This window comes from Corticium candelabrum, chromosome 12, assembly GCF_963422355.1.
Source record: "Corticium candelabrum chromosome 12, ooCorCand1.1, whole genome shotgun sequence".
NCBI classification, from domain to species: domain Eukaryota; kingdom Metazoa; phylum Porifera; class Homoscleromorpha; order Homosclerophorida; family Plakinidae; genus Corticium; species Corticium candelabrum.
The window spans coordinates 4,472,541-4,530,040 of NC_085096.1; the positions used below are offsets into that span (position 1 = coordinate 4,472,541).

General features: G+C 39.3%; 2 protein-coding genes and 1 long non-coding RNA gene across 3 annotated transcripts; 1 reads left to right on the forward strand and 2 right to left on the reverse strand.

Moving 5' to 3' along the window:
- Positions 1 to 29,537: 29,537 nt before the first annotated feature.
- On the reverse strand, positions 29,538 to 29,877 carry LOC134187737 (uncharacterized). Its single transcript, XR_009971149.1, has 3 exons — positions 29,833 to 29,877; positions 29,659 to 29,745; positions 29,538 to 29,603 (listed from the first exon to the last, which is right to left on the reverse strand). It is a non-coding gene; the product is annotated as an uncharacterized LOC134187737 (long non-coding RNA).
- Positions 29,878 to 31,337: 1,460 nt separating this feature from the next.
- On the forward strand, positions 31,338 to 34,159 carry LOC134187608 (52 kDa repressor of the inhibitor of the protein kinase-like). The gene is made up of 2 exons (XM_062655759.1): positions 31,338 to 31,629; positions 31,690 to 34,159. The coding sequence occupies exons 1-2, from the start codon at positions 31,338 to 31,340 to the stop codon at positions 34,050 to 34,052; spliced, it is 2,655 nt and encodes an 884-aa protein (XP_062511743.1). The 3' UTR covers positions 34,053 to 34,159.
- Positions 34,160 to 54,241: 20,082 nt separating this feature from the next.
- Positions 54,242 to 56,987, reverse strand: LOC134187610 (putative leucine-rich repeat-containing protein DDB_G0281931). The gene is made up of 3 exons (XM_062655760.1): positions 56,804 to 56,987; positions 54,785 to 56,518; positions 54,242 to 54,723 (listed from the first exon to the last, which is right to left on the reverse strand). The coding sequence occupies exons 1-3, from the start codon at positions 56,976 to 56,978 to the stop codon at positions 54,527 to 54,529; spliced, it is 2,106 nt and encodes a 701-aa protein (XP_062511744.1). The 5' UTR covers positions 56,979 to 56,987; the 3' UTR covers positions 54,242 to 54,526.
- Positions 56,988 to 57,500: the final 513 nt, after the last annotated feature.

The following is a 57,500-nucleotide window of genomic DNA, read 5'->3' on the forward strand; positions in this document are numbered from 1 at the left end:
CGCATTTATAGGTAGGGATTATAGCAGAAAGTATCTATAAATGCGTTTGATGGTATCATAGGTGATGTTGGCCATGAATGATTGCAGTGAATAAAAATGTCGCGTATAGACTTGCAATCGTATAGCACTCCCGGATATTGCGCTGTCCCGTTGAATGAAATAAAGTCACGTGCAGTTAGATGAATCGTCTAGCACTCCCGGATATGGCGCTGTCTGAAATGAAGTCACGTGCAGTTAGACGAACCATCAGAGCAGAACTGGAAGGCACACGCAGTACTCACCCGGATAATCCATTCTCCATATCTGACAAAGTCACGGGTCGTCCCGACCCTCGTCATTTCGACAGTCCCGCTGAACGTCGTCTCTTCGAAGACGTTGCTGGCGTTTCGGGAAACAGGTGCTTCAAACACGGCAGCTCTTCGACGGTCGTAGACTGGCAAACGACTGTGTGCCTATTTTTTCAAGACCCGGATATCAGGAAAAATATCTTCTGTTTCCCAGCGTCGCCCGCAATAAACGACACGCTCAGCGCGTACCGTCCGACGTCGGGAACGGGCAGTCTATATTTGGTGGAGATACGATCGCGTTCCGAAAATATTTGCGGGCGAGCGGAAGCGAGCGCGATCGGCAGGAAATGGCGTCGTCGTGGGAGAAGTCAGGAAGACGACCACAGTCTCACTTTCGACCGCAATGAATTCGGCGTGCGCGAGGCGGATTCGGCCGAGATCGGACTCGCCGTCTTTGAGAAACATTCCAACAGACGGACACACAGACATACAGCTAGACACACAGACAGACACCTCTCCTTTTTGCAATACTACGCGAACGCTCGGGAGCGCCCACTTCTGTCTGTCCACATGTCTGTAACGCGCCGATCGACACGACGCCGGTCTCGGATCGTCGCGAAACGCAGTGGGCCGGTCAAGATCGCGAGTCCGAGACAAACGGTCGCGTTGGATTCCGCATCGACCGTCTTCGACGGTCTGAGACGAGACTTTGGCCGTCTGAAATGAGATGCGCGAGAGTTTGTTTATTCAATTGAGCGAGTATGCGGGTGTGTAGTGCAAGATGCCCCCGCTGCAGTCGGAGAAAACCGGCTCACGGTGCTGCTTTTGCTTGCGTGCGTCCGTCCGTCCGTGCATGTGTGTACGGAAGTTGCGGCCTATCCAATAATAGATCATACCGTTTTAGGTGGATACTATAATACGCCAACCCACGCTTTCACCTGTATGGATGGATGTCTATAATGCGCCGATTGACACGACGCCCGTCTCCGATTTCTTGAAACGAGACATTGGCGTTCTGAAATGAGATGAGCCGGAGTTTGTTTGCTCAATCAATTAACAGAGTATGCGGGTGTGACGTGCGCTCGCCATGCAGCCACTGTACACGCCATCCAGAGTACAAAATGCGCCGGCTCACCGGGCTGCTTTTGCGTGCGTGCGTGCGTGCGTGCGTGCGTGCTTGCGTGTGTCACGGAAGGTGCGTCTTCTTTGCAGAAGTGACGTGCAACGATTGCCAACGCCCAGATTGCCACCTCCCATAGGGCGGATACATAGTACTAATGTAAATAGATAGATTACTACATCTTACATGATTTGGAGGTTAGGAAATGCCAAGAAGTAGTCGCTATCGACGAATGGCACACTGCAATGTTCAAAGTTGCTAGAATAGGACACACAAAAGACACTCCACAGTCAGCTAACAAACGGATATACGACCTAGCTAGATAAACAACGAATGCTGTGTCTTACAATTCAAGAACGTCCTGCACAGGAAACTCGTGGCTAGATGGCAGGCCGTTGCTGAAGTCGCTGTTGCTGCAATCAACAGTTTTGGTGGGATAATTGCAGTCGCAAACATTGCATCCTTTCTCGGTCCAAATTCGTGGCCAATCTTGCTTTTGCTGCGAAGGCAGAGTGCGTAGCGAAGAGTTGCTTGATTGCGCGGTACAGTGAGTCGTCGTTGTGTCAGAAAACAGCCATAAGACTATCAGCATAATAGCAACCGTTGGAGAACGCATGGCAGACTGAAAGTCGACCAACCAAGCAGAGAAACTCTAGAGTTGCTGCCCGTATGTTTCTCTTGCTATACGGTCTATGTATATTCACGATAGGCGGTTTCGCTTTGCTAGATCTTCACAGACTTCTGTATTGTTTGCAACGGATACAATGAATTTCAAGACTTTGTAGATACCTTAGGTTTGCACAAACCTAAAAAAGGTGTTGTGATCGTAAAAGGAACGTTGTGAAATTGGTGTGACAGAAGTAAAGGGCCACGCTTGCACTCTAGAACACGGTATTGTTGTACTATATCTAAATGAGCAAAAGCAAAGTTTGTAAGGCAAATGTATATATGTAAAAATTATTCTAATCGTATTTTTGTTCTATATCTAAGAAACCTAAAAAGGTTTGTAGGGCAAATGTATATATGTAAAAATAATTATAATTGTATTTTTGCTCTTTATCTAAAAGAGCAAAAGCAAAGTTTGTAAGGCAAACGCGTATATTAAAAAATACTTATAATCGTATTTTTGTACTATATCGAAAAGAGCAAAAGCAAAGTTCATAAGGCAAATGTATATATGTAAAAATTATTTTAGATGATTTTTGTTCTATATCTAGAAGATCCGTTAGCAAAGTTTATAGAGCATATATATATATATATATATATATATATATATATATATATATATATATATATATATATATATATATATGCAAAAATAATTTTAAGTAAAAGTTATATATTATTTTACGTGGTTTAGTATTACTACTAATTTATAATTATGATTTTTAAATTTATTCTCACATTTTGTATTTTTGACTTTGCAACGTAAGCCATAATTTTAATTGATCTTTAAAAATTTTAGTCATGTTTCTCCTGCAGCCGGCGTCGTTTCACGCCCTTCTTCATGTATACGCCGTAATACATAACCACACTGAAATTTGGCGTATTTCCATTTTCTAACAGCAAATACAAATTGAAGTAATTCTTTCATTTCCGGACATAATCGCTTTTCCAACCACTCTGCTCTTCTCCTACTCTGCAAGAGACATGAACACGAGATTTGAGTACACAGACAAGTCACTATGGAATAAGCCAGTCCAAGTCATTGGGTTTAAATTTGCAAGTAAAGTATATGCAATGGTCACGCCCTATAGGTATACAGGAGTAAGGTCGCTCCAGGGTTTCTATTCTTGAAAACAATAATTTCTTAAAAATGCAGTAAAGCATACATGTCATAGACGTGTACAGATTGTTTTTACATATGATATTAAATAACGGTATAACAACCATCTGCAATTACTGATGTTGTAGCAAAGTATCCACTAGATGATTTAAGCAAACGTACTTCGCTTTTTTCATCCTATGTACCAGTGACCATAGTTTTAGTAAATTATTTTGCTTTTAACGTCTTTGACTTTTAAACCTTCAAAATGTTCTTGAATATTATTAGTGTAATATATAATATTTTGAGCCATTATAAAATGAAATTCATACGAGAGCTTGCAAGTTACAGATGTCATAATTACTCTGCCATTAATTAATTAAAACTAATTAGATAACAACAATACACCACCGGGACAGTTCTCCTTTAAATGATTTGCCCGGGCTAAGAACGGACTAATTGTCTTGTATTTAATATGTAAATACTATATATATATATATATATATATATATATATATATATATATATATATATATATATATATATATATATATAATACTATATATATATATATATAAATACTATATATATATATATATATATATATATATATATATATATATATATATATATAAATACTATATATATATATATATATATATATATATATATATATATATATATATATATATATATATATATAATACTATATATATATATATATATAAATACTACACACACACAAACACACACACACACACACACACACACACACACACACACACACACACACACACACACACACACACACACACACACACACACACACACACACCACACACAGACACACACACACACATATAAACAAGGATTGATACTTTGACAGCCCAGTTGCCTGTTGTTAATATTAAACTAAAAAATTAAATCTAAATATATTACTTTAATTAAGTCGTTGTGTCTCTTTCTTCGAGATGAAATTGGTATCTACAAACACACAAACAATGTGTTGGGCAAAGAGGCAATAAATTATTGATAGATATGAATATACAGCAATAATGGTAAGAATATATTTACATGTAAGCATAGTCTGGAGGCAAGGTAGCTATAAAATATATTAATAAAAAACTATAAAATTTTTATTTAGCCAAGTAGTGAAATATTTGTGTATTAAATTCATAATTTTATTTACTATTTTGTTAAATGCTTTGATGTGTATGGTTAGAGTAGAAAATAAAAATAGTAAAGTTTGATGTATAAATAGAATACATGAATTAACCTTAGAGTATAGAGATACTTATGCATGAAATCGCTCGGACAGTAAAAGGGGTCTGATCCTCTACTGCCAAAATAAAATCATTATAATTCATGACATAATTTATGTATGAAATATATAGATTTTTGACAGACAGACAGACAGACAGACAGACTCTTCCACCTGAATTTTTCAAAATAGGATTGCAAATACAGGAAACAAAATGTGAAATATACTGTTCATACGACAAAAAAGACACTTTCTTTTCTGAATATACCATACCTGTTTCGAGTGAAGGCATTGTGATACTAGGAACACCAATTGGGAAACGTGAATATGTTGCACGAGCATGTTCCACTATTGCAGAAAAAGGGAATGATCTTTGTAGACAGCTTGTCGACTTGGATAATGTGCAAGCATCCATGTTGCTTCTTAGATACTGTCATACCACACGGCTAAATCACTTAGCAAGAGGAACGTGTCCAGAAACACTGGAACAGGCAGCTACTATCCACGACAAGCAAACAAAATCTACCTTCTCTTGTTTGCTAGGAAATGTTGACATCAGTGGGAATATGTGGAAGCAAGCAACGTTGCCAGTAAGACTAGGAGGTTTTGGTATGACTTCCTTAAACGAAGTGGCACCCTTTGCTTTTGTTGCCAGCTGGGCACATTCTCTTAAGCTATTGCCTGATCGCTTTCCTGTTCTTCAAGATCAAGTCACCTCTCTAGTGACATCATCTAATCATGTGAGTGATATTGGGCTAACTTTAGAACACCATCTCAAAGATATTTCTACGTTGTCGGATTTGTTGCCTAACACAAAAAAGTTGCAACATCGTCTAACAACAGAATTTGTACAATCGAAAGCAGATCAGTTGATTGAAACTGATTCTAACCGAGATGCAGCACGATTGCGTTCAATTAGAGGTAAAGGAGCAGGAGCATGGTTAGATTCCATTCCATCTTCAGAGAAGTTTGCACTTTCATCTGGCAATTTTGTCTTGGCGGCTTCTCTCAGATTGCGTCTACCTTTGTCTTTACCACCTTGGGCCACTAAATGTGAATGTGGAAAGTCACTAGATGTTGAAGGGTACCATTTACTAACATGCAAAATGGGTGGAGGCCCAGTTTGGTCTCACAATTCTGTTGTTTTGTGCTGGTCTGAATGCATGAGCAGTCTACAATGCCAGCATCAAATCGAACCAAAAGATAGATATACAACATCCAACAATAGAGCAGGCATTGTTGTGTTTGACTCAACATGTGGGGGAAATGTCGAGCTTGATGTGGCCCTTGCTCACCCCTGGAGCCAGGACATTCTGCGAAGTGCAGCAACCACGGATGGAGCTGCAGCAAGAAGAAGAGAAGACATCAAACATAGCAAATATTCTCAAGAGCAGTTGCCTAGAGGGTACACTCCTACCCTTATTCCACTAGTTTTCGAGCACTTTGGTGGGTGGGGAGAAGAAGCATCAACGTTCCTCAATAAACTTTCCAAACTATATAGGGATGAAGAAGGAAGAAACAATCCCTCAGATTTTAAAACACATTGGAGAAGACGCTTGTCAGTACAACTTCAGCGTTGCAATGCCTCGGTGTTGGCTAGAAAGATGATCAGAGAAACATATGGACAGAATACTGACCAGAGTTTAGATGTTGTTCAACTTTCAATTCAGTAAACTAAATTTCGGTTTGTAGGCTCCGTAGGGAAGCTTTTTAATGCTAATTGTTATTTGTGTAATTATAATTGTAGTTGTGACACTTGTTGTTCATTAGCTGTTACTTTAGTTTCACCTGTATTAGCTTTGATGTATAAAAATATATGAAAATTTGACAGACAGACAGACAGACAGACAGACAGACACACACGCAGGCAAACTGAGACAGAAAGACAGACAGACAGACAGGCAATCAGACAAACAGACCGATAATTTATTATCATACAGATTCTACTTGTACATATACTAGGATTTTATAAATACAAATCAGTCCTAGCAAACAACAAAATCATGAACTAATGTACTTGATTGACTTCAATGTCAAAATCAAGTAATCTATTTACAGACAGACAGACAAACCGACAGACTGACTGAGAGACAAATAGAGAGACCCACTGGCAGACAGACAGACAGACAGACAGACAGACAGACAGACAGACAGGCAGGCAGGCAGGCAGGCAGGCAGATGGACAGACTAACAGACCGATAGACAGACAGACAGATAAAAAGTATTGACAGACCAACAGACAGGCAATCAAACCGACAGACAGGCATTCAAAAAGACAGACAGACAGACAGACAGACAGACAGGCAGACAGATAGACAGATCTACGTAGGTCGGTCCAGCGTACGGAAGAAAGACGATGAAAGGGTATCTTCAAGCAGGAGGATTTAGAGTTGGTGACAAACGCATTGGACGCATTCTAAGACAATTTGCTCCTGGATAACATGGAAGGAGGCAGCAACTAGCTCATCGGCAAATAAATCCTGTGCCTTACGACGCTCAATATCCTGGACACAAAACTCGGTCTAGTGTGTGTGCGTGTGTGCGTGTGTGCGTGTGCTCTATGTGTAGTGTGGGGCGTCCTTCAACGATGCAGGAGGAAACTCCTAATTGATGTTGATACTAATACTGGAGGATCTCTAGTTGCGTGTTGTTGCATTCTTAGCTAGGTAGAGACTCTGTAGAATGATTACAAACGTAATTCACGCGATCATGCAGTACGTTGCTTGTGTAAAGTTTGTTGGTATTGAATTGGCGACTAGTCTGCCGGTACAGTACGACATACGTAAATGTAGTAGTTGGACGCGGTACCGTCGAGGGAAGGGCGTGTCAGTACGACAGTGTACACGTACGTTCCCAATGCCCTCCTGCCATGAGCACTGCGTGCGTGTCCACCTCTATTATTTGGTCTAGTAATTCACTTGTAGTCAGTGTGGGTTCTGTTCTCACGGCACAGGAGAGACACAGCATGAGGTTGTAGAGGTTCTATCTGCGCTATCGGGTAGTGTTCTATGTGATGTATAAAATCTAGACATGAAGTGCAACTTGCAGTTGGGCCAATCGTACTCCTACATCTACAGTAATGACGCGACCATGCACTTCGAGTTACTAAAAATTAGTAACTGTCTGAAGCGGCGTAGGTACAGGTGCAGAAACACAGTACAGGAAACGTGCTGATGTGATTAGCAGAAACCGCGCCTAGTTTAATTGAATCAACGTATCAGCACGCGTTGGAATGCACCTCTACTCCGTCCAATGGACTCCCTATCGCGTACACTGCTACGCGTTCTTTCAATTATCTTTTTCTGATGTACTCAAATTATTTGAGAGAACGGATAAGCGTTCAATTTCTGTTAGTTCAAATCCGGCCATCAGTTCATATATACAACTACGTCCGCTTTCTCGTCGGCAAAGCAATTTCTAATATACTGCACCTAAAAATTTACAAATTTGAAATAATAAAATTTTAAATTTTGATTTTTAAAAAAATTAAAATTTGAAAATTCAATTCAAATTGTAAAAATATGGTAACGTTAAATTAAATATTAAAAATTTTAATACAAAAAATTGAAATACTAAATTTTAAAATTTAAAATTTAGAAATTTAAAATTTTAAAATTTGAAATAGCCGAAAAATCTACTGACCACATAGGTGCCTAAAAATCAAACTTTAAAAAATAAATCTAAGAATAACAAGAATCAAACATAATAGATGACAAATCATTTAACAAAAAAATTAAAACCAGAATAAAAATTAAAAATTAGAAATTAAAAATTAAAATTAAACTTTAATATACACAAAAATTTTAAATAGCAATGCAAAAAAAATTAAAAATTTAAAATTGAAACATAAAACTTTAAAATTGAAATGTAGAAAATTAAATGGCCTGACAACCCACTGCTCTATAACATCCCCATTTTTCAACTTGCACCCCAACTGTCGCTTCACTACACACTATATAGCAACAGAAACATTTTATCAATAGACTCTCACTAGCTAGTTGTTGCATATACGATCGACGCGCGCAGATCTCTAGCTAGACGATCCACTAGCCACTCACGCCGCTCGCAATAGATCGAGATAGTAGTAGCTTCGAACAGGCCCTAGCCGTGATATTTCACTGAACATGATCAGCTAAAAATTCTCTATGCCAGCATGTCGCTGTTGAAGCGCAAGGCCGGCAGTGAAACACATCAACACTTAACAAAAACTAACCATAGAAAGTTTCAAGCGTATTGCTATTATGCATGCGTAAAATTACGTTGACTTATATCTCGTACAACGAAACACCTGTGTATAGAGGTAATGCGTCGGAAACAGAGCGAAAGTTATTTGGCAATTATCTTGATGGTCAGTAAAGTGTTTACTAAGTAGCTGTATACTATGGCATTTACAAACTTTAAGTAAAATCTCGCTAAATTGTTCAAGTTTGCAAAAATCTTTTTCTTTTCTACATTTGCTACTGATTTAACTTATTCAAGAAAGTTCGTGTTTTCCCTAGCAGCGTGAAGTCTACACCCAATTTCCAGAGGTTACGCTAATTCACTAGATTATAGCACTTTCATAGTTTTTTAAGCCATCTGATCGTGGTAATTTACGTCACTCAATTTTCTCGAGTTGTAAGACTAATTTGCTATTGATGTAATTGTAGTAAAGCGGGTTCAAGTAACAAGTCACGAACACTACACGTTTATACTCTTGTGTGTGTGTGTGTGTGTGTGTGTGTGTGTATGTGTGTGTGTGTGTGTGTGTGTGTGTGTGTGTGTGTGTGTGTGTGTGTGTGTGTGTAGATGCATGATTTGTAATTAGCAAAAACACATCTATAACAAGTTTAGTAATGGTTTAAATTAAAAATTATCAAATACAAATGTTAACAAATGTCTTCTAAAAATATAATTACTTATGTTACAATTTAAAAAACATTTACTTATATATTTATATATAAATTTTCAAAATTATTAAAGAACCGCCGATTAATTATCCTGGCGTGTTTATTGCATATTTTTCAAAGAGTAAATTGCATACAGAGCTTTTGAAGTTTTGTGTGTATGTCGTTTGCTTCATTTACAAGGTCGTAAAAAAATTCGTGACATGTTTGTATGCATTAGTTTACTGTGCCATTTGTTTATGAGCACACTTACCCAGTTGTACTGTAAATCTAGCTTTGAAGGACGTTTATTTAGACGACTGTATAATATGGAGTTTATGAAAGTAGTAGACTGCATGTCAGGGAATGCATAGACTGTAGAAGAGTTTATAAACTTTTATTAAATTTTATGTAGATATGATATCTATATAAAGAATTTCTTTGAGAAAATGCACAATGTTTAGGCTCACAATTTCTCTCTCTCTCATCTATGAATTATAAAGTTTTCAAATATCTTTTTAGGCCAAATAATACACGTTAGCTGGTTATAATTCCAATTTGTAAAAGTTGTACTTTTTTTGTGCAAAAGAGCAATCATATAATATCAACTGTCTCTAAAGAATGCCTATATATTCATACTAATCTATAGCAAACATACGCCTATAAGGACAACGAACATCAAAGAAGCTATAACAGCTGCGTAGTCTAATATAATTAGAGCCAAAAGCCAATGCTATAGTCAGAACACATGTAGTGTACTCTCATTTGTCTTCCGGCTCATCATCTGCAAAAGCAGACATTTCGTTTCCATGTTGTCCGAAAGATTGTGTGCTCAAACGTGTTTGTGTCTGAGTATCTTCGTCGGTAACGAAAAATATGAGCCACTGTAGAAGCTTGCAACTACCTTCGTTTTCACGAACCGCTTTCATAGCTTTATAGCCACAAAATACCAAACGCCCTGGCAGAAACAGAAATTCTAGACTTTCATAACACGAGTTGATTAGTATATAACATTTACCTATCAGAAATATAACAAAGAGACCGTTGACGAGCATGACAACAATGGAGAACACTTTGCGATCATAAGAATCTTCTACAGCGAGAATGTTAGAGGTCGCATCTTGCAGAGCAATTAGAGTCCCAAGCATGAGACTGAGGGAAATGACCGTAAGGGAAAGAAGCTGCAGCAGCTGCTCGGATTTTCGTTTAATTGGTTTGAAGTGTGCATGAAGCACGAGGAAAACATTAGCAATCATTGCTGCTATGGCAACTCCAGAAAGACTTTTGCCACCAAAGTACTCGATTCCACATGTAAGCAAAAATTTTCTAACGATTTCTAATAATTCCCAAAACCAAAACTTTGCTTCGTAGGTTTCATCCAAAAACTGCAAAGAGTCGAGTATGTCATCTTTAGCACTATTTCGTCTGTTGCGGAGAGGAATAAATTCGTCATCATCATTCGGAGTATTACTTGGAATTTTGTGCCTTTTATAAAGACCAAACAGCAGCAGTAGAGGTAAAACCAGTACGTAGACAGACATAGACCAGCAAATTAAAAAGAGAACTCTGTGATTTCCTTGTGATGAGTAATTGCATTCTATACTCATGTCGATCTTTAGGTACCAAGGACAGGCCTGCTGACCACGGTAATGACAAATCTGATGGCATGTCCACACTTTGTATGGTAGAGTGGACATAATCTGAGCCGTCGCGGATGGATAACCGAGAAACATAATCCACCAGATGTTTCTCATGCACGATCTCCTGGCTAGAGAACGACTCCTGTCGTCACTTCGCAAGCGTGGGCAACAATACGACACGGCACAATAACGAATCCAGTAGTATGCGAAGATCAATAGTACAAGCAGACATTGACCCGTCAGATTGACGATTGTCTTTTGCAGAGCGTTAAGGCGCAAGCGCGAACTAAGACAAGATGGAGTGGCTATCTCTATAACGTTCAGTTCGATGGATTTTAACCAAGCGCCGGCAGCGAAGAGAATCTCAGGCCAAGGTACATAGCGCAGAGCTGAAAGAACGCCAGCCATAACTTGAACAAATCCTACAATTATCTTGACTTTGGAGGCGATTTGATCGACAACGGTAGCCGCTTGTCGTTTACCTCTCATTGCCAGTTTGTCTACCTTGAAGAGAAGGAACAGGAAAAGTACAAAGAGCAACGCGATAGAAGCTAGTTGCAAACAACTCCGCCAAACGGGTGGACACTTGACGCACTCGCTCGACCAAAAGAAATATCCGTTGTCGCATAGAGAACAGAGCGGACCGGAATATCCCTTCCTACACATTTCTTCATTTGTCACACCACCATTACAACTCTTTGCCAGAGGACAGCGATAGACGATTGGTAAGTTTCCCTTAAAACTAACCGATTCATTGCTATACGAGTCATCTCTGAATTGTATTTCTCTAACAAACTGCACAAAGTTTTCTTGATCGCTTGAGTGTTCCCAAGACCACCAGTATCCACTCATAACTGTAGAAAAGTCATTCTGACAGGCAAGTCCTTCAGATGTGGCATTACATGCAAAGCAAGAACCGAATCTGTCAAGTCTGTAGTAACCGTCGAGACAAGGACAGGCTCTGAATTCTGTATGAACTTTTGTGTTTGTTCCCGTCGGGCAAACTGCGCAATCTCGTGGACTTCGACCTGGTCTCTTAAACGGTTGGACATAAGTACTATTTACACATGTTTTGCATTCTATTTGTCCAGCTTGATCTTGATACCAGCCACCTAGAGCAGAGAAACATTTATACAAGTTTGCAAGCCGTTCGTGTTTATTTGTTTCTTGTTTGCTTGTGTGTGTGCGTGCGTGTGTGTGTGTGTGTGTGTGTGTGTGTGTGTGTGTGTGTGTGTGTGTGGTGTGTTTGTGTGTGTGCGTGCGTGTTTGTTTGTGTGTGTGTGTGTGTGTGTCTGTGTGTGTGTGTGTGTGTGTGTGTGTGTGTGTGTGTGTGTGTGTGTGTGTGTGTTCTCAATCACCTGCTAGACAAAATTTGCAAATACCGAGTTTACCACTTTTGCTATCAGAAATGGTAGCATTTGTTCCTGATGGGCATTCGATGCATTCGTAGTCGTATGGCTGTTTCACAGTTTTACAGCACGAAAACCCAGTTTGAGAATATGTGTATGCAGACGGTCTGCTGAGATGCTCCATGACAACTCCATTGCCTTCAGTTGCACATTGTCTATTGAGAAATCATATGAGCACAAAACTTACTCTTAACTTCTTCTAATTTGGTCTGTTTTACATATCTATTTTGTCACTGACTCGTGGCAATCGTTTCAACTTGCAGCAATTTAACCAACTATATAGCAAAAATGTCAAACATGTCAAATAATTAAATATTTGCAACATTGCTTCTTGTAACTAACACTGTGCAATTGCTCAAATGCACAAACAAGTCCATTGGCAGAGATGTTAAATTGTTGTCAATCAAGTATCTAAACATCATGTATATTATAAAATGTTAATAAATGTTTATTGCTTCTCACAATTTTTTCAATGATTTTAGCATGTTCAGCGATCCGGCTTTGATATGTTCCATTTCGTTTCTCATAAGGTATCTGTAAAACTTTATATATTAATAGTGTGCTGTAAATACAAGTGAATTGATTTGAATATTGGTACACTTCACGAAGAAAAAAGAGGTTGGTGAAAGAGTAACTTTCAATCGTTTTCAGATGATTTCCCACAAGATATCTAAAATAGGAAGAAGCACTTGAATCAATTCTAAACACAGTCATGCCTATACTCAAATATCGTAAATGGACATAACTCAAAAGGTGACTGCAATATGAATGTGGTATGAAAACTTGTTTTTCAAATTTCTTCTGTCAATAACTAAGTCATCGTTGGGTACATGTGCATGCATAGCCGTTATGGTTGAAATTCTATATCTATAAGTAAAGTTCTGATATCTTTGCACAGTTTACACAATTTAATGTACTAGAAGTAGATCATTATAGAAAAGAATTTTCCTGCCATGCCAATGTATGGACACAAACATTTTAGTATAGACATAAAACTTTTTAGATATACATTTGTTTATACGTATGCTCATAATATATTTCAATTTTTGATTTGTATATTTTAATAATTGATTTTAATTTGAAGGATTCCTTTAAATGGCTTAATTTTTAAATTAAATATTATTTATTACTTTATATTTTCAAGTTTCAATTTTGATCTGATTTGGTTGGCCATTGTTGATCATGAGTTTAGCCAGTTCATCAAAACGGCCAATGAGAGTCAGCTAATGAGAGATTATGTGACTTAGTGCTATTAATATTATTGTACAGGTTCTTGATTAGTAGAGATTGAAACAAAGGCATTTACAAACATGTATTGATAAACAATGAGTAATTTACTCATTTATATGGATAATTGTTAAGCATAATTGTGTATGTAAATTTTCTAATTAAGTAAAAATAGTTTTAATTTTAAGTAGCATGCTCAAGTCAATGTCATCTATTTTAATAATTAATATAGTAATTACGCATTTGTTTTCTAAATATGTCAAAATGTTAAACAGACATACAAAAACAAGTCCAAACATTGTAAGTTATGTCTACTAACATGCTATTGAAATATAAACAAATGGAAATAAATTTTATACAATATTGCCAAAAAATTTTGTTTTGATAAGCTTCGAGGAAGTTCCGTCAACTGGTTGAAATACAAATCACTAACAACAAAACATTGACACAATATTAAAATAATTTTTAAACAAAAATTGATCACAGCTTTATAATCATGGTGACGGTTTCAAATAGAGACTCTTCAATTTCGTACAAACGGTTGTGGAATAGATATCTAAATGAAGAGATATACATGCATAAAAAAATTGCATGAATACTAAACGTAAGCAATGTTACAATTGTATCACTTGCTGCTGTTTCTTAAATATTGCACCGCTGAATGATCTAAGAAAATTGAAAGAAAAGTCCCTAAATACAAAGTTATTTTTTCTTTAGCACATCGAATCACAAAAGTTGCAGACAATTCAACAATTGCTTTCTCCGTGTGATTAAAGAGTCCATCTGGTAGCTGAGCTATTTGGTTGTATGATATATCCCTAGTAATTCAATGTTCATATAATTCAAATGATTGTCACTTGCCAACCAATCATGACTTACAGATTTCGTAAATTTGGAAGATGCCTGAATGCTCCAGCATGAACTTGCTTTATGCCACAATTGTGTAAGTTTCTCAAAATAGAAGAAAATAATATTATTAATTTAATAGATTTGATTTGCTGTTTTACATAAATGTATACAAATACTTACAGAGAGATAACCGCCGGCAAAATAAGGAAGTTTTCTTGGAGTTCATGTAGATTGTTGTTTTAGACATTAATCTTCCTAAAAATGATTAAATAATTTAACCAAGCCTTGTTTTGTGACTTCGTGGCTTACATTTCTCCACTTTGAAATCCAAGCCTTTCTAGCGTCTTTAAAGAGTTTCCATCTATTTGGCTACTTTGGATTTCGCTAATAGCAAATACTAATAATTATTGAGATAGAAATACGTAAATTTGTTCGCTTATTGATTAAACACACACACACTCACACACACACACACACACACACACACACACACACACACACACACACACACACACACACACACAAACACACTCACTCACTCACTCACACACACACACACACACACACACACACACACACACACACACACACACACACACACACACACACACACACATACATACTCACTAACTCACTCGCATACGCGCGCGCACACACACACACACACACACACACACACACACACACACACACACACACACACACACACACACACACACACACACACACACACACACACACACACACATACATACTCACTAACTCACTCGCATACGCGCGCGCACACACACACACACACACACACACACACACACACACACACACACACACACACACACACACACACACACACACACACACTCACACACACACACACATACATACTCACTAACTCACTCGCATACGCGCGCACACACACACACACACACACACACACACACACACACACACACACACACACACACACACACACACACACACACACACACACACGCGCACACACACACACACACACACACACACACACACACACAAACATACACACACACACACACACACACACACACACACACACACACACACACACACACACACACACACACTAACAAACATACATAAATAAATGCGCGCGTGCACATGCACCTAGGCACTCAAACACAAACACGCACGCACGCACGCACGCACGCACGCACAAAACCTTTACGCACAAGCGGATGCAAACATGCTTGGTAATTGTCATGACACTAACAGAGTCGAAAGAATTGGCAAGTCGGTAATGCCTCCACTTTCAATTCGAAGATTTACATCAACCATACCATCTAAACTCCTGCGCATATCACAGTTGATATCAAAAACTATACGTTTTAAATTAAATTAGAATATTCTACTTACAAAGTGCGCAAGTGTAGCAAATTGGACAAGTCACCAGACTTGATTGTGTGAATTCTATTTTGAGTCAATTGTCTATAAAAATTATCAGTTAGTCATGTGTGTATATATTAGAACTGATTAAACTCACAATTCTTGTATTTTATATTCGGACAAATCGAACAAATTTCTTTGAAAGAAATTAGTCACTGAAGTAATGCGGTTGTACTGTAGATAGCTAAAACCACATTAATTAAACACAGAAACGTGTATATACAATGTGTAGCACAACTGTGTTTATAGTAAAGTACAGTATTTTACTTACACTCCGACAACACATCGAGGTAGCCAGAATGGACTCGAAATCTTGTTGTAATTTCCTTTTCTGCAAAAGCAACAGAATTGTTTACATCATGATCTATATGCAGGCTGCGGCAGCAATAATTTAATGAATTTTTTCTAATAATGTTTAATACAACAGTAACACGTATTTTCAACTTTTTATGTTTGTGCCCAAAATTAAATCATTGATGTTAAAATTGTATAAAAAATAATATTTTAGGTGCATAAAACGTAAAAATATTGGGGTTTAAATTGAGAAAATAGCAAAAACGAAACATAGTGTCTAAACATACATAATTTATATTAATGATATATATACATATGACTTTGCGCTGCCGGCTTAGAAGCATACACGTCTGAATCCGCCCCTGTGTAGTGATCAAAGATAGTTTGCAAAGTCCAGTAGTCATTATCTAGCAACCAGCTAAAAATGCCAGGGTTCACGAGGGGGACAACACATGCCAGGTGCTTCTCCTTTCCACTTCATAGCGCCGCAGTTGACACACACGTTTGTCATAGAGCCAATACAACACGGAAGTGGATTAGAGACAGGTCGCATTTCTAGCTAGGGATTATAGCAGAAAGTATCTATAAATGCGTTTGATGGTATCATAGGTGATGTTGGCCATGAATGATTGCAGAGAATAAAAATGTCGTAGAGACTTGCAATCGTATAGCACTCCCGGACATTGCGCTGTCCCGTTGAATGAAATAAAGTCACGTGCAGTTAGATGAATCGTCTAGCACTCCCGGATATGGCGCTGTCTGAAATGAAGTCACGTGCAGTTAGACGAACCATCAGAGCAGAACTGGAAGGCACACGCAGTACTCACCCGTATAATCCATTCCCCTTATCTGACGAAGTCACGGGTCGTACCGACCCCCGTCATTTCAACAGTCCCGCTGAACGTCGTCTCTTCGAAGACGTTGCTGGCGTTTTGGGGAACAGGTGCATTAACCACGGCAGCTCCGTATCTAAGGAAGTAAGGAGTCGTATCGACTCTCGTCATTTCGACAGTCCCGTTGAACGCCGTTTCTTCGAAGACGTTGCTGGCGTTTCGGGGAACAGGTGCTTCAAACACGGCAGCTCCTCGACGGTCGTAGACTGGCAAACGACTGTGCGCCTATTTTTTTCAAGACCCGGATATCAGGAAAAATATCTTCTGTTTCCCAGCGTCGCCCGCAATAAACGACATGCTCAGCGCGTACCGTCAGACGTCGAGAACGGGCAGTCTAAATTTGGTGGAGATACGATCGCGTTCCGAAAATATTTGCGGGCGAGCGGAAGCGAGCGCGATCGGCAGGAAATGGCGTCGTCGTGGGAGAAGTCAGGAAGACGACCACAGTCTCACTTTCGACCGCAATGAGTTCGGCGTGCGCGAGGCAGATTCGGCCGAGATTGGACTCGCCGTCTTTGAGAAACATTCCAACAGACGGACACACAGACATACAGATAGACACACAGACAGACACCTCTCCTTTATGCAATACTACGCGAACGCTCGGGAGCGCCCACTTCTGTCTGTCCACATGTCTGTAACGCGCCGATCGACACGACGCCGGTCTCGGATCGTCGCGAAACGCAGTGGGCCGGTCAAGATCGCGAGTCCGAGACGAACGGTCGCGTCAGATTCCGCCTCGACCGTCTCCGACGGTCTGAGACGAGACTTTGGCGGTCTGAAATGAGATGCGCGGGAGTTTGTTTATTCAATTGAGCGAGTATGCGGGTGTGTAGGGCAAGATGCCCCCGCTGCAGTCGGAGTAAACCGACTCACGGGGCTTCTTTAGTGTGCGTGCGTCCGTCCGTGCATGTGTGTACGGAAGTTGCGTCTTCTCCACGAATAGATCATACCGTTTTAGGTGGATACTATAATACGCCAACCCACGCTTCCGCCTGTATGGATGGATGTCTGTAATGCGCCGATCGACACGACGCCCGTCTCCGATTTCGTGAAACGAGACATTGGCGTTCTGAAATGAGATGAGCCGGAGTTTGTTTGCTCAATCAATTAACAGAGTATGCGGGTGTGACGTGCGCTCGCCATGCAGCCACTGTACACGCCATCCAGAGTGCAAAATGCGCCGGCTCACCGGGCTGCTTTTGCGTGCGTGCGTGCGTGCGTGCTTGCGTGTGTCACGGAAGGTGCGTCTTCTTTGCAGAAGTGACGTGCAACGATTGCCACTACCCAGATTGCCACCGCTCATAGGGCGGATACATAGTACTAATGTAAATAGATTACTACATCTTACATGATTTGGAGGTTAGGAAATGCCAAGAAGTAGTCGCTATCGACGAATGGCACACTGCAATGTTCAAAGTTGCTAGAATAGGACACACAAAAGACACTCCACAGTCAGCTAACAAACGGATATACGACCTAGCTAGATAAACAACGACTACCGTGTCTTACAATTCAAGAACGTCCTGCACAGGAAACTCGTGGCTAGGTGGCAGGCCGTCGCTGAAGTCGCTGTTGCGGCAATCAACAGTTTTGGTGGGATAATTGCAGTCGCAAACATTGCATCCTTTCTCGGTCCAAATTCGTGGCCAATCTTGCTTTTGCTGCGAAGGCAGAGTGCGTAGCGAAGAGTTGCTTGATTGCGCGGTACAGTGAGTCGTCGTTGTGTCAGAAAACAGCCATAAGACTATCAGCATAATAGCAACCGTTGGAGAACGCATGGCAGACTGAAAGTCGACCAACCAAGCAGAGAAACTCTAGAGTTGCTGCCCGTATGTTTCTCTTGCTATACGGTCTATGTATATTCACGATAGGCGGTTTCGCTTTGCTACATCTTCACAGACTTCTGTATTGTTTGCAACGGATGCAATGAATTCCAAGACCTTGTAGATACCTTAGGTTTGCACAAACCTAAAAAAGGTGTTGCAATCGTAAAAGGAATGTTGTGAAATTGGTGTGACAGAAGTAAAGGGCCACGCTTGCACTCTAGAACACGGTATTGTTGTACTATATCTGAATGAGCAAAAGCAAAGTTTGTAAGGCAAATGTATATATGTAAAGATAATTCTAATCGTATTTTTGTTCTATATCTAAGAGACCTAAAAAGGTTTGTAGGGCAAATGTATATATGTAAAAATAATTATAATTGTATTTTTGCTCTAAATCTAAAAGAGCAAAAGCAAAGTTTATAGGGCAAATGTATATATGTAAAAATGATTATTATTGAATTTTTGTACTATATCTAAAAGAGCAAAAGTAAAGTTCATAAGGCAAATGTATATATGTAAAAATTATTTTAGATGATTTTTGTTCTATATCTAGAAGAGCAAAAGCAAAGTTTATATGGCAAATATATATATATATATGCAAAAATAATTTTAAGTAAAAGTTATATATTATTTTACGTGGTTTAGTATTACTACTAATTTATAATTATGATTTTTAAATTTATTCTCACATTTTGTATTTTTGACTTTGCAACGTGAGCCATAATTTTAATTGATCTTCAAAAATTTTAGTCATGTTTCTTCTGCAGCCGGCGTCGTTTCACGCCCTTCTTCATGTATACGCCGTAATACATAACCACACTGAAATTTGGCGTATTTCCATTTTCTAACAGCAAATACAAATTGAAGTAATTTTTTCATTTCCGGACATAATCGTTTTTTCAACCACTCTGCTCTTCTCCTACTCTGTAAGAGACATGAACAGCAGATTTGAGTACACAGACAAGTTAGTATGGAATAAGCCAGTCTAAGTCATTGGGTTTAAATTTGCAAGTAGAGTATATGCAATGGTCACGCCCTATAAGTATACAGGAGTAAGGTCGCTCCAGGGTCTCTATTCTTGAAAACAATAATTTTTTAAAACTGCAGTAAAGCATACATGTCATAGACGTGTACAGATTGTTTTTACATATGATATTAAATAACGGTATAACAACCATCTGCAATTACTGATGTTGTAGCAAAGTATCCACTAGATGATTTAAGCAAATGTACTTCGCTTTTTTCATCCTGTGTACCAGTGACCATAGTTTTAGTAAATTATTTTGCTTTTAACGTCTTTGACTTTTAAACCTTCAAAATGTTTTTGAATATTATTAGTGTAATATATAATATTTTGAGCCATCGTAAACTGAAATTCATACGAGAGCTTGCAAGTTACAGATGTCATAATTACTCTGCCATTAATTAATTAAAACTAATTACATAACAACAATACACCACCAGGACAGTTCTCCTTTAAATGATTTGCCCGGGCTAAGAACGGACTAATTGTCTTGTATTTAATATATAAATACTATATATATATATATATATATATATATATATATATATATATATATATATATATATATATATATATATATATATACTATATATATATATATAAATACTACACACACACACACACACACACACACACACACACACACACACACACACACACACACACACACACACACACACACACACACACACACACACACACACACACACACACACACACATATATATATAGACAAGGATTGATACTTTGACAGCACAGTTGCCTGTTGTTAATATTAGATTAAAAAATTTAATCTAAATACATTACTTTAATTAAGTCGTTGTGTCTCTTTCTTCGAGATGAAATTGGTATCTACAAACACACAAACAATGTTTTGGGCAAAGAGGCAATAAATTATTGATAGATATGAATATACAGCAATAATGGTAACAATATAGTTACATGTAAACATAGTCTGGAGGCAAGGTAGCTATAAAATATATTAATAAAGAATTATAAAATTTTTATTTAGCCAAGTAGTAAAATATTTGTGTATTAAATTCATAATTTTATTTATTATTTTGTTAAATGCTTTGATGTGTATCGTTAAAGTAGAAAATAAAAAGAGTAAAGTTTAATGTATAAATAGAATACATGAATTAACCTTAGAGTATAGAGATACTTATGCATGAAATCGCTCGGAGAGTAAAAGGGGTCTGATCCTCTACTGCCAAAATAAAATCATTATAATTCATGACATAATTTATCATTTGTTACTGCTAGTGGAGTTTCAACAGTCAAACGGTCAACTAGTCTCCATTACAAAAAACACGTTTCCGCTGTTTTAAACGAGTTGTTGCGCACTCGCTTCGCTCAAATATACAGGGAACGCGAAGTTACGTACATCGCAAGCAGTCTGTTAGGATTAGAATCTTTTTTTTGTGCGCTCAAGCTCATTTTGACGAGTTTCGCTACCTCGAGGTGTTTAAATTTTGTATGGAAAAGACGTCAAATGCGCTCGTCAGCGTAATGGAGGTAAAAATCGATTTATCAGATCGTTGTACCTCGTGTGACGAATCGTAGTGCAAGTTTTTTGATTCTACCCTTTAGTTTTGCCAACTTAATAAAAGAAGAAGGTTTGTAATGGCTTCAATACAGTTCTGGGCAAGTTGCAAGGTTGGATGGAAACATGCAAGTGAGCTAGACGTAAGCTACAGACAGTGTTTGTACACTTTAAGAGACGAATGGAGCTTGTTATGTTGTGCCGTCGCTTCTGACTAGGAGGAAAGGAATAGCGGAAGTGCAGAGTTACTCAAGAATGCACGTCTATTTGAAGGTGAGCCAGGAGTTTCGAATATTGTCACATTGCAGACGTAGCAATTAATGATGAAATGAAAATATAAAGGAAAGAGTTAATACAAATAATTTTTTTTCATGAAATTGGTCTGTGTAGGGAATCAGGCCTTATAATTATTAAGAAAGGTTTAGAGACAAGCCAGAAATTATGCTTGAAGCTCTCTATAATTATAAGTTATGTCTTGATTGGTTGGCTTCGGATTTGCTTGGAAACTAGAGCGTTTTGGATGAGTGAGACCAGGTACTGTGCTGAGATTGCCATCTGCGCATGCTTAGCGACTATTTGGCTTTTAACTAATTAAATCAACATCCGGTGTGCCGAAATTGTTATTTCAGGTATCATTGCAGTGACCGAAATGTTTGTTGACGCGCATGCGCTGCATGGAGGAGCGACGAGAACGCCTGACGAGGCTATGGCCTGCTGCGAAATTTGATTTGAGCATGCTCGAACATCTTGCTAGATCTCTGCACGCGGCACGTGGACAAAACAACTAGACAACAGTAAATGCGTGTATTTGTAGTAGAGATAAAATTAAAATATTTGAATTGTGTATTGTGAAATGTAAAATACTATTATTAAGTGTGGGCTTTTAATTAATTAATTCTAGCAGCTGCATGTCTTTCCCAATTTTACAAATCCAACAACTTCTGGTTGCTCTGAATGTCTACTAATAGCATGCACATTGAAATAAGAGTAACTCTACAAAGACAGTACCTCCAACAACAACAGCTCCATTTGACTCTGGGATACCTGTTTTATATATACAAGTGTCATATATCTCTAGAAATCTGTGGCATGTACCAATTCGGGAGATCAAAAAATTTAATTGGTATGTGGTAGAAGTCATTCAAATTGTAAACAGACGGGAGCAGTAAATAGATGTGTGTGTGCATGTGTGTGTGTGTGTGTGTGTGTGTGTGTGTGTGTGTGTGTGTGTGTGTGTGTGTGTGTGTGTGTCTGTCTGTGTCTGTATCTGTGTCTGTGTGTCTGTGTGTCTGTGTCTGTGTCTATGTCTGTGTCTGGCTATCTGTCTGTCTGTCTGTCTGTCTGTCTGTCTGTCTGTCTGTCTGTCTGTTAGTCTGTCTGTGTGTGTGTGTGTGTGTGTGTGTGTGTGTGTGTGTGTGTTTGTGTTATAACCGTATATCAATTTAGACGATAGAAAAGGATTATCTATCAATGGCTACATTTTCTTCAAAGCCAACTCGTCTGTACACGTGCAATGAGTAGTTCATATGTGAGCTAATGGACAGTAAAAATGGGTTTAATAGACCTACATGTGTTTTTGCGTTTGAAATTGAGAGACAAAACAATGTTATATTGACATACTAATTATACACGTCGCGATGATCACTAGTCGCTATTACTGCTAAATTATATCTAGCTCTTCATAAGCCATCATGCGGATAGCAGAGTATATACTTTCAATTTATCTTCACAACTGGCGGGAAGCTCATGATCATTGATAATTACAATGAACATTGCAAATGAACAAAACTAAAGTCAAAGTTTTAGTTAACTAGTCACTTTGACGCAAAATCATTTATTTATATATTTTTTATTAACCACATGCGTCACATGTTTTGCGACATAGGATGCGCCAAATAATAAACTTGCAACGTCCAGTACTCTTCTTGAATTTGCATATAAATGGGGACCACTTGTCAATGCATGTGTTTACTACACAGAAAGCATTACAAGCTACAACATCTGCAATGTCAATAAATACACTTGTAAGTATGAGCCGACCTTTCCATGCGATGAAGCTCATGCCATGTTTCCTCTTCACATCCGAGCACGAAATCCGAGGGTTATTCCCATTTGAATCGAGGAAAGCTTTAGGTTGAATGTTCGATATTTGCGAATTGGCACAAATTACGGCAGACAGAGTCACTTTCAATTTGTAAAAGTTGTACTTTTTGTGCAAAAGAGCAATCATATAATAGCAACTGTCTCTACAGAATGCATATAAATTCATACTAATCTATAGCAAACATACGCCTATAAGGACAACAAACATCAAAGAAGCTATAACAGCTGCGTAGTCTAATATAATTAGAGCCAAAAGCCAATGCTATAGTCAGAACACATGTAGTGTACTCTCATTTGTCTTCCGGCTCATCATCTGCAAAAGCAGACATTTCGTTTGCATGTTGTCCGAAAGATTGTGTGCTCAAACGTGTTTGTGTCTGAGTATTTTCGTCGGTAACGAAAAATATGAGCCACTGTAGAAGCTTGCAACTACCTTCGTTTTCACGAACCGCTTTCATAGCTTTATAGCCACAAAATACCAAACGCCCTGGCAGAAACAAAAATTCTAGAACGTCCATAACACGAGTTGATTAGTATAAAACATTTACCTAACAGAAATATAACAAAGAGAGCGTTGACGAGCATGACAACAATGGAGAACACTTTGCGATCATAAGCATTATCTACAGCGAGAATGTTAGAGGTCGCATCTTGCAGAGCAATTAGTGTTCCAAGCATGAGACTGAGGGAAATGACCATAAGGGAAAGAAGCTGCAGCAGCTGCTCTGATTTTCGCTTAATTGGTTTGAAGTGTGCATGAAGCACGAGGAAAACATTAGCAATCATTGCTGCTATGGCAACTCCAGAAAGACTTTTGCCACCAAAGTACTCGATTCCACATGTAAGCAGGAATTTTCTAACAATTTCTAATAATTCCCAAAACCAAAACTTTTCTTTGTAGTTTTCATCCAAAAACTGCAGAGAGTCGAGTATGTCATCTTTAGCACTATTTCGTCTGTTGCGGAGAGGAATAAATTCGTCATCATCATCCGAAGTATTACTTGGAATTTTGTGCCTTTTATAAAGACCAAACAGCAGCAGTAGAGGTAAAACCAGTACGTAGACAGACATAGACCAGCAAATTAGAAAGAGAACTCTGTGATTTCCTTGTGATGAGTAATTGCATTCTATACTCATGTCGATCTTTAGGTACCAAGGACAGTCCTGCTGACCACGGTAATGACAAATCTGATGGCATGTCCACACTTTGTATGGTAGAGTGGACATAATCTGAGCCGTCGCGGATGGATAACCGAGAAACATAATCCACCAGCTGTTTCTCATGCACGATCTCCTGGCTAGAGAACGACTCCTGTCGTCACTTCGCAAGCGTGGGCAACAATACGACACGGCACAATAACGAATCCAGTAGTATGCGAAGACCAATAGTACAAGCAGACATTGACCCGTCACATTGACGATTGTCTTTTGCAGAGCGTTAAGGCGCAAGCGCGAACTAAGACAAGATGGAGTGGCTATCTCTATAACGTTCAGTTCGATGGATTTTAACCAAGCGCCGGCAGCGAGGAGAATCTCAGGCCAAGGTACATAGCGCAGAGCTGAAAGAACGCCAGCCATAACTTGAACAAATCCTACAATTATCTTGACTTTGGAGGCGATTTGATCGACAACGGTAGCCGCTTGTCGTTTACCTCTCGTTGCCAGTTTGTCTACCTTGAAGAGAAGAAACAGGAAAAGTACAAAGAGCAACGCGATAAAAGCTAGTTGCAAACAACTGCGCCAAACGGGTGGACACTTGACGCACTCGCTCGACCAAAAGAAATATCCGTTGTCGCATAGAGAACAGAGCGGACCGGAATATCCCTTCCTACACATTTCTTCATTTGTCACACCACCATTACAACTCTTTGCCAGAGGACAGCGATAGACGATTGGTAAGTTTCCCTTAAAACTAACCGATTCATTGCTATACGAGTCATCTCTGAATTGTATTTCTTTAACAAACTGCACAAAGTTTTCTTGATCGCTTGAGTGTTCCCAAGACCACCAGTATCCACTCATAACTGTAGGAAAGTCATTTTGACAGGCAAGTCCTTCAGATGTGGCATTACATGCAAAGCAAGAACCGAATCTGTCAAGTCTGTAGTAACCGTCGAGACAAGGACAGGCTCTGAATCCAGCATGAACTTTGGTGTTTGTGCCAGTCGGACAAACCATGCAATCTCGTTGACTTCGACCAGGAATCCGAAATGGTTGGACAAAAGTACCGTCTACACACTTCTTGCATTCTTTTTGTCCAGTTTCATTTTGATACCAGCCACCTAGAGCAGAGAAACATTCATACAAGTTTGCGAGCCGTGCGTGCTTGTTTGTGTGTGTGTGTGTGTGTGTGTGTGTGTGTGTGTGTGTGTGTGTGTGTGTGTGTGTGTGTGTGTGTGTGTGTGTGTGTGTGTGTTCTCAATCACCTGCTGGACAAAATTTGCAAATACCGAGTTTACCACTTTTCCCATCAGAAATAATAGCATTTGTTCCTGATGGGCATTCGATGCATTCGTAGTCGTATGGCTGTTTTACAGTTTCATAGCACGAAAACCCACTTTGAGAATAAGTGTATGCAGACGGTCTGCTGAGATGCTCCATGACAACTCCATTGCCTTCAGTTGCACATTGTCTATTGAGAAATCATATGAGCACAAAACTTACTCTTAACTTCTTGTAATTTGGTCTGTTTTACGTATCTATTTTGTCACTGACTCGTGGCAATCGTTTCAACTTGCAGCAATTTAACCAACTATATAGCAAAAATGTCAAACATGTTAAACAATTAAATATTTGCAACATTGCTTCTTGTAACTAACACTGTGCAATTGCTCAAATGCACAAACAAGTCCATTGGCAGAGATATTAAATTGTTGTCAATCAAGTATCTAAACATCATGTATATTATAAAATGTTAATAAATGTTTATTGCTTCTCACAATTTTTTCAATGATTTTAGCATGTTCAGCGATCCGGCTTCAATATGTTCCATTTCGTTTCTCATAAGGTATCTGTAAAACTTTATATATTAATAGTGTGCTGTAAATACAAGTGAATTGATTTGAATATCGGTACACTTCACGAAGAAAAAAGAGGTTGGTGAAAAAGTAACTTTTAATCGTTTTCAGTTGATTTCCCACAAGATATCTAAAATAGGAAGAAGCACTTGAATCAATTCTAAATACAGTCATGCCTATACTCAAATATCGTAAATGGACATAACTCAAGAGGTGACTGCAATATGAATGTGGTATGACAACTTGTTTTCCAAATTTCTTCTGTCAATAACTAAGTCATCGTGGGGTACATGTGCATGCATAGCCGTTATGGTTGAAAGTCTATATTTGTAAGTAAAGTTCTGATATCTTTGCACAGTTTACACAATTTAATGTACTAGAAGTAGATCATTATAGAAAAGAATTTTCCTGCCATGCCAATGTATGGACACAAACATTTTAGTATAGACATAAAACTATTTAGATATAGATTTGTTTATACGCATGCTCATAATATATTTCAATTTTTAATTTGTATATTTTAATTTTTTGATTTTAATTTGAAGGGTTTCTTTTTAATGGTTTAATTTTTAAATTAAATATTATTTATTACTTTATATTTTCAAGTTTCAATTTTGATCTAATTTAGTTGGCCATTGTTGATCATGAGTTTAGCCAGTTCATCAAAACGGCCAATGAGAGTCAGCTAATGAGAGATTATGTGACTTAGTGCTATTATTATTATTGTACAGGTTCTTGATTAGTAGAGATTGAAACAAAGGCATTTACAAAAATTTATTGATAAATAATGAGTAATTTACTCATTTATAAAAATATTTGTTAAGTATAATTGTGTATGTAATTTTTCTAATTAAGTAAAAATAGTTTTAATTTTAAGTAGCATGCTCAAGTCAATGTCATCTATTTTAATAATTAATATAGTAATTACGCATTTGTTTTCTAGTTATGTCAAAATGTTAAACAGACATACAAAAAAGTCTAAACATTGTAAGCTATGTCTACTAACATGCTATTGAAATGTAAACAAATGGAAATAAATTTTATACAATATTGCCAAAAAATTCTGTTTTGATAAGCTTCGAGGAAGTTCCGTCAAATTGTTGAAAGACAAATCACTAACAACAAAACATTGACACAATATTAAAATAATTTTTAAACAAAAATTGATCACAGCTTTATAATCATGGTGACGGTTTCAAATAGAGACTCTTCAATTTCGTACAAACGGTTGTGGAATAGATATCTAAATGAAGAGATATACATGCATAAGGAAATTGCATGAATACTAAACGTAAGCAATGTTACAATTGTATCACTTGTTGCTGTTTCTTAAATATTGCACCGCTGAATGATCTAAGTAAATTGAAAGAAAAGTCCCTAAATACAAAGTTATTTTTTCTTTAGCACATTGAATCACAAAAGTTGCAGACAATTCAACAATTGGTTTCTCCGTGTGATTAAAGAGTCCATCTGGTAGCTGAGCTATTTGGTTGTATGATATATCCCTAGTAATTCAATGTTCATATAATGCAAATGATTGCCACTTGCCAACCAATCATGACTTACAGATTTCGTAAATTTGGAAGATGCCTGAATGCTCCAGCATGAACTTGCTTTATGCTACAATTGTGTAAGTCCCTCAAAATAGAAGAAAATAATATTATTAATTTAATAGATTTGATTTGCTGTTTTACATAAATGTATACAAATACTTACAGAGAGATAACCGCCGGCAAAATAAGGAAGTTTTCTTGGAGTTCATGTAGGATGTTGTTGTGGACATTAAATTTGCTAAAAATGATTAAATAATTTAACCAAGCCTTGTTTTGTGACTTCGTGGCTTACATTTCTCCACTTCGAAATCCGAGCCTTTCTAGCGTCTTTAAAGAGTTTCCATCTATTTGGCTACTTTGGATTTCGCTAATAGCAAATACCAATAATTATTGAGATAGAAATACATAAATTTGTTCGCTTATTGATTAAACACACTCTCTCTCTCTCTCTCTCTCACACACACACACACACACACACACACACACACACACACACACACAAACACACACACACACACACACACACACACACACACACACACACACACACACACACACTCACACACACATACACACACAAACACACACACACACACACACACACACACACACACAAAAACACATTCACTCACTCACTCACACACACACACACACACACACACACACACACACACACACACACACACACACACACACACACACACACACACACACTCACACACACATACACACTCACTCACTCGCTCACTCACATACGCACACACACACACACACACACACACACACACACACACACACACACACACACACACACACACACACACACACACACACACAAACACATTCACTCACTCACACACACACACACACACACACACACACACACACACACACACACACACACACACACACACAGACACACAGACACACACACTCACACACACACACACACACACTCACTCAGTCGCTCACTGACATACGCGCACACACACACACACACACACACACACACACACACACACACACACACACACACACACACACACACACACACACACACACACACACACACACACACACACACACACACACACACACACACACACACACACACACACACACACACACACACACACACACACACACACACTCTAACAAACATACCTAAATACATGCGCGCGTGCACATGCACCTAGGCACTCAAACACAAACACGCACGCACGCACGCACAAAATCGTGTACGCACAAGCGGATGCAAACATGCTTGGTAATTGTCATGACACTAACAGAGTCGAAAGAATTGGCAAGTCGGTAATGCCTCCACTTTCAATTCGAAGATTTACATCAACCATACGATCTAAACTCCTGCGCATATCACAGTTGATATCAAAAACTATACGTTTTAAATTAAATTAGAATATTCCACTTACAAAGTGCGCAAGTGTAGCAAATTGGACAAGTCACCAGACTTGATTGTGTGAATTCTATTTTGAGACAATTGTCTATAACAGTTATCAGTTAGTCATGTGTGTATATACTAGAACTGATTATACTCACAATTCTTGTATTTTATATTCGGACAAATCGAACAAATTTCTTTGAAAGAAATTAGTCACTGAAGTAATGCGGTTGTACTGTAGATAGCTAAAACCACATTAAGTAAATACAGAAACGTGTATATACAATGTGTAGCACAACTGTGTTTATGGTAAAGTACAGTATTTTACTTACACTCTGATAACACATCGAGGTAGCCAGAATGGACTCGAAATCTTGTTGTAATTTCCTTTTCTGCAAAAGCAACAGAATTGTTTACATCATGATCTATATGCAGGCTGCGGCAGCAATAATTTAATGAATTTTCTAATAATGTTTAATGCAACAGTAACACGTATTTTCAACTTTTTATGTTTGTGCCCAAAATTAAATCATTGGTGTTAAAATTGTATAAAAAATAATACTTTAGGTGCATAAAACGTAAAAATATTTGGGTTTAAAATTGAGAAAATAGCAATAACAAAACATAGTGTCTAAACATATATAATTTATATTAATGATATATATATATATATATATATATATATATATATATGACTTTGCGCTGCCGGCTTAGAAGCATACACGTCTGAATCCGCCCCTGTGTAGTGATCAAAGATAGTTTGCAAAGTCCAGTAGTCTTTATCTAGCAACCAGCTAATATGCCCGGGTTCGCCAGGAGGACAACACATGCCAGGTGCTTCTCCTTTCCACTTCATAGCGCCGCAGTTGACACACACGTTTGTCATAGAGCCAATACAACACGGAAGTGGATTAGAGACAGGTAGCATTTATAGGTAGGGATTATAGCAGAAAGTATCTATAAATGCGTTTGATGGTATCATAGGCGATGTTGGCCATGAATGATTGCAGTGAATAAAAATGTCGCGTATAGACTTGCAATCATATAGCACTTCCGGATATTGCGCTGTCCCGTTGAATGAAATAAAGTCAAGTGCAGTTAGATGAATCGTCTAGCACTCCCGGATATGGCGCTGTCTGAAATGAAGTCACGTGCAGTTAGACGAACCATCAGAGCAGAACTAAAAGGTACACGCAGTACTCACCCGGATAATCCATTCCCCGTATCTGACGAAGTCACGTGTCGTACCGACTCTCGTCATTTCGACAGTCCCGCTGAACGTCGTCTCTTCGAAGACGTTGCTGGCGTTTTGGGGGAACAGGTGCACTAAACACGGCAGCTCCGTATCTAAGGAAGTAAGGAGTCGTACCGACTCTCGTCATTTCGACAGTCCCGTTGAACGCCGTTTCTTCGAAGACGTTGCTGGCGTTTCGGGGAACAGGTGCTTCAAACACGGCAGCTCTTCGACGGTCGTAGACTGGCAAACGACTGTGCGCCTATTTTTTTCAAGACCCGGATATCAGGAAGAATATCTTCTGTTTCCCAGCGTCGCCAGTAGCGTAGCTCAAGAGGTTTCCATGGGGTCTGGAAACCCCCCAAGCAACAGCCGTCTAATATCAACTCATTGTCTTACGTCACACCTTCTCCCGTACAGTTTTTGATATAGATTCGGCAGTGATTCCTGTGGTGTACTGTACACCCTACATACGCTCCGTGACCGGCAGGGACGTCAAGGCACGCCTAACGCGCGCTAGTGTTCCAACTTTGCACGTGGCGGGCACCTTTCCTAGTCTCCTGACACGTGAAGAGAGGGAATTTCCGAAAGTGACTGTGGACAATGAAGAGGCGTTCTAAAGACCAACTGACCATCAGTGCTCTCTTTGAAGCTGCTAGAAAGAGATCTCGAGGCGGGGACCCCACTCAAGAGAGTGTAGATTCCGAGCGGGCATCGTCGCATTCCATCAATTTGGAACTGAACCCAATGACAAGTGAAGCATATGAAACTGCAGACCTCAGTATAGAAGTCACTGGATCTGGTGGCAGCGGGGATCATGTAAGCGATCGTGTTGAAGTGCTTGCATTTGTCAATGGGGATGAACGTGATCCTGCTGAAGCCTGCAGAGCGATTAGTGAGTGTACTGCAGTCGGCGGCTGTACAGTAATAAATAGTGTATCGTATGATGTCGTAGGAAACGATGTTGGAGAACTGGTAGATCCAAACAAACTGCAGGATGATACAAAGCTCTCCTTGCTGTTGGGTCATTTTGTTCCAGACAGCCACTTTCCGTTTCCTCCTCGGCAAGAGAAGAAGAGTGGGCGAGATACCAAGCGCTATTTTCAATTACAATGGCTTGAAAAGTATAACTGGCTAGTTTATTCTCCAAGCCAAAATGGTGGATATTGTCTACCTTGTGCACTTTTCAGCACTGATCAATCAACAGGCCAGCTCTGCAAACAAGCAATGGTAAAGTTCACCAAAGCGTCTGAGACCCTTAGAAAGCATGACCAACAGGAATGTCATAAGGTCTGCTGTACCAGGGCCAGCCATTTCATTGCAACCAGGAGACATGGTCAGGCAAATATTCTTCAGCTTGTCGTAGACCAAGGGAGTAAGCAAAAACAGGAAAATATAGCCAAGCTTTGTGCCTTGATCAAGACTGTAGAGTTTTGTGGACGCCAGAACATTTCTTTGCGTGGCCACAGAGAGAAAGGATTTACTTGGGACCCCAACGAACAGTTAGCATGTAATCCTGGAAACTTTCTAGCTCTATTGCGTTTTCGTGTGGACGCAGGTGATGAACACTTGTTGAGGGACTTCCATATGTCTCAGTCTGCTCGAGGACTACGTGCGTCTTACCTGAGCCCAACAATACAGAACGAGTTGATTGAGTGCTGTGGGAAGGTTATACAAGAAGACATATTGAGAGATGTCAGAAAAGCACCATTTTTCTCAGTGTGTGCAGACAAATCTGCTGATGCCAGCAACCAAGAACAGTTGCCCCTGGTTCTTCGTTTCGTCGATGAGTCTGGACTCATTCGTGAAGAGTTGGCTGAATTTCTCTGTTGCTCTGATGGCACCACCGGGCTAGCTTTAGCTAATCTGCTACTGACCACAATGACGGAAATGGGCTTGCAGCCAAAAGAGAAGCTTCGTGGACAAGGCTACGACGGTGCAGGGAATATGGCTGGACCTTTGCAGGGTTGTGCAAGCAGAGTAACTGCAGAATGCCCAAAAGCGCTGTACCTCCATTGCAGTGCACATTGTCTCAACCTGTGTATAATAAGGCTAAGCAAACTGCCTTTCATCCAGTCTATGTGGTCATCATTGTTAGACGTCAACATCTTTTTCAAATATTCACCAAAGCGTGCTCATGCTATGGCTGAGATAGTTCATGAATGGCGTCAAGGAGAGGGTGGCGACTCAAAGAAAAAGTTGGTTGATTTGTGCAAAACAAGGTGGGTAGCGCGACATGAAGCCCTTGTCGTGTTTGCTGAGCTTTATCCAGCTGTTTTAACGACGTTGGAGACAATCAGCAGAAACAGGGGTGGAACAGTTACATGGAACGCTACTAGCTCCTCCTCTGCTACATCTCTCCACAATAACCTAACCCAGTTCCGATTTCTTGCAACATTTGTGATAACATCAAAATTGATGGCTGCAATTCAAAGCCTAACATCAAGTCTCCAAGAGAAAGCCACAGATGTTGCAAAGGCTTACAAACACGTCGCTAGAGTCATCTCCGTTCTTCAAGATATGCGGGACAACATCAACGACAGGCATGGTGAATGGTGGACAGACGTTCAGGCTTTGTGTCTGAAGACTGGAGTGCAAGAGAGTCTCCCAAGATATTGCAGTAGGCAGACGTACCGTGGGAACATTCCAGCGCAAACGCCAGTTGACTACTATCGCCTGAACGTGAGTATACCGCTACTAGATGACATTATTTCGCAAATGAATATCCGGTTTGGAAACCTTCAACAACTAGCTATGAAAGGAATGTCATTTATGCCGACGATTTTGCTACGTGATGCTTCAGCCAAAGCAGATATTCTTGAATTTGGAAAGGCATATCAAAGTGATTTTCCTACTGCGAGTCCGAACTTGGATGCGCTGTCTGCAGAAATTGACTTGTGGATTGCCATACTGAAATCACTGCCCATTTCAGAGCACCCCGCTACTGTAGCAGAAGCGTTGCGTTTGGCAATGGGTAATCCACTAATTCCAACTGTGTCGAGGCTATTGCGCCTTGTCTGCACCTGGCCTGTGACGTCCTGTGAGTGCGAGCGGTCTATAAGTGCTCTCAATCGCGTCAAGACATCTCTCCGGGCATCCATGTCGCAGATCCGATTCAACGGACTTGTCATGCTGCATGTCCATTACAACAGGAAGTTGTCACACTTGGACGTGATCCGCTTATTTTCTGCCAGGAACCCGAGAAAGATTATTCTCCCAAACTTTGGAGAGCCATACTCAGACAGTGAACTAGCTAACACTTTTGTACTGGATACTGATTCACCAGAAGACACGTGGGACACTGAGCTAGACAGCTAAATGACTTAGTTTACAATTTTGAAGTTGTGTGAAACGTTTATGCTATTATCATATTCACTACAGATATCAAGCTCGTAAGATTTGGAAACCCCTCTGGAAACCCTTGAGCTACGCCCCTGGTCGCCCGCAATAAACGACATGCTCAGCGCGTACCGTCCGACGTCGGGAACGGGCAGTCTAAATTCGGTGGAGATAAGATCGCGTTCCGAAGATATTTGCGGGCGAGCGGAAGCGAGCGCGATCGGCAGGAAATGGCGTCGTCGTGGGAGAAGTCGGGAAGACGACCACAGACTCACTTTCGACCGCAATGAATTCGGCGTGCGCGAGGCAGATTCGGCCGAGATCGGACTCGCCGTCTTTGAGAAACATTCCAGCAGACGGACACACAGACATACAGCTAGACACACAGACAGACACCTCTCCTTTATGCAATACTACGCGAACGCTCGGGATCGCCCACTTCTGTCTGTCCACATGTCTGTAACGCGCCGATCGACACGACGCCGGTCTCGGATCGTTGCGAAACGCAGTGGGCCGGTCAAGATCGCGAGTCCGAGACGAACGGTCGCGTTGGATTCCGCCTCGACCGTCTCCGACGGTCTGAGACGAGACTTCGGCGGTCTGAAATGAGATGCGCGGGAGTTTGTTTATTCAATTGAGCGAGTATGCGGGTGTGTAGTGCAAGATGTCCCCGCTGCAGTCGAAGTAAACCGGCTCACGGGGCTGCTTTTGCGTGCGTGCGTCCGTCCGTAGCCTCGGCCTCCCAGACCCGTGTAGCGCCGATACAAAATCGTCCTCCACGGGTCTGGGATGGTACCGCCTCTTCTCAATATATTGCGGTTGGTCCTAGGACCAGCATTAGTGTTCAGTTTCATAATGCATACCTTTCCAATTACAGCTGTATTCAACGAAGACATCTCATGCCTATCTGCTGTCTACCAAAAACTACACTGTACACAAACGACGACTTGTAGTGCGCTCTTCACGCAAACTCACGTCCCTACACGTCGTGGTTTGTATTCTGCGCCTGTCAACGGCAGTAACGACACCTAGTAGAGCCGTTCGTTCGAACCGATGCTTCGACATCTACACTAGCCAGCCAGCTGCATTCTCAACGACTTCATGATCACGTCTACTACACAGAGTCTTGCGGAGAATTCACGGCGAACTTTTGTCGCGATTTCGCGGCAAGTCGCATCGAATCCGGACGATCGAGTCACAGCGGATGCGCGCATCGCAAATTTTCATCGCGAATTCGAAGCTCCACGCGCGACTAGCAGCTACTCGCAGCGGATTCACGGCGATCAGACACATGCCGATCGCGTCCGCGGCACCACTAGTAAAGAAAGTGCTTCCTAACGTCCCGTTCGCGTTCCCTACTAACACACAAATGATAAAACCGTAGCTACTGTAAACACAAAGGTACCCGTGCAGCAGGATGCGACACGATGTTCTAGCGCGACATGTCTTCGTCGTTCTTGTATTACGGCCGTAATTGGAAAGGTATGCATTTATGAAACTGAACACTAATGCTGGTCCTAGGACCAACCGCAATATATTGAGAAGAGGCGGTACCATCCCAGACCCGTGGAGGACGATTTTGTATCGGCGCTACACGGGTCTGGGAGGCCAAGGCTAGTCCGTCCGTGCATGTGTGTACGGAAGTTGCGTCTTCTCCACGAATAGATCATACCGTTTTAGGTGGATACTATAATACGCCAACCCACGTTTCCGCCTGTATGGATGGATGTCTATAATGCGCCGATCGACACGACGCCCGTCTCCGATTTCGTGAAACGAGACATTGGCGTTCTGAAATGAGATGAGCCGGAGTTTGTTTGCTCAATCAATTAAAAGAGTATGCGGGTGTGACGTGCGCTCGCCATGCAGCCACTGTACACGCTATCCAGAGTACAAAATGCGCCGGCTCACCGGGTTGCTTTTGCGTGCGTGCGTGCGTGCGTGCGTGCGTGCGTGCGTGCGTGCGTGCGTGCTTGCGTGTGTCACGGAAGGTGCGTCTTCTTTGCAGAAGTGACGTGCAACGATTGCCACCGCCCATAGGGCGGATACATAGTACTAATGTAAACAGATTACTACATCTTACATGATTTGGAGGTTAGGAAATGCCAAGAAGTAGTCGCTATCGACGAATGGCACACTGCAATGTTCAAAGTTGCTAGAATAGGACACACAAAAGACACTCCACAGTCAGCTAACAAACGGATATACGACCTAGCTAGATAAACAACGACTACCGTGTCTTACAATTCAAGAACGTCCTGCACAGGAAACTCGTGGCTAGATGGCAGGCCGTTGCTGAAGTCGCTGTTGCTGCAATCAACAGTTTTGGTGGGATAATTGCAGTCGCAAACATTGCATTTTTTCTCAGTCCAAATTCGTGGCCAATCTTGCCTTTGCTGCGAAGGCAGAGTGCGTAGCGAAGAGTTGCTTGATTGCGCGGTACAGTGAGTCGTCGTTGTGTCAGAAAACAGCCATAAGACTATCAGCATAATAGCAACCGTTGGAGAACGCATGGCAGACTGAAAGTCGACCAACCAAGCAGAGAAACTCTAGAGTTGCTGCCCGTATGTTTCTCTTGCTATACGGTCTATGTATATTCACGATAGGCGGTTTCGCTTTGCTACATCTTCACAGACTTCTTTATTGTTTGCAACGGATGCAATGAATTCCAAGACCTTGTAGATACCTTAGGTTTGCACAAACCTAAAAACAATGTTGTGATCGTAAAAGGAACGTTGTGAAATTGGTGTGACAGAAGTAAAGAGCCACGCTTGCACTCTAGAACACGGTATTGTTGTACTATATCTAAATGAGCAAAAGCAAAGTTTGTAAGGCAAATGTATATATGTAAAAATAATTCTAATCGTATTTTTGTTCTATATCTAAGAAACCTAAAAAGGTTTGTAGGGCGAATGTATATATGTAAAAATAGTTATAATTGTATTCTTGTTCTAGATCTAAAAGAGCAAAAGCAAAGTTTATAAGGCAAATGTATACATGTAAAAATTATTTTAGATGATTTTGTTCTATATCTAGAAGAGCAAAAGCAAAGTTTATATGGCAAATATATATATATATATATATGCAAAAACAATTTTAAGTAAAAAGTTATATATTATTTTACGTGGTTTAGTATTACTACTAATTTATAAATATGATTTTTAAATTTATTCTTACATTTTGTATTTTTGACTTTGCAACGTGAGCCATAATTTTAATTGATCTTTAAAAATTTTAGTCATGTTTCTCCTGCAGCCGGCGTCGTTTCACGTCCTTCTTCATGTATAAGCCGTAATACATAACTACACTGAAATTTGGCGTATTTCCATTTTCTAACAGCAAATACAAATTGAAGTGATTCTTTCATTTCCGGACATAATCGCTTAATGCACCTCTACGCCGTCCAATGGACTCTCTACCGCGTAAACTGCTACGCGTTCTTTCAATTATCTTTTTCTGATGTACTCAAATTATTTGAGAGAACGGATGAGTTCAATTTCTGTTAGTTCAAATCCGGCCATCAGTTCATATATACAACTACGTTCGCTTTCTCGTCGGCAAAGCAATTTCTAATATACTGCACCTAAAAATTTACAAATTTTAAAATAATAAAATTTTAAATTTTGATTTTTTAAAAAATTAAAATTTGAAAATTTAATTTAAATATTACAAATATTTTAACGTTAAATTAAATATTAAAAATTTTAATACAAAAAATTGAAATACTAAATTTTAAAATTTGAAATTTGAAATAACCGAAAAATCCACTGATCACATAGGTGCCTAAAAATCAAACTTTAAAAAATAAATCTAAGAATAACAATAATCAAACATAATAGATGACAAATCATTTAACAAAAAAATTAAAACCAGAATAAAAATTAAAAATTAGAAATTAAAAATTAAAATTAAACTTTAATATACACAAAAATTTTAAATAGCAATGCAAAAAAAATTAAAAATTTAAAATTGAAACATAAAACTTTAAAATTGAAATGTAGAAAATTAAATGGCCTGACAACCCACTGCTCTATAACATCACCATTTTTCAACTTGCACCCCTAACTGTCGCTTCAATACACACTATATAGCAACAGAAACATTTTATCAATAGACTCTCACTAGCTAGTTGTTGCATATACGATTGACGCGCGCAGATCTCGAGCTAGACGACCCACTAGCCACTGACGCCGCTCGCAATAGATCGAGATAGTAGTAGCTTCGAACAGGCCCTAGCCGTGATATTTCACTGAACATGATCAGCTAAAAATTCTCTATGCCAGCATGTCGCTGTTGAAGCGCAAGGCCGGCAGTGAAACACATCAACACTTAACAAAAACTAACCATAGAAAGTTTCAAGCGTATTGCTATTATGCATGCGTAAAATTACGTTGACTTATATCTCGTACAACGAAACACCTGTGTATGGAGGTAATGCGTCGGAAACAGAACGAAAGTTATTTGGCAATTATCTTGATGGTCAGTAAAGTGTTTACTAAGTAGCTGTATACTATGGCATTTACAAACTTTAAGTAAAATCTCGCTAAATTGTTCAAGTTTGCAAAAATCTTTTTCTTTTCTACATTTGCTACTGATTTAACTTATTCAAGAAAGTTCGTGTTTTTCCTAGCAGCGTGAAGTCTACACCCAATTTCTAGAGGTTAGGCTAATTCACTGGATTATAGCACTTTCATAGTTTTTTAAGCCATCTGATCGTGGTAATTTACGTCACTCAATTTTCTCGAGTTGTAAGACTAATTTGCTATTGATGTAATTGTAGTAAAGCGGGTTCAAGTAACAAGTCACGAACACTACACGTTTATACTCTTGTGTGTGTGTGTGTGTGTGTGTGTGTGTGTGTGTGTGTGTGTGTGTGTGTGTGTGTGTGAGTGTAGATGCATGATTTGTAATTAGCAAAAACACATCTATAACAAGTTTAGTAATGGTTTAAATTAAAAGTTATCAAATACAAATGTTAACAAATGTCTTCTAAAAATATAATTACTTATGTTACAATTTAAAAAACATTTACTTATATATTTATATACTAATTTTCAAAATCATTAAAGAAGCGCCGATTAATTATCCTGGCGTGTTTATTGCATATTTTTCAAAGAGTAAATTGCATACAAAGCTTTTGAAGTTTTGTGTGTATGTCGTTTGATTCATTTACCAGGTCGTAAAAAATGCGTGACATGTTTGTATGCATTAGTTTACTGTGCCATTTGTTTATGAGCACACTTACCCAGTTGTACTGTAAATGTAGCTTTCCAGGACGTTTATTTAGACGACCGTATAATATGAAGTTTATGAAAGTAGTAGACTGCATGTCAGGAAATGCATAGACTGTAGAAGAGTTTATAAACTTTTATTTAAATTTTATGTAGATATGATATCTATATAAAGACTTTCTTTGAGAAAATGCACAATGTTTAGGCTCACAATTTCTCTCTCTCATCTATGAATTATAAGTTTTCAAATATCTTTTTAGGCCAAATAATACACGTTAGCTGGTTATAATTCCAATTTGTAAAAGTTGTCCTTTTTTGTGCAAAAGAGCAATCATATAATATCAACTGTCTCTACAGAATGCATATATATTCATACTAATCTATAGCAAACATACGCCTATAAGGACAACGAACATCAAAGAAGCTATAACAGCTGCGTAGTCTAATATAATTAGAGCAAAAAGCCAATGCTATAGTCAGAACACATGTAGTATACTCTCATTTGTCTTCCGGCTCATCATCTGCAAAAGCAGACATTTCGTTTTCATGTTGTCCGAAAGATTGTGTGCTCAAACGTGTTTGTGTCTGAGTATCTTCGTCGGTAACGAAAAATATGAGCCACTGTAGAAGCTTGCAACTACCTTCGTTTTCACGAACCGCTTTCATAGCTTTATAGCCACAAAATACCAAACGCCCTGGCAAAAACAGAAATTCTAGAACGTCCATAACACGAGTTGATTAGTATATAACATTTACCTATCAGAAATATAACAAAGAGACCGTTGACGAGCATGACAACAATGGAGAACACTTTGCGATCATAAGCATCTTCTACAGCGAGAATGTTAGAGGTCGCATCTTGCAGAGCAATTAGAGTTCCAAGCATGAGACTGAGAGAAATGACCGTAAGGGAAAGAAGCTGCAGCAGCTGCTCGGATTTTCGCTTAATTGGTTTGAAGTGTGCATGAAGCACGAGGAAAACATTAGCAATCATTGCTGCTATGGCAACTCCAGAAAGACTTTTGCCACCAAAGTACTCGATTCCACATGTAAGCAGGAATTTTCTACCAATTTCTAATAATTCCCAAAACCAAAACTTTGCTTCGTAGTTTTCATCCAAAAACTGCAGAGAGTCGAGTATGTCATCTTTAGCACTATTTCGTCTGTTGCGGAAAAGAATAAATTCGTCATCATCATCCGAAGTATTACTTGGAATTTTGTGCCTTTTATAAAGACCAAACAGCAGTAGTAGAGGTAAAACCAGTACGTAGACAGACATAGACTAGCAAATTAGAAAGAGAACTCTGTGATTTCCTTGTGATGAGTAATTGCATTGTATACTCATGTCGATCTTTAGGTACCAAGGACAGTACTGCTGACCACGGTAATGACAAATCTGGTGGCATGTCCACACTTTGTATGGTAGAGTGGACATAATCTGAGCCGTCGCGGATGGATAACCGAGAAACATAATCCACCAGATGTTTCTCATGCACGATCTCCTGGCTAGAGAGCGACTCCTGTCGTCACTTCGCAAGCGTGGGCAACAATACGACACGGCACAATAACGAATCCAGTAGTATGCGAAGACCAATAGTACAAGCAGACATTGACCCGTCAGATTGACGATTGTCTTTTGCAGAGCGTTAAGGCGCAAGCGCGAACTAAGACAAGATGGAGTGGCTATCTCAATAACGTTCAGTTCGATGGATTTTAACCAAGCGCCGGCAGCGAGGAGAATCTCAGGCCAAGGTACATAGCGCAGAGCCGACAGAACGCCAGCCATAACTTGAACAAATCCTACGATTATCTTGACTTTGGAGGCGATTTGATCGACAACGGTAGCCGCTTGTCGTTTACCTCTCGTTGCCAGTTTGTCTACCTTGAAGAGAAGAAACAGGAAAAGTACAAAGAGCAACGCGATAAAAGCTAGTTGCAAACAACTGCGCCAAACGGGTGGACACTTGACGCACTCGCTCGACCAAAAGAAATATTCGTTGTCGCATAGAGAACAGAGCGGACCGGAATATCCCTTCTTACACATTTCTTCATTTGTCACACCACCATTAAAACTCTTTGCCAGAGGACAGCGATAGACGATTGGTAAGTTTCCCTTAAAACTAACCGATTCATTGCTATACGAGTCATCTCTGAATTGTATTTCTCTAACAAACTGTACATATTTTTCTTGATTACTTGAGTGTTCCCAAGACCACCAGTATCCACTCATAACTGTAGGAAAGTCATTCTGACAGGCAAGTCCTTCAGATGTGGCATTACATGCAAAGCAAGAACCGAATCTGTCAAGTCTGTAGTAACCGTCGAGACAAGGACAGGCTCTGAATTCTGCATGAACTTTAGTGTTTGTGCCGGTCGGACAAACCATGCAATCTCGTGGACTTCGACCAGGAATCCGAAATGGTTGGACAAAAGTACCGTCTACACACTTCTTGCATTCTTTTTGTCCAGCTTGATCTTGATACCAGCCACCTAGAGCAGAGAAACATTTATACAAGTTTGCAAGCCGTGCTTGTTTATTTGTTTTTTTGTTTGTTTGTTTGTTTGTGTGTGTGCGCGCGCGCACGTGTGTGTGTGTGTGGTGTGTTTGCGTGTGTGTGTGTGTGCTAGTGTGTGTGTGTGTGTGTGTGTGTGTGTGTGTGTGTGTGTGTGTGTGTGTGTGTGTGTGTGTGTGTGTGTGTGTGTGTGTGTGTGGTCTGCGTGCGTGGTGTGTTTGTGTGTGTGTGTGTGTGTGTGTGTGTGTGTGTGTGAGTGTGTGTGTGTGTGTGTGCGTGTGTGTGTGTGTGTGAGTGTGTGTGTGTGTGTGTTTGTGTGTGTGTGTGTGTGTGTGTGTGAGTGTGTGTGTGTGTGTGTGTGTGTGTGTGTGAGTGTGTGTGTGTGTGTGTGTGTGTGTGTGTGTGTGTGTTCCCAATCACCTGCTGGACAAAATTTGCAAATACCGACTTTACCACTTTTGCTATCAGAAATGGTAGCATTTGTTCCTGATGGGCATTCGATGCATTCGAAATCGTATGGCTGTTTTACAGTTTGATAGCACGAAAACCCACTTTGAGAATAAGCGTATGCAGACGGTCTGCTGAGATGCTCCATGACAACTCCATTGCCTTCAGTTGCACATTGTCTATTGAGAAATCATATGAGCACAAAACTTACTCTTAACTTCTTGTAATTTGGTCTGTTTTACATATCTATTTTGTCACTGACTCGTGGCAATCGTTTCAACTGGGAGCAATTTAACCAACTATATAGCAAAAATGTCAAACATGTTAAATAATTAAATATTTGCAACATTGCTTTATATAACTAACACTGTGCAATTGCTCAAATGCACAAACAAGTCCATTGGCAGAGATGTTAAATTGTTGTCAATCAAGTATCTAAACATCATGTATATTATAAAATGTTAATAAATGTTTATTGCTTCTCACAATTTTTTCAGTGATTGTAGCATGTTCAGCGATCCGGCTTCGATATGTTTCATTTTGTTTCTCATAAGGTATCTGTAAAAATTTATATATTAATAGTGTGCTGTAAATACAATTAATTAATTTGAATATTGGTACAATTCACGAAGAAGAAAGAGGTTGGTGAAAGAGTAACTTTCAATCGTTTTCAGATGATTTCCAACAAGATATCTAAAATAGAAAGAAGCACTTGAATCAATTCTAAATACAGTCATGCCTATACTCAAATATCGTAAATGGACATAACTCAAGAGGTGACTGCAATATGAATGTGGTATGAAAACTTGTTTTCCAAATTTCTTCTGTCAATAACTAAGTCATCGTGAGGTACATGTGCATGCATAGCCGTTATGGTTGAAAGTCTATATTTGTAAGTAAAGTTCTGATATCTTTGCACAGTTTACACAATTTAATGTACTAGAAATAGATCATTATAGAAAAGAATTTTCCTGCCATGCCAATGTATGGACACAAACATTTTAGTATAGACATAAATCTATTTAGATATAGATTTGTTTATACGTATGCTCATAATATATTTCAATTTTTAATTTGTATATTTTAATTTTTGATTTTAATTTGAAGGGTTTCTTTTTAATGGTTTAATTTTTAAATTAAATATTATTTATTACTTTATATTTTCAAGTTTCAATTTTGATCTAATTTAGTTGGCCATTGTTGATCATGAGTTTAGCCAGTTCATCAAAACGGCCAATGAGAGTCAGCTAATGAGAGATTATGTGACTTAGTGCTATTATTATTATTGTACAGGTTCTTGATTAGTAGAGATTGAAACAAAGGCATTTACAAAAATTTATTGATAAATAATGAGTAATTTACTCATTTATAAAAATATTTGTTAAGTATAATTGTGTATGTAATTTTTTTAATTAAGTAAAAATAGTTTTAATTTTAAGTAGCATGCTCAAGTCAATGTCATCTATTTTAATAATTAATATAGTAATTACGCATTTGTTTTCTAATTATGTCAAAATGTTGAACAGACATACAAAAAAGTCTAAACATTGTAAGCTATGTCTACTAACATGCTATTGAAATGTAAACAAATGAAAATAAATTTTATACAATATTGCCAAAAAATTCTGTTTTGATAAGCTTCGAGGAAGTTCCGTCAAATTGTTGAAAGACAAATCACTAACAACAAAACATTGACACAATATTAAAATAATTTTTAAACAAAAATTGATCACAGCTTTATAATCATGGTGACGGTTTCAAATAGAGACTCTTCAATTTCGTAAAAACGGTTGTGGAATAGATTTCTAAATGAAGAGATATACATGCATAAGGAAATTGCATGAATACTAAACGTAAGCAATGTTACAATTGTATCACTTGTTGCTGTTTCTTAAATATTGCACCGCTAAATGATCCAAGTAAATTGAAAGAAAAGTCCCTAAATACAAAGTTATTTTTTCTTTAGCAAATTAAATCACTGAAGTTGCAGACAATTCAAGAATTGGTTTCTCCGTGTGATTAAAGAGTCCATCTGGTAGCTGAGCTATTTCGTTGTCTGATATATCTCTAGTAATTCAATGTTCATATAATGCAAATGATTGTCACTTGCCAACCAATCATGACTTACAGATTTCGTAAATTTGAAAGATGCCTGAATGCTCCAGCATGAACTTGATTTATGCTACAATTGTGTAAGTCCCTCGAAATAGAAGAAAATAATATTATTAATTTAATAGATTTGATTTGCTGTTTTACATAAATGTATACAAATACTTACAGAGAGATAAACGCCGGCAAAATAAGGAAGTTTTCTTGGAGTTCATGTAAGATGTTGTTGTGGACATTAAATTTGCTAAAAATGATTAAATAATTTAACCAAGCCTTGTTTTGTGACTTCGTGGCTTACATTTCTCCACTTCGAAATCCGAGCCTTTCTAGCGTCTTTAAAGAGTTTCCATCTATTTGGCTACTTTGGATTTCGCTAATAGCAAATACCAATAATTATTGAGATAGAAATAGGTAAATATGTTTGCTTATTGATTAAACATACACACACACTCACACACACACACACACACACACACACACACACACACACTCACACACACATACACACACACACACACACACACACACACACACACACACACACACAATCACACACAAACACACTCACTCACTCACACACACACACAAACACACACACACACACACACACACACACACACACACACACACACACACACACACACACACACACAAACATACATAAATACATGTGCGCGCGCACATGCACATAGGCACTCAAACACAAACACGCACGCACGCACACACACACACACACACACACACACACACACACACACACACACACACACACACACACACACACAATCACACACAAACACACTCACTCACTCACTCACACACACACACACACACACACACACACACACACACACACACACACAAACACACACACACACACACACACACACACACACACACACACACTCACACACACATACACACTCACTCATTCACTCACTCAGATACGCACACACACACACACACACACACACACACACACACACACACACACACACACACACACACACACACACACACACACACACACACACACACACACACACACACACACACACACACACACACACTCACACACACACACACACACACACACACAAACACACACACACACACACACACACACACACACACACACACACACACAAACAAAACACACACACACACACACACACACACACACACACACACACACACACACACACACACACACTCACTCACACAAACATACATAAATACATGCGCGCGCGCACATGCATCTAGGCACTCAAACACAAACACGCACGCACGCACGCACGCACGCACGCACAAAAGCGTGTACGCACAAGCGGATGCAAACATGCTTGGTAATTGTCATGACACTAACAGAGTCGAAAGAATTGGCAATGCCTCCACTTTCAATTCGAAGATTTACATCAACCATATCATCTAAACTCCTGCGCATATCACAGTTGATATCAAAAACTATACGTTTTAAATTAAATTAGAATATTCTACTTACAAAGTGCGCAAGCGTAGCAAATTGGACAAGTCGCCAGACTTGATTGTATGAATTCTATTTCCAGTCAATTGTCTATAAAAGTTATCAGTTAGTCATGTGTGTATATATTAGAACTGATTAAACTCACAATTCTTGTATTTTATATTCAGACAAATTGAACAAATTTCTTTGAAAGAAATTTGTCACTGAAGTAATGCGGTTGTGCTTTAGATAGCTAAAACCACATTAAGTAAACACAGAAACGTGTATATACAATGTGTAGCACAACTGTGTTTATAGTAAATACAGTATTTTACTCACACTCTGACAACACATCGAGGTAGCCAGAATGGACTCGAAATCTTGTTGTAATTTCCTTTTCTGCAAAAGCAACAGAATTGTTTACATCATGATCTATATGCAGGCTGCGGCAGCAATAATTAAATGAATTTTTTTAATAATGTTTAATACAACAGTAACACGTATTTTCAACTTTTTATGTTTGTGCCCAAAATTAAATCATTGGTGTTAAAATTGTATAAAAAATAATATTTTAGGTGCATAAAACGTAAAAATATTTGGGTTTAAAATTGAGAAATAGCAATAACGAAACATAGTGTCTAAACATACATAATTTATATTAATGATATATATATATATATATGACTTTGCGCTGCCGGCTTAGAAGCATACACGTCTGAATCCGCCCCTGTGTAGTGATCAAAGATAGTTTGCAAAGTCCAGTAGTCTTTATCTAGCAACCAGCTAAAATGCCCGGGTTCGCCAAAGGGACAACACATGCCAGGTGCTTCTCCTTTCCACTTCATAGCGCCGCAGTTGACACACACGTTTGTCATAGAGCCAATACAACACGGAAGTGGATTAGAGAAAGGTCGCATTTATAGGTAGGGATTATAGCAGAAAGTATCTATAAATGCGTTTGATGGTATCATAGGTCATGTTGGCCATGAATGATTGCAGTGAATAAAAATGTAGCGTATAGACTTGCAATCGTATAGCACTCCCGGATATTGCGCTGTCCCGTTGAATGAAATAAAGTCACGTGCAGTTAGATGAATCGTCTAGCACTCCCGGATATGGCGCTGTCTGAAATGAAGTCACGTGCAGTTAGACGAACCATCAGAGCAGAAAGGCACACGCAGTACACACCCGGATAATCCATTCCCCGTATCGAACGAAGTCACGGGTCGTACCGACCCTCGTCATTTCGACAGTCCCGCTGAACGTCGTCTCTTCGAAGACTTTGCTGGCGTTTTGGGGAACAGGCGCATTAAACACGGCAGCTCCGTATCTAAGGAAGTAAGGAGTCGTACCGACCCTCGTCATTTCGACAGTCCCGCTGAACGTCGTCTCTTCGAAGACGTTGCTGGCGTTTTTGGGGAACGGGTGCACTAAACACGGCAGCTCCGTATCTAAGGAAGTAAGGAGTCGTACCGACTCTCGTCATTTCGACAGTCCCGTTGAACGCCGTTTCTTCGAAGACATTGCTGACGTTTCGGGGAACAGGTGCTTCAAACACGGCAGCTCTTCGACGGTCGCAGACTAGCAAACGACTGTGCGCCTATTTTTTTCAAGACCCGGATATCAGGAAAAATATCTTCTGTTTCCCAGCGTCGCCCGCAATAAACGACATGCTCAGCGCGTACCGTCCGACGTCGGGAACGGGCAGTCTAAATTCGGTGGAGATACGATCGCGTTCCGAAGATATTTGCGGGCGAGCGGAAGCGAGCGCGATCGGCAGGAAATGGCGTCGTCGTGGGAGAAGTCAGGAAGACGACCACAGTCTCACTTTCGACCGCAATGAATTCGGCGTGCGCGAGGCAGATTCGGCCGAGATCGGACTCGCCGTTATTGAGAAACATTCCAACAGACGGACACACAGACATACAGCTAGACACCCAGACAGACACCTCTCCTTTATGCAATACTACGCGAACGCTCGGGAGCGCCCACTTCTGTCTGTCCACATGTCTGTAACGCGCCGATCGACACGACGCCGGTCTCGGATCGTCGCGAAGCCCAGTGGGCCGGTCAAGATCGCGAGTCCGAGACGAACGGTCGCGTCGGATTCCGCCTCGACCGTCTCCGACGGTCTGAGACGAGACTTCGGCGGTCTGAAATGAGATGCGCGGGAGTTTGTTTATTCAATTGAGCGAGTATGCGGGTGTGTAGTGCAAGATGCCCCCGCTGCAGTCGGAGTAAACCGGCTCACGGTGCTGCTTTTGCGTGCGTGCGTCCGTCCGTGCATGTGTGTACGGAAGTTGCGTCTTCTCCACGAATAGATCATACCGTTTTAGGTGGATACTATAATACGCCAACCCACGCTTCCGCCTGTATGGATGGATGTCTGTAATGCGCCGATCGACACGACGCCCGTCTCCGATTTCGTGAAACGACACTTTGGCGTTCTGAAATGAGATGAGCGGAGTTTGTTTGCTCAATCAATTAACAGAGTATGCGGGTGTGACGTGCGCTCGCCATGCAGCCACTGTACACGCCATCCAGAGTACAAAATGCGCCGGCTCACCGGGCTGCTTTTGCGTGCGTGCGTGCGTGCGTGCTTGCTTGTGTCACGGAAGGTGCGTCTTCTTTGCAGAAGTGACGTGCAACGATTGCCACCACCCAGATTGCCACCGCCCATAGGGCGGATACATAGTACTAATGTAAATAGATTACTACATCTTACATGATTTGGAGGTTAGGAAATGCCAAGAAGTAGTCGCTATCGACGAATGGCACACTGCAATGTTCAAAGTTGCTAGAATAGGACACACAAAAGACACTCCACAGTCAGCTAACAAACGGATATACGACATAGCTAGATAAACAACGACTGCCGTGTCTTACAATTCAAGAACGTCCTGCACAGGAAAATCGTGGCTAGATGGCATGCCGTTGCTGAAGTCGCTGTTGCTGCAATCAACAGTTTTGGTGGGATAATTGCAGTCGCAAACATTGCATCCTTTCTCGGTCCAAATTCGTGGCCAATCTTGCTTTTGCTGCGAAGGCAGAGTGCGTAGCGAAGAGTTGCTTGATTGCGCGGTACAGTGAGTCGTCGTTGTGTCAGAAAACAGCCATAAGACTATCAGCATAATAGCAACCGTTGGAGAACGCATGGCAGACTGAAAGTCGACCAACCAAGCAGAGAAACTCTAGAGTTGCTGCCCGTATGTTTCTCTTGCTATATGGTCTATGTATATTCACGATAGGCGGTTTCGCTTCGCTAGATCTTCACAGACTTCTGTGTTGTTTGCAACGGATACAATGAATTTCAAGACCTTGTAGATACCTTAGGTTTGCACAAACCTAAAAAAGGTGTTGTAATCGTAAAAGAAATGTTGTGAAATTGGTGTGACAGAAGTAAAGGGCCACGCTTGCAGTCTAGAACACGGTATTGTTGTACTATATCTAAATGAGCAAAAGCAAAGTTTGTAAGGCAAATGTATATATGTAAAAATAATTCTAATCGTATTTTTGTTCTATATCTAAGAAACCTAAAAAGGTTTGTAGGGCAAATGTATATATGTAAAAATAATTATAATTGTATTTTTGCTCTTTATCTAAAAGAGCAAAAGCAAAGTTTGTAAGGCAAACGCTTATACTAAAAAATACTTATAATCGTATTTTTGTACTATATATAAAAGAGAAAATGCAAAGTTTATAGGGCAAATGTATATAGGTAAAAATGATTATTATTGTATTTTTGTTCTATATCTAAAAAAGCAAAAGCAAAGTTCATAAGGCAAATGTATATATGTAAAAATTATTTTAGATGATTTTTGTTCTATATCTAGAAGATCCGTAAGCAAAGTTTATAGAGCAAATATATATATATATATATATATATATATATGCAAAAATAATTTTAAGTAAAAGTTATATATTATGTTACGTGGTTTAGTATTACTACTAATTTATAATTATGATTTTAAATTTATTCTCACATTTTGTATTTTTGACTTGCAACGTAAGCCATAATTTTAATTGATCTTTAAAAATTTTAGTCATGTTTCTTCTGCAGCCGGCGTCGTTTCACGCCCTTTTTCATGTATACGCCATAATACATAACCACACTGAAATTTGGCGTATTTCCATTTTGTAACAGCAAATACAAATTGAAGTAATTCTTTCATTTCCGGACATAATCGCTTTTCCAACCACTCTGCTCTTCTCCTACTCTGCAAGAGACATAAACACGAGATTTGGGTATACAGACAAGTCAGGATGGAATAAGCCAGTCCAAGTCATTGGGTTTAAATTTGCAAGTAGAGTATATGCAATGGTCACGCCCTATAGATATACAGGAGTAAGGTCGCTCCAGGGTCTCAATTTTTGAAAACAATAATTTCTTTAAAATGCAGTAAAGCATACATGTCATAGACGTGTACAGATTGTTTTTACATATGATATTAAATAACGGTATAACAACCATCTGCAATTACTGATGTTGTAGCAAAGTATTCACTAGACGATTTAAGCAAACGTACTTCGCTTTTTTCATTCTGTGTACTAGTGACCATAGTTTTAGTAAATTATTTTGCTTTTAACGTCTTTGACTTTTAAACCTTCAAAATGTTTTTGAATATTATTAGTGTAATATATAATATTTTGAGCCATCGTAAAATGAAATTCATATGAGAGCTTGCAAGTTACAGATGTAATAATTACTTTGCCATTAATTAATTAAAACTAATTTGATAACAACAATACACCACCGGGACAGTTCTCCTTTAAATGATTTGCCCGGGCTAAGAACGGACTAATTGTCTTGTATTTAATATATAAATACTATATATATAAATACTATATATATAAATACTACACACACACACACACACACACACACACACACACACACACACACACACACACACACACACACACACACACACACACACACACACACACACACACACACACACACACACACACACACACACACACACACACACACACACACACACACACACACACACACACATAATAAACAAGGATTGATACTTTGACAGCACAGTTGTCTGTTGTTAATATTAGATTAAAAAATTAAATCTAAATATATTACTTTAATTAAGTCGTTGTGTCTCTTTCTTCGAGATGAAATTGATATCTACAGACACACAAACAATGTGTTGGGCAAAGAGGCAATAAATTATTGATAGATATGAATATACAGCAATAATGGTAAGAATATAGTTACATGTAAACATAGTCTGGAGGCAAGGTAGCTATAAAATATATTAATAAGAACTATAAAATTTTTATTTAGCCAAGTAGTGAAATATTTGTGTATTAAATTCATAATTTTATTTACTATTTTGTTAAATGCTTTGATGTGTATGGTTAGAGTAGAAAATAAAAAAAGTAAAGTTTAATGTATAAATAGAATACATGAATTAACCTTAGAGTATAGAGATACTTATGCATGAAATCGCTCGGACAGTAAAAGGGGTCTGATCCTCTACTGCCAAAATAAAATCATTATAATTCATGACATAATTTATCATTTGTTACTGCTAGTGGAGTTTCAACAGTCAAACGGTCAACTAGTCTCCATTACAAAAAACACGTTTCCGCTGTTTTAAACGAGTTGTTGCGTGCTCGCTTCGCTCAAATATACAGGGAACGCGAGGTTACGTACATCGCAAGCAGTCTGTTAGGATTAGAATCTTTTTTTTGTGCGCTCAAGCTCATTATGACGAGTTTCGCTACCTCAAGGTGTTTAAATTTTGTATGGAAAAGACGTCAAATGCGCTCGTCAGCGTAACAGAGGTAAAAATTGATTTAGCAGATCGTTGTACCTCGTGTGACGAATCGTCGTACAAGTTTCTTGCTTCTACCCTTTAGTTTTGCCAACTTAATAGAAGAAGAAGGTTTGTAATAGCGTCAATACTGTCTTCGCGCAACGGTTCGAGTGTGCCAGAAGTTCTCGGCAAGTTGCAAGGTTGGATGGAAACATGCAAGTGAGCTAGACGTAAGCTACAGACAGTGTTTGTACACTTTAAGAGACGAATGGAGCTTGTTATGTTGTGCCGTCGCTTCTGACTAGGAGGAAAGGAATAGCGGAAGTGCAGAGTTACTCAAGAATGCACGTCTATTTGAAGGTGAGCCAGGAGTTTCGAATATTGTCACATTGCAGACGTAGCAATTAATGATGAAATGAAAATATAAAGGAAAGAGTTAATACAAATAATTTTTTTTCAAGAAATTGGTCTGTGTAGGGAATCAGGCCCTATAATTATTAAGAAAGGTTTAGAGACAAGTCAGAAATTATGCTTGAAGCTCTCTATAATTATAAGTTATGTCTTGATTGGCTGGCTTCGGATTTGCTTGGAAACTAGAGCGTTTTGGATGAGTGAGACCAGGTACTGTGCTGAGATTGCCATCTGCGCATGCTCAGCGACTATTTGGCTTTTAACTAATTAAATCAACATCCGGTGTGCCGAAATTGTTCTTTCAGGTATCATTGCAGTGACCGAATTGTTTGTTGACGCGCAAGCGGTGCATGGAGGAGCGACGAGAACGCCTGACGAGACTATGGCTTACTGCGAAATTTGATTTGAGCATGTTCGAACATCTTGCTAGATCTCTGCACGCGGCACGTGGACAAAACAACTAGACAACAGTAAATGCGTGTAATTGTGGTAGAGATAAAATTAAAATATTTGAATTGTGTATTGTAAAATGTAAAATACTATTATTAAGTGTGGGCTTTTAATTAATTAACTCTAGCAGCTGCATGTCTTTCCCAATTTTACAAATCCAACAACTTCCGGTTGCTCTGAATGTCTACTAATAGCATGCATATTGAAATAAGAGTAACTCTACGAGGACAGTACCTTCAACAACAACAGCTCCATTTGACTCTGGGATACCTGTTTTTATATATACAAGTGTCATATATCTCTAGAAATCTGTGGCATTTACCAATTCGGGAGATCAAAAAATTTAATTGGTATGTGGTAGAAGTCATTCAAATTGTAAACAGACGGAAGCAGTAAATAGATGTGTGTGTGTGTGTGTGTGTGTGTGTGTGTGTGTGTGTGTGTGTGTGTGTGTGTGTGTGTGTCTGTCTGTCTGTGTGTGTCTGTGTCTGTGTCTGTGTCTGTGTGTGTGTGTGTGTGTGTGTGTGTGTGTGTGTGTTTGTTTTATAACTGAACATGATCAGCTAAAATTCTCTATGCCAGCATGTCGCTGTTGAAGCGCAAGGCCGGCAGTGAAACACATCAACACTTAACAAAAACTAACCATAAAAAGTTTCAAGCGTATTGCTATTATGCACGCGTAAAATTACGTTGACGTTTGTCTCGTACAACGAAACACCTGTGTATAGGGGTAATGCGCCGGAAACAGAGCGAAAGTTATTTGGCAATTATCTTGATGGTCAGTAAAGTGTTTACTAAGTAGCTGTATACTATGGCATTTACAAACTTTAAGTAAAATCTCGCTAAATTGTTCATGTAAAAAGTCTTTTTCTTTTCTACATTTGCTACTGATTTAACTTATTCAAAAAAGTTCGTGTTTTCCCTAGCAGCGTGAAGTCTACACCCAATTTCTAGAGGTCACGCTAATTCACTGGATTATAGCACTTTCATAGTTTTTTAAGCCATCTGATCGTGGTAATTTTCGTCACTCACTTTTCTCGAGTTGTAAGACTAACTTGCTATTGATGTAATTGTAGTAAAGCGGGTTCAAGTAACAAGTCACGAACACTACACGTTTATACTCGTGTGTGTGTGTGTGTGTGTGTGTGTGTGTGTGTGTGTGTGTGTGTGTGTGTGTGTGTGTGTGTGTGTGTGTGTGTGTGTGTGTGTGTGTAGATGCATGATTTTTAATTAGCAAACACACATCTATATACAAGTTTAGTAATGGTTTAAATTAAAAATTATCAAATACAAATGTTAACAAATATATTCTAAAAGTATAATACTTATTTTACAATTTAAAAAACATTTACTTATATATTTATATACTAATGTTCAAAATTATTAAAGAAGCGCCGATTAATTATCCTGGCGTGTTTATTGCATATTTTTCAAAGAGTAAATTGCATACAGAGCTTTTGAAGTTTTGTGTGTATGTCGTTTGCTTCATTAACCAGGTCGTAAAAAATGCGTGACATGTTTGCATGCATTAGGTTACTGTGCCATTTGTTTATAAGCACACTTACCAAGTTGGACTGTAAGTCTAGCTTTCCATGACGTTTATTTAGACGACTGTATAATATGGAGTTTATGAAAGTAGTAGACTGCTTGTCAGGGAATGCATAGACTCTAGAAGAGTTTGCAAACTTTTATTTAAAGTTTATGTAGATATGATATCTATATAAAGACTTTCTTTGAGAAAATGCACAATGTTTAGGCTCACAATTTCTCTCTCCTTCATCTATGAATTATAAAGTTTTCAAATATCTTTTTAGGCCAAATAATACACGTTAGCTGGTTATAATTCCAATTTGTAAAAGTTGTACTTTTGTGCTAAAGAGCAATCATATAATAGCAACTGTCTCTATAGAATGCATATATATTCATACTAATCTATAGCAAACATACGCCTATAAGGACAACGAACATCAAAGAAGCTATAACAGCTGCGTAGTCTAATATAATTAGAGCCAAAAGCCAATGCTATAGTCGGAACACATGTAGTGTACTCTCATTTGTCTTCCGGCTCATCATCTGCAAAAGCAGACATTTCGTTTCCATGTTGTCCGAAAGATTGTGTGCTCAAACGTGTTTGTGTCTGAGTATCTTCGTCGGTAACGAAAAATATGAGCCACTGTAGAAGCTTGCAACTACCTTCGTTTTCACGAACCGCTTTCCTAGCTTTATAGCCACAAAATACCAAACGCCCTGGCAGAAACAGAAATTCTAGAACGTCCATAACACGAGTTGATTAGTATATAACATTTACCTATCAGAAATATAACAAAGAGAGCGTTGACGAGCATGACAACAATGGAGAACACTTTGCGATCATAAGAATCTTCTACAGCGAGAATGTTAGAGGCCGCATCTTGCAGAGCAATTAGAGTTCCAAGCATGAGACTGAGGGAAATGACCGTAAGGGAAAGAAGCTGCAGCAGCTGCTCTGATTTTCGCTTAATTGGTTTGAAGTGTGCATGAAGCACGAGGAATACATTAGCAATCATTGCTGCTATGGCAACTCCAGAAAGACTCTTGCCACCAAAGTACTCGATTCCACATGTAAGCAGGAATTTTCTTGCGATTTCTAATAATTCCCAAAACCAAAACTTTGCTTCGTAGTTTTCATCCAAAAACTGCAGAGAGTCGAGTATGTCATCTTTAGCACTATTTCGTCTGTTGCGGAGAGGAATAAATTCGTCATCATCATTCGGAGTATCACTTGGAATTTTGTGCCTTTTATAAAGACAAAACAGCAGCAGTAGAGGTAAAACCAGTACGTAGACAGACATAGACCAGCAAATTAAAAAGAGAACTCTGTGATTTCCTTGTGATGAGTAATTGCATTCTATACTCATGTCGATCTTTAGGTACCAAGGACAGTCCTGCTGACCACGGTAATGACAAATCTGATGGCATGTCCACACTTTGTATGGTAGAGTGGACATAATCTGAGCCGTCGCGGATGGATAACCGAGAAACATAATCCACCAGCTGTTTCTCATGCACGATCTCCTGGCTAGAGAACGACTCCTGTCGTCACTTCGCAAGCGTGGGCAACAATACGACACGGCACAATAACGAATCCAGTAGTATGCGAAGACCAATAGTACAAGCAGACATTGACCCGTCAGATTGACGATTGTCTTTTGCAGAGCGTTAAGGCGCAAGCGCGAACTAAGACAAGATGGAGTGGCTATCTCTATAACGTTCAGTTCGATGGATTTTAACCAAGCGCCGGCAGCGAGGAGAATCTCAGGCCAAGGTACATAGCGCAGAGCTGAAAGAACGCCAGCCATAACTTGAACAAATCCTACAATTATCTTGACTTTGGAGGCGATCTGATCGACAACGGTAGCCGCTTGTCGTTTACCTCTCATTGCCAGTTTGTCTACCTTGAAAAGAAAAAACAAGAAAAGTACAAAGAGCAACGCGATAGAAGCTAGTTGCAAACAACTGCGCCAAACGGGTGGACACTTGACGCACTCGCTCGACCAAAAGAAATATCCGTTGTCGCATAGAGAACAGAGCGGACCGGAATATCCCTTCTTACACATTTCTTCATTTGTCACACCACCATTACAACTCTTTGCCAGAGGACAGCGATAGACGATTGGTAAGTTTCCCTTAAAACTAACCGATTCATTGCTATACGAGTCATCTCTGAATTGTATTTCTCTAACAAACTGCACATATTTTTCTTGATTACTTGAGTGTTCCCAAGACCACCAGTATCCACTCATAACTGTAGGAAAGTCATTCTGACAGGCAAGTCCTTCAGATGTGGCATTACATGCAAAGCAAGAACCGAATCTGTCAAGTCTGTAGTAACCGTCGAGACAAGGACAGGCTCTGAAACCTGCATGAACTGTGGTGTTCGTTCCCGTCGGGCAAACTGCGCAATCTCGTGGACTTCGACCTGGTATCTTAAACGGTTGGACATAAGTACCATTTACACATGTTTTGCATTCTTTTTGTCCAGCTTGATCTTGATACCAGCCACCTAGAGCAGAGAAACATTTATACATGTTTGCAAGCCGTGCATGTTTATTTGTTTTCTTTGTTTGTTTGTTTGTTTGTGTGTGTGCGTGCGTGCGTGTGTGTGTGTGTGTGTGTGTGTGTGTGTGTGTGTGTGTGTGGTGTGTTTGTGTGTGTGTGTGTGTGTGTGTGTGTGTGTGTGTGTGGTGTGTGTGCGTGTGTGTGTGTGTGTGTGTGTGTGTGTGTGTGTGTGTGTGTGTGTGTGTGTGTGTGTGTGTGTGTGTGTGTGTGTGTGTGTGTTCTCAATCACCTGCTGGACAAAATTTGCAAATACCGAGTTTACTACTTTTGCCATCAGAAATGGTAGCATTTGTTCCTGATGGGCATTCGATGCATTCGTAGTCGTGTGGATTTTTTACAGGTTTATAGCACAAAAACCCACTTTGAGAATAAGTGTATGCAGACGTTCTGCTGAGATGCTCCATGACAACTCCATTGCCTTTAGTTGCACATTGTCTATTGAGAAATCATATGAGCACAAAACTTACTCTTAACTTCTTGTAATTTGGTCTGTTTTACATATCTATTTTGTCACTGACTCGTGGCAATCGTTTCAATTTGCAGCAATTTAACCAACTATATAGCAAAAATGTCAAACATGTTAAAGAATTAAATATTTGCAACATTGCTTCTTGTAACTAACACTGTGCAATTGCTCAAATGCACAAACAAGTCCATTGGCAGAGATGTTAAATTGTTGTCAATCAAGTATCTAAACATCATGTATATTATAAAATTTTAATAAATGTTTATTGCTTCTCACAATTTTTTCAGTGATTTTAGCATGTTCAGCGATCCGGCTTCGATATGTTCCATTTTGTTTCTCATAAGGTATCTGTAAAAATTTATATATTAATAGTGTGCTGTAAATACAAGTGAATTGATTTGAATATTGGTACACTTCACGAAGAAGAAAGAGGTTGGTGAAAGAGTAACTTTTAATCGTT

Excerpts from the sequence above, each read along its gene's own strand:
- LOC134187610 (XM_062655760.1), bottom strand. The coding sequence starts at position 56,978 with ATGGAGCATCTCAGCAGAACGTCTGCATACACTTATTCTCAAAGTGGG. Across the intron at positions 56,519-56,803 it reads TTGCAAATTTTGTCCAGCAG|GTGGCTGGTATCAAGATCAA; the intron begins GTGATTGAGAAC and ends TCTCTGCTCTAG. Across the intron at positions 54,724-54,784 it reads CTTTGTTATATTTCTGATAG|GGCGTTTGGTATTTTGTGGC; the intron begins GTAAATGTTATA and ends TGTTTCTGCCAG.
- LOC134187608 (XM_062655759.1), top strand. The coding sequence starts at position 31,338 with ATGAAGAGGCGTTCTAAAGACCAACTGACCATCAGTGCTCTCTTTGAA. Across the intron at positions 31,630-31,689 it reads TGAAGCCTGCAGAGCGATTA|GAAACGATGTTGGAGAACTG; the intron begins GTGAGTGTACTG and ends ATGATGTCGTAG.